Below are 71879 nucleotides of genomic sequence, written 5' to 3'. Positions count from 1 at the left end.
CCGATGCGGAGCTCGATCCCAGGACCCCGGGATCATGACCCCAGCCAAAGGCAGATGCTTAACCGACTGAGCCACCCAGGCACCCCTACATCAAATTTTAAAATTAAAGTAGGTAGTAAACACCAAAATATTTAAACATTTTCGTATGTTTTAAAAATATTTTCCCAAAAAAATATATATTTTCCTTCTAAAATATTTAAAATGGTGGGGCGCCTGGGTGGCTCAGTCACTTAAGCGTCTGCCTTCAGCTCAGGTCATGATCCCGGGGTCCTGGGATCGAGCCCCGCATCGGGCTCTCTGCTTGGTGGGGAGTCTGCTTCTCCCTCTCCCTCTGCCTCTCCCCTCCGCTTGTGCTCTGTGTCACTCTCAAATGAATAAATAAAATATTTTAAAAATAAATAAAATAAAATAAAATATTTAAAATGTTGAGGTGCCTGGGTGGCTCAGTTGGCTAAGCATTCAACTTATTTCGGCTCAGGTCGTGATCTCAGGGTTGTGGGACTGAGCCCCACATTGGGCTCCACTCAACAAGGAGTCTGCTTGATTCTTTCTCCCTCCCCCTCTGTACCTCCCCACCTCTCTAAAATAAATAAACAAATCTTTAAAATATTTAAAATGTTGTGTTAAAATTAAATGACAGTGGGGCACCTGGGTGGCTCAGTCGTTAAGCGTCTGCCTTCGGCTCAGGTCATGATCCCAGGGTCCTGGGATCGAGCCCCGCATCGGGCTCCCTGCTCCGCGGGAAGCTTGCTTCTCCCTCTCCCACTCCCCCTGCTTGTGTTCCCTCTCTCGCTGTGTCTCTCCCTGTCAAATAAATAAATAAAATCTTAAAAAAAAAAAAAAAATTAAATGACAGTGGTTGCCAAGGGCTGGAGGAGGGAGGAATGAGTAGTCACTGGTTAATGGGTACAGACTTTCAGTTTTGCAAGATGAAGAGTCGAGGAGAGCAATGGTGGTAATGGCTGCACAACAATATAAATGTACTGGGGGCCCCTGGGTGGCTCAGTCGGTTAAGCATCTGCTTTCAGCTCAGGTCATGATCCCAGGGTCCTGGGATCGAGCCCCGCATTAGGCTCCTTGCTCAGTAGGGAGTCTGCTTCTCCCTCTCCCTCTGTGTGCTCTCTCTCTCTCTCTCTCTCTCTAATAAATAAATAAATCTTAAAAATATATATATATAGGGCGCCTGGGTGGCTCAGTCGTTAAGCGTCTGCCTTCGGCTCAGGTCATGATCCCGGGGTCCTGGGATCGAGCCCCGCATCGGGCTCCCTGCTCAGCGGGAAGCCTGCTTCTCCCTCTCCCACTCCCCCTGCTTGTGTTCCCTCTCTCGCTGTGTCTCTCTCTGTCAAATAAATAAATAAAATCTTTAAAAATATATATATATATAAATATACTTAATACCACTGAATGATACACTTAAAAATGGTTAAGATGATAAATTTTGTTATATGTATTTTACCACAATAAAAACATTTTTAATTAAATGGCAAATATAATCAACATATATCAAATTTTTATCTAAGTTCTTTAAGTAAGGATGACATACTAAATTTAAGTTCTTGAAAATTTAATTTTTTTTTTAAAGATTTTATTTATTTATTTGACAGAGAGAGAGGGAGAACAGGAACACAAGCAGGGGGAGTGGGAGAGGGAGAAGCAGGCTTCCCGCTGAGCAGGGAGCCAGATGCGGGGCTCGATCCCAGGACCCTAGGATCATGACCTGAGCCGAAGGCAGACGTTTAACGACTGAGCCACCCAGGCGCCCTGAAAATTTAATTCTTAAGAAATATTTTGTAATGGTAAAACAATAAAAACTGGTATCATATTGTACACATTAGGTCCAAACCTGCATATATAACAAATTAAGAGTGATACAGGGGCACCTGGGTGGCTCAGTCAGTTAAGCTTCAACTCAGGTCATGATCTCAGGGTCCTGGGATAGAGCCCCACATCAGGCTCCCTGCTCGGCGGGGAGCCTGCTTCTTCCTCTCCCTCTCTCTCTGTGCTCTCTCTCTCAAATACATAAATAATATCTTTTAAAAAGAGACTAATACAAATTGTTTTTTATATTGTTAGCTGTTTTAATATTGTTTATATGTTTTTAAATATGGTTCAATATTGCTGATGTTCCTCAGCTGCCATGCTGTGAAAATGACTTTCATTCATGAGAACCTCCAGAATGATGAATTGTTCTGAGAGGAAAGAGCTGATGAGCTTGATGATACTGCCTCTTCTCAAGCACTTCAGTCCCTCAAACCCTCCTCCTCACACTCCAAAACCCTGTCCACCTTTGGCGTCTGCAGCACAACTTACAGATCTCCACAGTATGTGGCCATGGTCACATTTTGTTTGAAGGACATAGGTCTACACCTGTAGAGAAGTGTTTCCCGGGGCTTAGACACTGTCAGTAACAAGAGTGGACATTCAAGATCTTGTGCTGGAATGTCCACAATAGCCAAACTGTGGAAAGAGCCAAGATGTCCATCAACAGATGAATGGATAAAGAAGATGTGGTATATATATACAATGGAATATTATGCAGCCATCAAAAGGAATGAGATCTTGCCATTTGCAACGACATGGATGGAACTGGAGGGTATTATGTTGAGCGAAATAAGTCAAACAGAGAAAGACACGTATCATATGATCTCACTGATATGAGGAATTCTTAATCGCAGGAAACAAACTGAGGGTTGCTGGATTGGGGGTGGGGTGGGAGGGATGGGGTGACTGGGTGATAGACACTGGGGAGGGCATGTGCTCTGGTAAGCGCTGTGAATTGTGCAAGACTGTTGAATCTCAGATCTGTACCTCTGAAACAAATAATGCAATATATGTTAAGAAAAAAAAAAAGAAGAAGAAGATGGCAGGAGGGGAAGAATGAAGGGGGGGAAATCGGAGAGGTAGACGAACCATGAGAGACGATGGACTCTGAAAAACAAACTGACGGTTCTAGAGGGGAGGGGGGTGGGAGGATGGGTTAGCCTGGTGGTGGGTATTGAGGAGGGCACGTTCTGCATGGAGCACTGGGTGTTATGCACAAACAATGAATCATGGAACACTTCATCTAAAACTAATGATGTAATGTATGGGGATTAACATAAGAATAATAAAAAAAAAAAAGATCTTGCACTGGGCAGTGCCAATGCCGACTAGCTGATTCTAAGCCAAGAGGTGCCCCTGTGTTTGTTAATAAATGTGTTTTTGTGACCTGTGGGGCTCACTGAAATGCAGGATCTGGGGCAGAGGTCCCTCTTGCCCAAGAGAACCTGATCATATGAAAACAAATTCAAGAAGCAAGGAATCATCCAGAACTTTGGCAAGCGTTGGACAAGTTTTCCTTCAGTTTGACAAACATGAGGCAATGACAGTGCTAAACAGCTAAAGTTAAATGTCAACCAGGAAACAGCCAGTGCTGGATGGGCCACACCCCAACCAAAGCCTCAGGTAAGTAGCAAGTCCCACTCACTGAGGACTTCCCTGTTTCCTTTGAACCACCAGGTAGAGACAGGGGGCTGCTCTATCTATGGTCCCTAACCCCAGCCTGACTAGGGGGTGCATTTTCCACCCTCCTACAGAAGTGACCTTCTCTCTTCAATTTGGGGCCAATTTATAAAATACTCAAATTTTTTTATTTTTTTAAAAGATTTTATTTATTTATCTGACAGAGAGAGAGACAGCGAGACAGGGAACACAAGCAGGGGGAGTGGGAGAGGGAGAAGCAGGCTCCCCGCTGAGCAGGGAGCCTGACACGGGGCTCGATCTCAGGACCCTAGGTTCATGACTTCCGCCAAAGGCAGACGCCTAACAACTGAGCCACCCAGGCGCCCCCTAAAATATTCAAATTTTAAATGCTGAGACCAGGGGCCTACAGCTGGCCAGGAAGGGGTGTGGGGCCTAGACTGAACTTTGTTCTTCGGGCTAGCTAAGTGATCTCCACCCTGCCTTCCCTTTTCAGCCGCAGCAAGTTCCCGCCTTCCTCAGGGTGTGCCTCATCCTTTACCCCCTTTACCCGCCCCTGCCCCCATGCTGAGGGGGATTAAAGAACACTCTCTGCAATTTCTTTGAGCAAGAAGCTGAAATCAGGGCGCCTGGGTGGCTCAGTTGGTTAAGCGACTGCCTTCGGCTCAGGTCATGATCCTGGAGTCCCTGGATCGAGTCCCGTATCGGGCTCCCTGCTTGGTAGGGAGTCTGCTTCGCCCTCTGACCCTATCCCCTCTCATGTGCTCTCTCTCTCTCTCAAATAAATAAATAAAATCTTTAAAAAAAAAAAAAAAAGAAGCTGAAATCATTAATCAGGACAAAATCTGCGCAGGACTTCTCACCCCGGAAGGTGACTGCCAGTCTTCTACCCTGTGATTCCATGAAAGAGGCTGATTCCAATTATTATGCATTCTCATTGAGGCTTCTTAAATGTATTTTTAAAGCCTATTTATTTATTTATTTAGTAATCTCTACACTCAATGTGGGGCTCAAACTTACAACCTCAAGATCAAGAGTTGTATGCTCTTCGGACTGACCCAGCCAGGCACCCCTTAAATATATTTATAAACATAAGGGATTCATATGTTACAAAAACCCATCTAAAAATACTCTATTTCAGGGATGCCTGGGTGGCTCAGTTGGTTAAGTGTCTACCTCTGGCTCAGGTCATGATCCCAGGGTCCCGGGATCGAGTCCCGCATCGGGCTCCCTGCTCAATGGGGAGTCTGCTTCTCCCTCTCCCTCTACTGCTCCCACTGCTTATGCTCTCACTCTCTCTGACAAATAAATATATAAAATCTTTAAAAATAAATAAATAAATAAAAATACTGTGTTTCCATGGTTCAATATTTGCAAATCCATCGATGTGATACATCACATCAGGGACGCCTGGCTGGTTCAGTGGGAGGAGCGTGCGACTCTTGATCTCAGGGTTGCATTCAAGCCCCATGTTGGCTATAGAGATTACTTAAAATAACATCTTTTTTTCAAAAAGATGTTATTTACTTATTTTTAGAGAGAAGAGCAAGAGCGGGGAAGGGAAGGGGAGAGAGAGAGAATCTCAAGCAGACTCCCTGCTGAGCATGGAGCCTGATGCAGGGCTCAATCTCACAACCCTGAGATCATGCCCTGACCCAAAATCAAGAGTCAGATGCTCAACCGACTGAGCCACCAGGCACCCCTACTTGAAAATCTTAAGAAAAAATGTGATACATCATATCCATAAAGAAAGAATAAGAACCATATGATCATTTCAATAGATGCAGAAAAAGCATTTGGCAAAGTGTAACATGCATTCATGATAAAAACTCTCAACAAAGTATGTTTAGAAAGAACATACCTCGACATGATAAAGGCCATGTATGCAAAACCCACAGCTAACATCATACCCAACACGGGGCTTGAAGTCACAACACAAAATAAACTCAAAATGGATTAAAGACATAAATCTTTATGTCTGAAATCATAAAATCTTCAAAGAAAACGCAGCAGTAATCTCTTTGACATTAGCCATAGAATCATTTTTCTAGGTATGTCTCCTTTGGCAAGGGAAACAAAAACAAAATTAAACTATTAGGACTACATACAAATAAAACGCTTTCACACAGTGAAGGAAACCATCCACAAACAAAAAGGCAACCCACTAAATGGGGGACAACATTGGCAAATCACATATCCAATAAGGGGTTAATATCCAAAATATATAAAGAACTTATACAACTCAACACCAAAAAAACCAAATAATCCAATTTTAAAATGGGCAGAGGACATGAACAGACACTTCTCCAAAGAAGGCATACAGATGGCCAATGGACACATGGAAAGATGCTCAACATCACTCATCATCAGGGAAACACAAATCAAAACCACACTGAGATATCACCTCACACCTGTCAGAATGGCTACGACAAGACAAGAAACAACAGGTGTTGGCAAGGATATGGAGAAAAAGGAATCCTTGTGCACTATTGGTGGGAATGCAAGCTAGTACAACCACTATGAAAAACAGTATGGTGTTTTCTCAAAAAAAAATAAAACAGGGGCGCCTGGGTGGCTCAGTCATTGAGCATCTGCCTTCAGCTCAGGTCATGATCCCAGAGTCCTGGGATTGAGCCCCGCATCGGGCTCTCTGCTCAGCAGGAAGCCTGCTTCTCCATCTCCCACCCCCCCTGCTTGCGTTCCCTCTCAAATAAATAAATAAAATAAAATAAAATAAATAAAATTTAAAAATAAAATAAATAAAAATCGAATTACCATATGATCCAGTAATTCCACTAGTGGGTATTTACCCAGAGAAAACAAAAACACTAATTCGAAAGGATATATGCACTCCTATGTTTATTGCAGTATTATTTACAATAGCTACGATATAAAAGCAACCCTAGTGTCCATCAATAGATGAATGGATAAGGAAGATGTGGTATACATATGTCCAATGGAATATTACTCAGCCACAAAAAAAGAATGAAATCTTGTCATTTGCAACAACATGGATGGATCTAGAGGGTATAATGCTAAGTGAAATAAGTCAGAGGGGGTGCCTGGGTGGCTCAGTTGGTTAATCAACTGCCTTCGGCTCAGGTCATGACCCCAGGGTCCTGGGATCGAGCCCTGCATGAGGCTCCCTGCTTGGCAGGGACCTACTTCTCCCTCTCCCTCTGCCGCTCCCACTGCTTGTGCTCTCCTGCTCTCTCATTCTGTCCAATAAATAAATAAATAAATAAATAACTCTTTAAAAAATAAATAAGTCAGTCAGAGAAAGACAAATACCATATGATTCCATTCATATGTGGAATTTAAGAAACAAAACAACTGAACAAAGAAAAAGAAGAGACAAACCAAAAAACAGACTCTTAGCTACAGAGAACAAACTGATGGTTACCAGAGGGGAGGTGGGTGGGGGAATGGGTAAAATAAGTGAAGGGGATTATGAGTACACTTACCGTGGGGCACCGAGGTGGCTCAGTCAGTTAAGCATCCAACTCTTGATATCAGCTCAGGTCTTCATCTCATGGTCATGAGTTGAAGCCCCACACTGGGTTCCACACTGGGCATGGAGCCTATTTAAAATTTAAAAATTTTTTTTTAATTTTTAAAAAAGAGTACACTTATCATGAACACTGAGTAATGTACAGAATTGTTGAATCACTATATTGTACACCTGAAAGCAATATAACACTGTATGTTAATTATACTGGAATTTTTTTTTAAAGATTTTATTTTTACACAATCTCTACACCCAACATGGGGTTTGAACCCACAACCCTGAGATCAAAAGTCTCACGCTCCCGATTGAGCCAGCCAGGCACCTCAATACTGGAATTTTTTAAAACAATAAATAAATAGGGCGCCTGGGTGGCTCAGTTGGTTAAGCGACTGCCTTTGGCTCAGGTCATGATCCCGGAGTCCCGGGATCAAGTCCCGCATCGGGTTCCCTGCTCGGCAGGGAGTCTGCTTCTCCCTCTGACCCTCCCCTCTCTCATGTGCTCTCTCTCTCTCTCAAATAAATAAATAAAATCTTTAAAAAAAAAAACAATAAATAAATAAATGTATTATATTTCATTGGAATAATTACTAATTATCCATTTAAAATAGGGTTTGCAGCATAAACTTGTATACAGAATACTGACATCATTTCATAGGTGGGGAGACTTTGGTGTAGGACAAAATAAACTAATCCCGAAATCAATTCCGTTAAGTGTACCTCCTGTTCCTGCCTCTCCTCATTCCCAACCCTCACCCATTTCACTTCGTCCATCCTACAGTTCATTGTGGCTTTTTTTTTTCATGAGGAACTTTGTATGTTTTGTTTCACAGAACGAAAGATTTGCTGTTGTGTCCTCAGCTCCCAGAATGGTGCCTTGATCAATAGCCACTGTATGAATGAATCGAACATCTTAATATTTATTTGGGTTTATCCAAGTCGGACTCCTGATCAAGAAGACTTATACCCTGCTCAACACCAGAAGTTTATCTTTTCTTTCCTTGTAATTCTTTTCAGGTTATAAAAGTAACTTGGAAATTTTGAAAATTTAGAAACGCAGACAATTTCCAGGGCCGACTGGGTGGCTCAGTCGGTTAAGCAGCTGACTCTTGATTTCGGCTCAGGTTGTGATCTCAGGGTCATGAGATCAAGCCCCAGACATAGGGCTCTATGCTCAGAGTGGAGTCTGCTTGCCCCTCTCCCTCTACCTGCCGCCCCCTGGCTCGCGTATGTGCACTCTCTCTCTAAAATAAATAAATAAAACTCTTAAAAAAAAAAAAAGAAATATAGAGAATTTGGAAACAACAGAAAGTATGAGAGAAGAATTCCTGACATCTTACTACTCTAGTAAGTAGACTTACAGACTACTAGATAGACTACACAAACAGTCAAAGGTTTTTACAACTGCAATTAATCAAGTCGTCCGTGTCCATGATGGAAATATTAGAAACTAGCAAAAAGAAAAAAGGGAAGAAACAGTGGCATTCTCAAAGCAGAATGGCTCAGGACTTGAGCTTTAAAGACAGAAGCCTGCAATTAGCAAGGGCTGCTGGAAGGTTACTCTGAGCTGCCTGACAGCTTGAAGTTCAAGAGCTACAAGGTCTGGCCCAGCCCCCAGATTTGCAAGCTCAAGGGCAAGAGGACAGATGCAGGCCCCCTTATCACATGTCTACTTAAAACATATACATCAGAATTTGAAGTCAAAGTGATTTAAATCATGCTGAAATTTTAATAATTTGAATTTTTATTTTTTAATTTTAATAGTTTATCATTTTTTTTAGTAATCTCTACACCCAATGTGGGACTCGAATGCACAACCCCTAGATCAAGAGTCGCATGCTCTTCCTACTGAGCCAGCCAGGCGCCCCACTAATTTGAAACTTTCTTTTTTTTTTTAAAGATTTTATTTATTTGAGAGAGAGAGAGTGAGAGAGAACATGAGAGGGGAGAGGGTCAGAGGGAGAAGCAGACTCCCCACTGAGCAGGGAGCCCGATGTGGGACTATGATCCTGGGACTCCAGGATCATGACCTGAGCTGAAGGCAGTCACTTAACGAACTGAGCCACCCAGGTGCCCTTAACTTTCATTAACGGATGCCTGGGTGGCTCAGTCCGTTAAGTGTCTGCCTTCGGCTCATGTCATGATCCCAGGGTCCTGTGATCGAGTCCCACATCAGGCTCCCTGCTCAGCAGGGAGTCTGCTTTTCCCTCTCCCCCTGCCGCTCCCCCTACTTTGTGCTCTCTCTCTCTGACAAATAAATTAAAAAATAAAATATGAAACTTTAATTAAATCTTGTTAAATGTTTTTATAAATATATAACTTTTTGCATTATTAGTGTCCAATGTCCATCTAAGCTCCACTGTAGAGAACTAATACCATGCTTCCTGTATGTCAAAAGTTTTTGGGGCACCTGGGTGGCACAGTCAGGTAAGCATCCGACTCATGGTTTCAGCTCAAGTCATGATCTCAGGGTTGGGGGATCGAACCCCGAGTCAGGCTCTGTGCTCGGCCAGGAGTCTGACTGAAGATTCTGTCCTCCCTCCATCCCTCCCCCTACTCTCTCTCTAATAAATAAATTTTTTTTTAAAAAGAATGTATCTGGGCACCTGGGTGGCTCAGTCAGTTAAGCATCTGCCTCCGGGTCCTGGGATCGAGCCCCACATCTGGCTCCCTGCTCAGTGGAGAGTCTGCTTCTCCCTCTCCCTCTGACCCTCCTTCCTGCTTGTGGTCTCTCTCTTTCTGTCTCAAATAAATAAATAAAATCTTTAAAAATAAAAAACAAAAAATAAAATAAAAAAGAGTGTATGTTTATAGATATGCGGATGTATAGACTTAAGAGTAATATTAATTTTTTAATGTTTCATGGTTTTCCTTAGCCACCACGCAGTACCTCTGGAACCACCATTTGGAACACAGAGAGAAACAAGAATAGGGACCCACAGCATCAGTGGGACATGATACTTGGTTACCTGTGAATCTCTTGCATTCATGCTATCTGGAAGGGTTTGATGCATTAATTTGTCTTTTCTTTCTCCTAAGCCTCTACTGCTCAAATTCCCTCCTTACTCCAAAGCAGTGGCCATCTCCAAGATCCAAGGAGGCACAACCCACAAACTTTCATGGCATCCATAAATAGTCGCCTTTTGTTTTGAGAACACAGCGCAAGCGCGGTGCAGAAGTATTTCCCTGGGGCCTCAACAGTATCAGTCATGCAAGTAGCTGTTCCCAGAAGGGCACGGTTCAGGGTTTAGGACTAGGCCAGCACTGACCACTGCATCCCAAGGCGGAAGTGCCCATGCAATCTCTACCATGTGCTTTCTGTGTGTTCTTATGGCAATGTGGCACCTTCCAAAGCATGGAGCCCAGGCCAGGGCCCTCTGGCCCAGGTCCAAGGGCAATATTGGATTAGGAGCTCCCTTTGCTGCCTGGAGCAGCCCAGCCCACGTTGTGGGCCCATCCAGGACAATGCAGTAAAAGAATGTGGCCAAGAATGCTTCTGGCCAATCCCATGCTTCACCGGACATGCACACTTTGGAGCAATTGGCCAGAGGCATTACCACGGGCAGAGGTGGCCTGACCTGCTGCAATGCTGGTCTGCGGGAAAACAAGCTCCATCCCAGGCAGGCTCTACAGCATCTTTCGTGGAGAGCCCTGGCTGCTTCCCTAACCTCACTGAAGCCAGGAAACACTGACCATGTGCAAGATCCTCTGGCCCTGGGATGGGGTGGAGGGCACTGGGAAGCAGTTCCATGAGGGAAGCTGGCTTGATGGGAACCCAAGGGACCAGGCTGAGGAAGCAGGTGCCCCCACAGCCATGCAGAGCTAAATAGGCACCAGCCTCATTCACAAGATTTCTGGGAAAAGACCATAGATGAGCAGGTGAGGTGGTCAATGTCTGCCATCCCTCCTTTTCACAGCCAAAATGTCCTCAGATGGAGGGCAGAGGAAAACGGCGAACAGAGCCACAAGTATACATGGGCAAAGTTCAGACTACAGGAAACCCTCCAGGACAAAATGCCTCAGGGCCTTCAACAGCTAGATTATAAGGAAAAGAAAGAAATGGAAGGGGTGGGGGGGATAGGTTAAAAGTGACTTAGAAGACATTTGAATAAAAGTTTTTAAAAGGCAAGCTAAAAAAAATTTTTTTTAAGGCAAGCTAAACTATAGTATGTAGGAATGTACAGCTGGATGATAAAACTATTGCTTTTTGTGATTAGCAGAGAAGTCAGGATCACGGTTACATGGTGGGGAGGGGGGTGGTATGGTTCGGATGGGAAACATGAAGAGGTTTCTAGGGCGTCTGGCAAAGCTTCATTTCTTGACCTGGTTGGTGGTGACAAGGATGTTTGGCTTAAAATAAGTCATTGAGTCATACATTTGTTTTGTTATGTCTGTGTTTTATTTTATAGTAAAAAGCGTTTTGCTTTTTTTTTTTTAAAGATTTTTTTTTTTTTTTTATTCATGAGAGACAGAGCGAGAGAGAAAGGCAGAGAGAGAAGCAGGCTCCCAAGGAGCAGGGAGCCCGATGCAGGACTCGATTCCAGGACCCTGAGATCATGACCTGAGCCGAAGGCAGACGCTTAACCATCTGAGCCACCCAGGCGCCCCAAGGGTTTTGCTTTTTAAAAAAATCTCCCCTTGAGGGGCACCTGGGTGGCTCAGTCGGTTAAGCATCCAACTCTTGATTTCGGCTCAGGTCATGATCTCAGGGTCGTGAGATTGAGCCCCATGTTGGGCTCCGCGCTGAGCGTGGAACCTGCTTGAGATTCTCTCTCTCCCTCTGCCCCTTTCCCCCTACTCACACACTCTCTCTTTCTTTAAATAAATAAATAAAAGTTATTTTAAAAATAAATAAATAAATAATCTCCCCTTGAATATTAGTTTGCTATATAATCCATGAGGACTTTGTTTTGGTGTTCTTAGGACCCAGAAACCCTCAGTATAGTTTTAAAATTTCCATTTCTCTGGTATCTGTTGTGGCCACACCATTCCTGCAGATGTTTTCCAGATGTCGATCATATGTTCTGGCTATTTTGAGTGAGCCCTGATTTTAAATAGTCTATCTGCTTGTCATTACAAATCATCATTTCCCCTGAAATTCTAGGATCCTGATGAATTATATGTAAATGAATGAAATCATTAAGCATTTTTTGAGACAGCAGGGTTGGGAAAAAAAAAAAAAACCAGCACCTCACAATTATTCACAAAGTTGAGCTCACAGCGGCCCACAGTCAGCTGAAGGAAGACTGTGTGTGCAGTGCATTCTGGTCAGAATGCCTGACTGAGGACAAGGAGCCAGACAGAACAAGAGAATAGTGGCAAATATTTCTAGACTCTTCCCTGAGCAATGCCCACCTCCTTGAGGTACAGTGGTTGATATCCAAGGGACCAAAGATGGTACATAGATTTCTACTGAAGTAAGAGGAGCTGGAGCGTAGGCCTGGTTCAACAACCATGGGGGCCAAGGGTGGGAAAGTAAGGTCAGTGGGCAAGTCTCCAGGCTAGAAGTAGAGACAGAAACAGGGGCAAGGCCAGGGGGCAGGAGATAAACAGGACAGGAGCGGGACTGTGTGTGGAAGTGGTGGCTTTCTTGGCTGGCCATCCTCTTACGGGAGATGGTAAGATGACCTGATTTACGGGCAGCCCCCACCCTTCTGCCCTCTCCCAACTAGGCAGCTGGGCAGGGCAAGGCAGAACCAAGGCTGCTCCAAATTCATCTGAGGTGCTTCTGGTCTACCTCCTCTCCCCACAGGACATATTAACTAGAGCTGGCCAGGGTCTCTGCCACAACCTAATACCTCCTCTCCTGTGTCCTCCAGTTCCCCAACTCTAGTGGCTGGGCTGTTGTCGTGGGAGGTATGGAAATCCCCAGAACCCATGAACACATGACCTTACACAGCAAAAGGAACTTTGCAGATGTGATCAAGTTAAGGCTCCACTGAAGGCCATGAAGATGGAGGGAGGGGCCATAAGCCAAAGAATGCGGGTAGCCTGTAGCTGGAAAAAGCAAGGAAATGCATTCTCCCATCTAGTCTCCTGAAGGAACACAGCCGACACCTCGATGTCTAGACTTTAATTTTCCAAACTATAAGATGATAAATGGGTGTTGTTCTAAGTCACTGAGTTTGTGGAAATGTGTTAGAGCAGCGATAGGAAACTAACACAGGAAGGAATGGGCCAGGCTCTCAATGAGCCAGCCAAGGCAGAAAGTGGTAGAAGATGCTGTTGGGTGCTTGGACAGGGTCACCAACAGTGGAATTCCACGGGGCTGAGAAAACCTGTCAGCTTGCATGGGACGAGAACGTGCACTTCAATTTTTCAACAGGGGTAGCTGAAGCCGCGGGGGAGGAAGGACAGTCTCAGGCTGTTTTCTCTGATTGTCTCTCTTGGAGCCAATGTCTGTCAGCCCATGCCATATATGCCTCTTTCCCACAGTATAGAGTATCCCACTAAATTTGACAGGGGCTCTGTCCTACTGGGGCAAGGGGAAGTCTTGCTAGATATGAACAGGCAGCTAACATTATGGTGAGGCTCAGAGGCAATAGGGATGAACACTCTAATGACCAAGGGATGGAATGTTCTGGGTAGAGAGAGGCATATTTACAGGTTACCTGTTTACCTGGATGGTGAGTTAGCATGGGGCCACGTGAGTCATTCAGTCTGTCTGTGGGGGATGAATTGGAAAGCTGGGTGACTGTGGCCCAGGGACAGAAACTCTGGAAGCTTCAGTTCCCTCATCTGTGAAATGGGCTGAACACAGTACCTACCTCATAGGGTTATAACTAGGCTTAAGGCGATAATCTGTGTGAAACACTTAGTGCAGTGCCTGGCGCACAGAAAGTATTCAGAGAAAGCCACAGTTATGTAAAAACTGCAGCCCAGATTGGAAATCAGATAGAGGGAGGCCTGTGAAGGTGGAAAGGCTCTTTGATAAACAGGGCAAATGGAGGTCTGTTGAGTGCAGGTACTGAGGTGTGTCTAAGCAAGCTGTGACAACTGGAATGGGGTGGGTCCATCAGGAAGCCCAGCAGGTGGCTCCCCATGGATGCTCAGTAGTCAGGAGTGGATGTCCAAGACTGTTCTCAGCCAGGGCACATGCGTGTAGGGGGGGTGATGGTGCACACCCCCAAGGGCAGGCCTTGGGACCCAACAAGCCACTGCATCCTTGTTCCTATAACACAGGGCATGTCTCTGCCCTGGTGAAAAGTGGTCAGGCAGTCCAGCACTAGGGGGGTCCGATCCTGGGGCCAAGCCAGAGCAGACACCTAGAGGACACAGGTAGAGCAGAGAGAGCTGGGAACAAAGCCAAGCTCAGTGAGCCCCATGAGCACCAGGCCTGAGGTGGCCAAGACCATTTGAGGAGACCGAAGGGTAAAAGCAGGACTGGACCCGAGAGAGAAAACCCAGCACCAGAAGCTGGAATGCAGAGAGACAAAGGCCAGTGCAAGGCTGGGAAGGGTTGAACAACTCACCAACCAGAGGCCTGGGCACCCATGGAATGTTCCACGGTTTTCCATGCTGGGGTGTGCCTGAATCAGATGGGCTAACTTTGTCAACAGTTCCAGGCTCTTTGAAGAGTGTGAGGGAACATTTAAATGCAATTTTTAATCTTGGTGTCAAAATGAGTGCACAAGACATGAGAAGAACATGTAATTTTACAAAGTTGATCTCATATCATGTGTACTCAGTAGAAAAGTGGCATAAATGTTCTTTACAGTGGGAAATCGGACTTTATGGACACCACCAAAGAATCATCAGTTCCCCACCCGTTCTACGGCTTCTATTATGTTTATCAAGAACATTTTCATAAAATGTTTCTGGTAAAATGCAAGAGTCCTTTTATAGTGAGAAAAAACAGTCCTCTTTGAAATGGATCACCCCCCCTTCCCTAACACGGCCATGATTGCAGATCGTAGTACACAGAAATTTTCACAAAGTTACAGCCTACATTTTTCATCAGCACCAACAAAAAGTAGAACAAGTGGAAAAGGTTTGTTCCACAGCCTCATAAGAATGAACCAATGGCACCAGGTGAAGCTTTATCTCATAGATTTATAGAAATTCCAACAAAAAAGTTGTCCCTACTATTACTAAAATATCTCATGAAAACACTACAGTTAACGTGAAAGCTCTTGAACTTTACATTCTACCATGGGAGTTGACTGATTAAGTAAATGTTTTCATTGCTATGAGCCATAAAAAACATGGTACCACGACTACTGGCATGTTTACTCAAAATACAAATACTGACTTTGAAGAAGCAAAACTTACAAAGTTGTAGCAGAGTTTAGAAGAGAGAAAAACTTTGGAAATTTTGTAGCTTCTGCAGGAGATGATTGCTAATGATAGTATAGGCAAACCTTGAGAGCATCTACTGATTATTCTAATTTCTTTTTTTTACTTTTTTTTTTTAAGTAATCTCTACACCAATGTGGGGAACTCAGGACCCCAAGATCAAGAGTTGTATGCTCTCCCAACTGAGCCAACCAGGCACCTTGATTATACTTCTTTCAATAGGGAGGAAGGGAGAGTCCTGAATGGGTTTTGCTTTTTAAAAAAATCTCCCCTTGAGGGGCACCTGGGTGGCTCAGTCGGTTAAGCATCCAACTCTTGATTTCGGCTCAGGTCATGATCTCAGGGTCGTGAGATTGAGCCCCAAGTCGGGCTCCACGCTGCGCGTGGAACCTGCTTGAGATTCTCTCTCTCCCTCTGGCCCTTTCCCCCTACTCACACACTCTCTCTTTCTTTAAATAAATAAAAGTTATTTTAAAAATAAATAAATAAAAAATCTCCCCTTGAATATTAGTTTGCTATATAATCCATGAGGACTTTGTTTTGGTGGGAATGGGATAATCTGAAAAAAGCATGGAATCTTTGAAAAATCCCTTCCTCTTCTATATCATAGTGTGGCCTCATCCTTCTACTATCTCTCAATGAAAACAGTAGTCAAAAGGAACTTTATCTCCAAATCAGGAATGACTGAATGTACCTAAAGGTGCTCATCATGAGAAAATAAGAATATTGATCCTTCCATGTCTAAGGAAGTAAGATTTTTTTTTTTTTGACTATCCAGTTTGAGGAATCTGAAGAGTAACTGACAACTGAAACTATAAAGCCTCTCTTAAGAATTCAAATGAATTACTCAGAGACAGGCCAAAAAATGTTTCAAATTTTAAAGAAGAATAAATAATTGTTGAGCAAGCTGAGTTCTTCAAACAAGTACATGTAGACCCAAATGAAAATTGCAGGAGACCATTGCCAATGGCAGTTTAAGGAACTACCCAGCACTCAGTGTTCCCAACCTGTATGATCTTATTGTAAAGTCCATAAAGCCAAAAACTAAGTTTTTCTTGTTTAAGAAAAATACTCAATACCTGGAATAGTGTCTAGAATGTGGTAGAGCCTCAATAAATATTCATACATTTTTAAAATAGGTGAATAAAAAATCAAGGCAATTATAAACTCCAGGGAAAAATGAAGGTGTGGCAGACATTATTTGCTGCCTCCCCAGCAGCCTTCCCTCCTTCTTCTTTGCTAATGGAACTCTGATTTCAATTAAGTATATGTCAGTTTCATCTACTTCAAGAGTGTTGGGACTCCTGTCTTCCCCAGAGAGAGAATCCTGATTAGCCCAATCATGGTAATTTATTCCCTTTGATGGTGACTGGTTTACTAATGAACAGGTGACACAATACTGGTCAATGAAACCTGAGAAGTCTCCTGTGACGTTCCTAAGAGACTTCTCACTCTTAAGAAAAGGATAGGAATGGATACAAAATTAATATACAGAAATCTATTGCATTTCTATATACTAATAATGAAGTAGCAGAAAGATAAATAAAGAAAACAATCCCATTCACAATTGCACCAAAAAAACCCAAATACATGGGGTGCCTGGGTGGCTCAGTTCTTTGGCTGCCTTCAACTGGGGTCATGGTCCTGGAGTCCCGGGATGGAGCCCTGCATCAGGCTCCCTGCTCAGCGGGGAGTCTGCTTCTCTCTCTGCCCCTCCCCACCCGTCGTGCTCTCTCTCAGATAAATAAATAAAATCTTTTAAATAAATAAATAAATACATAAATACATAAAATATCTGGGAATAAACTTAATCAAGGAGGTGAAAGACCTGTACTCTAAAGACTATAAAACACTGATGAAAGAAATTGAAGAGAACAGGGGCACCTGGGTGGCTCAGTTGTTAAGCATCTGCCTTCAGCTCAGGTCATGATCTCAGGGTCCTGGGATCAAGCCCCACATAGGGCTCCTTGCTCAGCGGGAAGTCTGCTTCTCCCTCTCCCACTCCCCCTGCTTGTGTTCCTGCTCTCACTATGTCTCTCTCTGTCATATAAATAAATAAAATCTTTAAAAAAAAAAAAAAAAGAAAGAAAGAAATTGAAGAGAACATAAACAAATGGAAAGATATCCCACGCTCATGGATTGGGAGAACCAATGTTGTTAAAATGTCCATACCACCCAAAGCAATCTACAGATTTAATGCAATCCCTACCAAAATACCAATATGTTTTTCACAGAACTAGAACAAATCATCCTAAAATTTGTATGGAACCACAAAAGACCCCAAAAGGTCAAAGCAATCTTGAAAAAGAACAAAGCTAGAGGTATCACAATCCCAGGTTTCAAGATATACTACAAAGCTGTAGTGATCAAAACACAATAGGGGCAGTAGGGGCGCCTGGGTGGCTCAGTCAGTTAAGCATCCGACTTTTGGTTTTGGCTTGGGTCATGATCTCAGGGTTGTAAGATTGAGCCCTGCATTGGGTTCCATGCTCAGTAGGGAGTCTGCTTGAGATTCTCTCTCTTGCTCCCTCTGCCCCTCTCCCATTCATGCTCCCCCCGCAAATAAATAAATACTAAAAAAAAAAAAAGGGCACCTGGGTGGCTCAGTCATTAGGCGTCTGCCTTCAGCTCAGGTCATGATCCCAGGGTCCTGGGATCGAGTCCTGCATCGGGCTTCCTGTTCAGCGGGAAGCCTGCTTCTCCCTCTCCCACTCCCCCTGCTTGTGTTCCCTCTCTCGCTGTCTGTCAAATAAAGTCTTTAAAAAAAAATAAAAAATGTCTTAAAATAAGCTTTAAAAAAAAAACAAACCACAGTATGGTACTGGCACAAAAATGGACACATAGATCAATGAAACAGAATAGAGCACAGAAATAAACCCATGACTATATGGTCAATTAATCTATGACAAAACAGGCAAGAATACACAATGGGAAAAAGACAGTCTCTTTAACAAAATGGTGTTAGAAAAACTGGACAGCTACACGCAAAAGAATGAAACTGGACCACTTTCTTACACCATACACAAAATAAACTCAAAATGGATTAAAGACCTAAATGTGAGACCTGAAATCATAAAATTCTTTTTTTTAAGATTTTATTTATTTATTTGTCAGAGAGAGAGAGAGCACAAGCAGGGGGAGCAGCAGGCAGAGGGAGAAGCAGGCTCCCTGCTCAGCAGGGAGCCCGATGCAGGGCTCAACCCCAGGACCCTGGGATCATGACCTAAGCCAAAGGCAGATGATTAACTGACTGAGCCACCCAGGCGTCCCGAAATCATAAAATTCTTAGAAGAAAACATAGCAGTAATCTCTTTGATATTAGCCATAGAATCATTTTTCTAGATATGTCTCCTTTGGCAAAGGAAACAAAAGTAAAATTAGACTATTAGGACTACATACAAATAAAAAGCTTTCACACAGTGAAGGAAACCATCCACAAAACAAAAAGACAACTCACTAAATGGGAGAAGATATTTGGAAATGACATATCCGATAAGGGGTTAATATCCAAAATATATAAAGAACTTATACAACTCAACACCAGAAAAACAAATAATCCAATTTTAAAATGGGCAGAGGACATGAACAGACATTTTTCCAAAGAAGGCATACAGATGGCCAACTGACACATGAAAAGATGCTAAACATCACTCATCATCAGGAAAATGCAAACCAAAACCACAGTAAGATGTCACCTCACACCTGTCAGAATCTAGTATCAAAAAGACAAAAAAACAACAGGTGTTGGTGGGGATATGGAGAAAAAGGAACCCTTGTGCACTGTTGGTGGGAATGCAAACTGGTGAGGCCATTGTGGAAAACGGTATGGAGTTTCCTCAAAAAATTAAAAACAGAATTACCATACAATCCAGTAATTCCACTACTGGGTATTTATCCAAAGAATACAAAACACTAATTTGAAAAGATATATGCACCCCTATGTTTATTGCAGCATTCTTTACAATAGCCAGGATAAAAAAGCAACCCAAATGTTCATCAATAGATAAATAGATAAGGAAGATGTGCTATATAAATACACAATAGAATATGACTCATCCATAAAAAGAATAAAATCTTGGGGCGCCTGGGTGGCTCAGTCAGTTGAGTGTCTGCCTTCAGCTCAGGTCATGATCCCGGGGTCCTGGGATCGAGCCCCGCATCGGGCTCCCTGCTGAGCGGGAAGTCTGCTTCTCCCTCTGCCTCTCCCCCACCTCAGCTTGTGCACTCTCTCTCTCTCTCTCAAATAAACAAAAAATAAAATCTTAAAAAAAAAAAGAAGAAAATCTTATCATTTGCAACAACATCCAGAAGGCGTAATGCTAAGTGAGATAAGTCAGTCAGAGAAAGACAAATACCATATGATTTCACTCATATGTGGAATTTAAGAAACAAAACATATGAACAAAGAAAAAAAAGAGATAAACAAAAAAACAGACTCTTAAATATGGAGAACAAACTGATGGTTGCCAAAGCAGAGGTGGGTGGGAGGATGGATGAAACAGGTGAAGGGGATGAAGAGTACACTTACCACGATGAGCGCTGAGTAATGTATAGAATTGTTGAATCAGTATACTGCACACCTGAAACGAATATAACACTGTATTTTAAAAATACTGGAATAAAAAAGAGAGAGGAAGACAGGACATTCTCTTTTTCCTTCTTTTTAATCATTTTATTTATTTTTTAAGTAATCTCTCTACCCAACATGGTGCTCGAACTTACAACCCCAAGATCAAGAGCCGCATACTCTACCAACTGAGCCAAACAGGTGCCCCCCCCAATGTTCTCTCTTTAATCCAGTTGATGCTCTGTGATCCTTGATGCTGCAGCCCTCTTGTGACCATGAAGAGACAAGCCAAAGGACTAAAGCCAACAATTAAGGATAACACAGCAGAAAGGTGGGAAGGGCTTGGATCTTGGCTGGTATCATGGAGTCAGTGAATTAACCAACCTGGAATTCCCTAGCTCTGCACTTCTTAAATGAGATGACTAACCCCAATATTGTTTAAGCGATTTTAAATTGAGTCTTCTGTCAGTTGCAGACAAAACACCCTCATGGGCACATGCTGTTGGCTGGCTACCCATTCCCAACCTTCTTTTCCATTAGAGAGGGTGAAAATGCCAGATACTTACTTTCCCAGCTTCCCTTACAGCTGGTAGCTCATGTGACCTAGTTCTGGCCCATGAGACATAAAGGGAAGTTCACCTCAAACTACCACCCCGCCCCCACCACCACCCCAGTCAAAATTAAAAAAGAGGCACAGGAGGAGAATTTTTGTTTTCTTCCTGAATGATGTAGTATGAACATGTGATTCTTTGAGCCCCATGTCAACCATCTTGTTACTGTTCGGAGCAAAACTGAATATGAAAACCAGGACACAGATTGGCACAGTGGAAGCAGGGAAGGAACTGGGTTCTGATGACATTGCAAAGCCTCTGAACCAACCCTTGGCCCGCCTACTGCATGCTCATTAAGAAAGCAGGGAAGAGGGGCACCTGGTTGGCTCATTCAGTAGAGCATGCAACTCTTGATCTTGAGAAGGTGAGTTCAAGCCCTGTGTTGGGCGTGGAGAAGAAAGAAAAGAGAAGGGAAGAGAAGAGAAGAAAGAGCCTTATGGTTTAAGCCACTGTTGATAAGATGGATCTTCTGTTGCTTATGGCTTCCTTACTGATATACTCACATTTATAAAACTGCTGCTTAAGAAAGGAATTGTGGGGGCGCCTGGGTAGCTCAGTCGGTAAGCGTCAGCCTTCAGCTCAGGTCATGATCCCAGGGTCCTGGGATCGAGCCCCATGTCAGGCTCCCTGCTCAGTGGAGAGCATGCTTCTCCCTCTCCCTCTGCCTGCCTCTCTCCCTACTTGTGCTCTCTCTCTCTCTCTGTCAAATAAATAAATAAAATCTTTAAAAAAAAAAAGAAAAAGAAAAAGAAAGGAATTGTGGCTGTGGAGCATGATCTACCTCAGCAGTAAGCATTTGTGCCGTCAGAATAATAATATAAATGCAAATTTATATTTTGCATATAAATTGCAAAATAGCCCTGCTGGGGGAGGAAAAGAAGGGGAAAATGGGACGAGGGTAAGAGAAAAGTCCCTGTCTCCATCACCATGACAGGAAGTCACAAATGATATCTAAACTTAAAAAATTAAACAGAGTGGTTTAAGTGTATATTAATTAGGGGCGCCTGGCTGGATCGGTCAGTAGAACATGAGACTCTTGATCTAGGGATTTTAAGTTCAAGCCTCACGTTGGGTGTAGAGATTACTTAAAAAAATAAAATCTTTTTTAAAAACTGTATTAATTAGAAATATGGAGAAATAAATGAGAAAGAGAAAGGGCTGAAAATATCTCCTCTGAAAGAGAAGTGAAGGAGGTAGGGAAGGCCGAGGCAGGGTGATTGCCCTGATTCATCATGAAACTCTCAGTTCCACTTAACTCTTTGAAAAAATGAACACATTCGGGTGGCACATGGGTGGCTCAGTCAGTTAAGCATCTGCCTTCGGCTCAGGTCATGATCCCAGGAGTCCTGGGATCGAGCCCCACGTCAGGATCCATGCTCAGCAGGGAGCCTGCTTCTCCCTCTCCCTTGCCCCTCTCCCCGTTTATTCTCTCTCTCAAATAAATAAATAAAATCTTAAAAAAAAAAAAAAAGGAAAGAAAGAAAAAATGAATACATTCGGGCACCTGGGTGGCTCAGTCGGTTAAGCATCTGACTCTTGATCTCAACTCAGGTCTTGATCTCAGAGTCATGAGTTCAAGCCCCACGTTGGGCTCCACACTGGGCATGGAGCCTACTTTAAAAAAAAAAAGAAAGGGCGCCTGGGTGGCTCAGTTGGTTAAGCGACTGCCTTCGGCTCAGGTCATGATCCTGGAGTCCCGGGATCGAGTCCCACATCGGGCTCCCTGCTCATCAGGGGGTCTGCTTCTCCCTCTGCCCTCTTCCCTCTCGTGCTCTCTGTCTCTCATTCTCTCTCTCTCAAATAAATAAATAAAATCTTAAAAAAAAAAAAAGAAAGAAAGAAAATGAACACATTATTTGATAAAATCTTAATTTCAAATCAAATCAAATTAAAAAAATATTATGGATTTGGAGACAAATTTCACTAATTAAGCCATGCCAAAGAGAAACAAACTAACAGAAAAAAATGATCACATGACAGATTACTCACTAACATGCTCTAATATCATTTACTAATTATAAAAATGGGGGCACCAGGCTGGCTCGGTCAGAACAGCATGCAACTCTTGACCTCACGGTTGTAAGTCCGAACCCCATGTTGGGCATAGAGATTACTTAAAAAAAATAAACTTAAAAAAAAATTATAAAAATGGATTGAAGTTACAAAGACAGGGCTATTTGAGGTGTATGGTGACATATATTTATAATGAACATAGGAAATGTGGAGAGGAAACTTGAAATTTTTAACTTCCAGTTCAAGGCATCAATTTATCAGTTTCTAGATACTCGTTTTATGCATACCACATGTTCAGTCTTATACTTGAATCTCCTTGGATTCCTGCAGTAAAGAAGCTCAACATCCCAGCTGGGAAGCCAAGATTAACCAACAAACATAAAACATAGAATGGCACAAGAAAAGAGTCTAGAGGAGTTGAGGAGCGTGCCTTAGTATGGCATTAGTAATGTGGGTTTGAATTCTGGGTCGTGAAGGCTGAAGTAGGAGGGTGGGGTTCCAGGTAAAATAAATAGGACAAACAAAGTCATTAAGGTAGGAGGGAATGGGTGAAAAAAAAAAGGTAGGAAATATCCTCAACATATAAAGAGCTCTTCTAATAAAAAAAAGGGACACGTGGATGGCTCAGTCAGTTAAGCATCTGCCTTCAGCTCAGGTCACAATCCCAGGATCCTGGGATCAAGTCCCACATTGGGCTCCTTGCTCATCGGGGAATCTGCTTCTCCCTCTACCTGCCACTCTCCCTGCTTGTGCTCTCTCTCTGACAAATGAATAAATAAAATCTTTTTTAAAAAAAGAGGGGCGCCTGGGTGGCTCAATTGTTAAGCGTCTGCCTTCGGCTCAGGTCATGATCCTGGGGTCCTGGGACCGAGCCCCACATCAGGCTCCCTGCTCGGTGGGAAGCCTGCTCCTCCCTCTCCCTCTGCCGCTCCCCCCTGCTTGTGTTCCCTCTCTTGCTGTCTCTCTGTCAAATAAATAAATAAAATCTTAAAAAAAAAAAGGGAAAAGAAAAAGACCAAGAACCCAGTAGAAAAAGGGGCAAAGAATATAAGCAGATTGCATTCATCCAAAAAAAAATGGAAATGGATCTTAAATATATGAAATATTTGTGGGGCACTGGGGTGGCTCAGTCAAACATCAAATCTTGATTTCAGCCCAGGTCATGATCTCAGGGTCATGAGATCAAGCCCTCCCCTCCCCCATCAGGTTCCATGCTGAGCTTGGAGCCTGCTTAAGATTCTCTCTCCAGTATTCCTGGGTGGCTCAGCCAGTTAAGCATCTGCCTTCGGCTCAGGTCATGATCCCAGGGTCCTAGGATCGAGTCCTGCATCAGGCTATTTGCTCGGCAGGGAGCCTGCTTCTCCCTCTGCCTGCCATTCCCCCTGCTTGTGCTTGCTCTCTCTCTCTCTGAAAAATAAATAAAATCTTTAAAAAAAAAAAACAAAAGATTCTCTCCCTCCTTCTTCCTCTTCCTTTGCCCTTCCCCCCCAACTTCCACGTGTTCGTGCATGCGCACGCACTCTCTAAAAAAAAGAAAATACTCACAAGCATAGTAAGAGAAATATCCAATAAATTCCATTCTCATCACTCACATTGGCGAAGATCAAAAAGTTTCATTACACTATGTGTGGCAGGCAGAATTCTAAGATGATCCCCCAAATTCCCACCCCTTGGTGTACACACAACTTCTCCCCTTTCAGTCCTACAACCATAAGGAACTGAAATTCACCAAAACCAAGCTTCCCTAGAGTCTCCAGACAAGAACTCAGTCGGGCCACCACCTCGATTTTAACCTTGTAATACCCTCAGCAGACAACCCAGTCATGCTGTGCCAGACTTTTGACCTACAGAACTGTGAGCTAATAAATGGGTGTTGTTTTAAGCCACTGAGTTTGAGGTAATTTGTTATGCAGCCATAGAAAACTAATACGCTGTGTTTAAAAGGGTGTGGAGAAACGGCTGTATGCATTTATTGCTGGTTGGCATGTAAATATGCATGCCCTCCATAGAGGGCAAATTGGCAATATCTATGAAAATTAAAGTTGCTCATCCCTTTGACTCAGCAAGTCCTCCTTTAAGAAGTCATCCTACAGATACACTCATACTTGTGCAAGATGATCTGTAAACAAAGATATCCATTGCAGCCTTCTCTGTAGAACAGCAAACGGCTGTCTGCAACCTACATATCTATCAATAGTAGGCTAGCCAAATACAGGGCGGTATGGCTCCCCAAATGAGGCCCCTCCAGTTACCCTGATATTGAAAGACCTCCAGGAATGATTTTCAGGTAAAAATGTAAGGTTTAGATGGTGTAGAGAATGCTACTATTTATACGCAGCCAAAAAAAGAAAAATATAACCATATATAACCATATATCAACATATACGTTGATAAATGCATAGGGTATTTCTATAAGGTACACAAGAAACTGGTCACAGGGCTTACCTTTGGGGAGGTGATCCATTGACTAGAGGACAGAAGGACGACTGTGTCCATGTTACCTTGTTCTGTCTTTCCAGAACAAATAACGTGTATTACCAGTTCAGAAAAATAAACACAAACAAAAGAACAAGATTAGCTCTGCCTTTGTGGGTACTTGAAGAGAATAAAACCACACTGCTTTAAAGGCACGAAGGAAAAGGAAAGAAGGGAGGGAGAAAACTAGAATGGGCCAAGGCGAGACAGTGCTGCTCGCCCTCTGTTCAACTGATTTTATCTCCGTGGTTTCAACGCTACGGTTCAGGCCAAGGTCCACTTGCAAGTGAGCACAGAGACGTGCTCCGTGAGAAAGACGGCCCGCCATTTCCTTGTGTTGACTGGGCACCATCTGGCTCCCAGCAGGTGCCCCATAAATACTGCGGGATTAAGCGAGCGCCTGACTGCTGCTTTATCTGTGTTCTTTCCTTCGAAAGTTAGGGTGCAAATGTGGTTTTGTTCCTATGTTCGTCGAAGATTTCTCTTTCTTTTAATTAAAGATTTTATTTTTAAGTCATCTTTACACTCACCGCGGGGCTCCAGCTCACCACGCCGAGATCAAGAGCCGCATGCTCTGTGGACTGAGGCCAGCCTGGAGTGCCCCCTCGAAGGCTTCTAAACTTTTGCTAAAACGGCTGCTTTTCAACATTTAGATGTTGTCTTTTTTTTTCTCCAGGGGGCGCTAGCGGGGTTAGAAGGCCGGGTACAGGGTTTGCTCACGGTGAACCCGTGAAGCGATTTTGAATTGGGGATAGGATTGGAGGGAAAACGGCAAGCGGCGGCGTTGAGGCTGCGGAAAGGCAGGAAGCCCACCCCGAGCCCGCCTGCGCGGGAGATCCGGCCCCGCCCACCCTGGCAACTCGCACTTGCGCCCCCTGCAGGCTGGAGGTTCTACTTGCAACTCCCCATGGTCCTCACACCCACAACCCTTTCCACCTGCTGGCCCCTCCACCTGGAGCCCAAGCCCTTCTCTGTCTTCTTCGCCTGATCATCTCGGGCTTCTCATCTGACTCGGTTCAAGGCTTTTTGTCCGTTGAAACTTGTAAGGTTTCTGGTTTGGGGGCCCCTTCTCTGGGCTCCCATAGCTCCCCCAATTCACATCCCTTTTGTCTTAGGTTGCCCTCCCCCCAAAAGCAAACCGAGAGGATTTGGAGGCAAGTAGCTTATTTGAGAGGTGACCCCAGGAATCACAAGTGATTTCCTTCCTTTAAAGAATTGTAGTTTTAGGGGCGCCGGGGTGACTCAGTAGGTTAAGCATCCGACTCTTGATTTTGATTCAGGTGATCTCAGAGTCTTGAGATCAAGCCCTGACTCAGGGTTCATGCTCAGGGAGGAGTCTGCTTCTCTCCTCCTCCTTCTCCCTCCCCCACTGCCCCTCCCCCTCTCCCTGCTCACTCTCTCCCGTGCTCTCTCTCAAATAAATCTTTTTTTAAAAGAATTATAGTTTTACTCTTTTCAAATAGGGAAAGTGAGACATAGAGGGAAGCCAATAAAGGTTGTGTTTATGGATTGATTAGCACCCTGGGCAACTGGGGCTCAGGCCTGCTAGGGATCGTCTGAGAGGCCGGGGACACGCCTCCAAACTATCACACTGGAGGACCGGGAGGCTGGGATATTTCTCTACCAACTCCCATGCCCTTTTGCTAACCCCCACCCACAATTCCAGTTGTCCCTATAGTTTCTCAGGCTGAGAAACTGAGAGGCAGTCCTCCAGGTAGAGTGCTTACCTGCCTACCACAGCTGCAGGTGAGCTCAGGGGGCTCAGGGGAGATGGGGCAGGCCATCCAAGCACCCTGCAGCACCTAACCTAACACTTTCACACGGAATGGTAAATTGGTTTTTATCTCCACTCTCTTGGCCCCTATAGACTGGTATTTTTCATCTCTGCACCCCCAGTTTCAAGCAGTACATTGCTATACATCTCATGCTCAAAAACTGTTTATTGAATGAATGAATGAATGAATGAATACATGGATGAATGAATGAATAAATAAATGAGTGAATAAGCTTGGAGTTGATGTCAATGAGTACTGAGGGAGAAGACTGATTTTCATCATGCTAGGATCAAAGTATAGCGGCTTTGAATGCCAGAATGTTGTCTACATTAATAGTTTGAGGGAACAACTTTCACACACAAAAACTGGCAGAAAACATAGGAGGTTCAAATCATTCGAAATCTCAAAACAACTTCAGGCACCTAGGCGGCTCAGTGGATTAAGTGTCAGACTCTTGATTTCAGCTCAGGTCACGATCTCAGGGTCCTGTGATTGATCCCAAGTCAGGCTCCATGTTCCACGTGGAGTCTGCTTGTCCCTCTCCCTCTGCCCCTCCCCCTGCGTGTGCTCACTCGCCCTCTCTCTCTCTCTCTCAAATAAATAAATCTTTTTTTAAAAAATCTCAAAACAACTTGGTAAATGAGACTGTATCCATATCTACCTTGTGTCACAGGGATGAATATATCCTATGAAAAACGTTTGTCGTTTCTGTAATCTCCAGGGGCAACTGAGAGTCTCAGGAAGTGACGTCCTCATTATTCCCTCCTCAACCAGGGCCTTGAAAATCCATCCCCAACATTAAGGAGGGCATGTGATGAAATGAGCACTGAGTATTATATAAGACTGATGAATCACTGACCTCTACCTCTGAAGCCAATAATATATTATGTTAATTAATTGAATTTAAATTCTAAAAAAAATTAAAAATGTAAAAAAAAAAAAGAAATGCCTCCACTAAAAAAAAAAGAAAGAAAGAAAGAAAGAAAATCCATCCCCAAACTTCTCTCTGTGTCCAAATGGAGGGGCTATTTCTTTTTCATCTCATTTTTCAGACCAAGGGCTATAGAAAATAACAACCGGGGTGCCTGGGTGGCTCAGTCGGTTAAGCCTCCGACTCTTGATTTTGGCTCAGGTCATGATCTCAGGGTCGTGAGATCAAGCCCCTGGTGGGGCTCCCCACTCAGCATGGAGTCAACTTGAGATTCTCTCTCTCCCTCTCCTTCTGCCCCTCCCCCCTCAAATAAATAAATAAATCTTTAAAAGAAAAAAAAGAAAGTAACAACCAAATCAAAACTAAAATTACCCCAGACAGGAAGAACAAGAAACAGCAAGTCATGTGGAAATCAGGGGTTGTGTGCCCAACCACCGTCGTCCTCAGTTAATTGCCTGACACGCCCTCCTGGCCCAGTTTAGGGATCTGGACCGGGCAGGCCTGACCACGCAAGTGACCTGCCCACCCGCCTTTGGGCACTCCCACGGCCTCTGCCTCTCTGGCACTTGGAATTGGCCTCCCTGCCCAGGTTGCAACCATGGTAGTGGAAGGAAACAGTTGCTCCCTTGTCCTCTGGCCGACAGCCAGGACCCAGGCTCCCTGATGACGGGGAGTGCTCCCCGATGACGAGGAGTGCTCCCCTGGGCTACTGAAGGCCCTGACTCACCTCTCCCCCCATAATAGGTGTGGCTCCAGCAGGGACTCTACCAGTAAGGGCCTGGGTGGCCTGCCAAACGGGAACCTGCTTTCCTGTCAGCCTGAGATCCAACAGGAGTACAGTCCCGTCCGAAAAGAGCACATTCAAGGCCTAGAGAATTCAGCCTGCCCATCCTGAAATGTCAGGCAAGTAGGACGGCTCAGAGGCATACTAGGGACCCAGCTCTTACCACACGGATTAACCTAACTTGGCCGCCCCATGCAGTGGGCAGGCACCAAGCACTTCCAGAACTGAACATCTGTCACTGAAGCTGTGGCCTCCCCCAGATTCTTCAACACAACTCTTTGCCAGATTTCCTGCCACACTTCCGGTCTCTTCAGGGACGGTCTTTTGTCCTCCCCTTGGCTGGGGGTACTCACAAGCTTCTGAGCTAGTCTTCCCTAACTTAGGAGTCTCCTCACCCTGTTGTCAGTGAGCTCACCAAGCTTGGATTCAAGGATCATTTTCTTGAGAGTTCAAACTGTAGGTCACCTTGGCGCCACCCTTTCTATATTTCCCAGGGCAGAACTTTCTAGGGGCTCAATTTATGTTGACTGCTAAATTTCAACCAAAGCCTGACTCCCTCTTCTTGGCCTAAATCCAGCCTCAACAGAAATTTCTGTCCAAGCCATGCAGCACAGGAAGGAAATCCTGGATAGCTACACTCCTCCCCACTCTGTCCCTATCTATCTCATGCTGCATTGCCAAGACGTTCCCATGTGGCCCCCAGCATGTGTTTGGTGGCAGGACATGGTCTCCTCTCAGGGTCCCAAATGTGAATATGACCAAAGGCCTCCTGCTTCTGGCTTCCCGTTCAACTTCTCCAACTTTTCACCGTCTCTCTGGCCATAAGCCCAGAAAAGTAACCTTAGGACCCATTGCCACGCCTCTCCTGGCCCTGCCTCCATGTTTCTTCCCACAATTCCTGGGGACCAGATGGGACAAATGTTGGCCTTTCACTTCCTCTAGGTCATATCTTCCTACTCAAAAGCAACAGCCTGACCAATATTGATGGAAGGGGCATTGTCTCTCCATCCCAGAAGAACTATTGTGATCTGAATTCTCCAGAATCGATTTTTTTGTATCGAGGTATAATTGACATACAACATTACATTAGTTTCAAGTGTGCAACCTAACGATTTGATATTTGTATGTGTTATGAAATGATCGCCACAATAAGTCTCGTTAACATCCATCACCATACATAGTTACAAAAATTTTTTTCTTGTGGTAACTTTTAAGATCTACTCTCTTGGCAACTCTCAAATATGCAATACAGTATTATTAACTATAGTCACCATGCTGTGCATTATATCCCCATGACTTACGTATTTTATAACTGGAAGACTGTACCATTTCACCCACCCCCCACCTCTGGCAAACATCAATCTGTTCTTTGTATCTATGAGCTTGGTTTTTTGTGTGTTTTGTTTTGTTTTTCAGATTCCACATATGAGTGAGATCATATGGTATTTGTCTTTCTCTGACTTATTTCACCCCCAATCCATCCATGTGGTTGTCGCCAATGACAAGATTTAACTCTTTTTTTTTTTAAGATTTTATTTATTTATTTAATTGACAGGGAGAGAGAGAGAGAGAGAGACAGCGTGAGAGGGAACACAAGCAGGGGGAGTGGGAGAGGAAGAAGCAGGCTTCCGGCTGAGCAGGGAGCCCGATGCGGGGCTCGATCCCAGAACCCTGGGATCATGACCTGAGCTGAAGGCAGTCGCTTAACCAACTGAGCCACCCAGGTGCCCCAAGATTTCACTCTTTTTTATGGCTTAATGATATTCCCTTGTATATATGTACACCACATTTTCTTTGTCCCTTCATCCATTGATGGACACTTGGGTTGCTTCCACATGTTGACTATTATAAATAATGCTGCAATAAACATGGAGGTACATGTATCTTTTCAAATTGGTGTTTTTGTTTTCCTCAGATAAATACCCAGAAGTGGGATTGCTGGATCCTATGGCAGTTCTGCTTTTAATTTTCTGAGGACCCTCCGCACTGTTTTCCAGAGTAGCCACACCATTTACATTCCTAACAATGCACGAGGGTTCCTTTTTCTCCATATCCTCGCCAACGCTTGTTATTTCTTGTCTCTCTCTCTTTTTTTTTTTTAAAGACTTTATTTATTCATTTGACAGAGAGACCCAGCGAGAGAGGGAACACAAGCAGGGGGAGTGGGAGAGGGAGAAGCAGGCTTCCCGCGGAGCAGAGAGCCCGATGCGGGGCTCGATCCCAGGATCCTGGGACCATGACCTGAGCCGAAGGCAGACACTTAATGTCTGAGCCACCCAGGTGCCTCTATTTCTTGTCTTTTTGATAATAGTCATCCTATCAGGAGTGAGGTGATATCCCACTGTGGTTTTGATTTGCATTTCCCTGACAATTAATGACGTTGAGCACCTTCTCATGTATCTTTTGGCCATCTATATGCTTTTTTTGGAAAAATGTCTATTCAGATCCTCTGCCCATTTTTTAATTGGATTGTTTGGGGGGGTTGCTATTGAGTTGTATGAATTCTTTGTTTATTTTGGATACTAGCCCCTTATAATATATATGATTTGCAAATATTTTCCCCCATTCAGTAGGGCGCCTTTTCATTTTGTTGATGGTTTCCTTTGTTGTGCAGAAGCTTCTTAGTGCAATGTAGTCCCCCTTGTTTATTTTTACTCAGGATTAATTTTTTTTTTTAAGATTTTATTTATTTATTTATTCATGAGAGACAGAGAGAGAGAGGCAGAGGGAGAAGCAGGCCTCCCGCGGAGCAGGGAGCCCGATGCGGGACTTGATCCCAGGACCCTAGGATCATGACCTGAGCCGAAGGCAGACGCTTAACCATCTGAGCCACCCAGGCGCCCCAGGATTAATTTTTAATTCACTCAAGAAATGTGGAAAAAAACCTTTCCTGCTGCCAACCAAATGGTCCTCAGACTGCCCAAGGAGGTGGCCTATATAGAAATGCAAGAGGGAAAAGCCCACTTGAATTCTTCAAAGTGTTCCCTCTGTTTCGTCTGGATTTTCTCAATTACTCATCAGGACAACCTACGGGGTAGTTACTATGGTTATTTGAATTTTCCCATTAGAAGAGTAAAGCACAGAGAGGTCACGTGACTCGCCCCCTGTCACAAAGCCGATAGTGGGACAGCTGGGATTGAAACTAGGGAAGCAGCCTTGGTTCCTCCTTTTGTGTGAATGAGCATGTAGGCTTCTCTCTGATTCTACTCTTTCCCTCATTCTCCATCTCATGTCAATTCCCTCTTTAAACCCTGAGTTTGATCTTTCCTCTCTAACACCCTGTCAAGCCCCTGGCGCAGACCCTCATGATTTTATTTCCTGATTCCTGCCCCAGCTTTTCAACCGGCCTTTGACTGCCATTTTTACATAGATGGCAGATTATTCTTCCTATAACTCTGCTTTCTTTGTGTCCTTATAATCCTCTTTGGCTCCACGTCTCCCACCCCAGTGCTTCCTGGCTGGCATTCGAGGATCCCAGCCCACTCCTCCAAGCCTGTCTTCCCCAACATCCCCCAAGTTCACCCTCCAGGTCAGTTCAAACAGACCCCAAACCATGCCATGCTCATTCCCACCCCCCAGATCTGTGCCAGGCCCATTCTCCTGCCTGGAATGTGGCCCCTCTGTCCATGTAAATCCTGCCCATCCTCCAAGGCTCAGTCCCCCCACCCCTCCCAGGCCACCTTAACCCAAACTGTTCTCTCTCTCCTGAACTTCTTATGCACTCTCCTCTAGGATCACACGGGTTGACACTGAAATTGTCCCCTAAGAGGCTCCCATGTTTCCCCAGCTCTTTGGGGACATGTGTGATGCCATACACTTTGCAAACCACTCCCTTCCCGACATTTAGGATACTTTATAAAAAGGCAGATGCCCAGGTCCCATCTCAGACTTGCTAAACCAGAATCTCTGAAGGTGGGCCCAGGCATCTGTATTATTTTTGGTAATAGCATAACCAAGGTGTAATTTACATACCATAAAATTCACCTTTCTACACTGTACCAGTCAGTGGTTTGTAGCATATTCACGGAGTTTTGCGACCATCACCACTAGCTAATTTTATGTTTTCTCACCCCAAAAGGAAATTCCAAACCCATTAGCAGTCACTCCCCGTTCTCTCCCCCCATCCTCCTCCAGCTTCTGGCAACCACTAATTTACTTTCTGTCTCCATGGATTTGGCTGTTCTGGACGTCGCATGTACATGGAATCGTACAATACGTGGCCTCGTGTGTCTGGCTTCTTCGCTCAGCATCATGTTTTCACGGTCCATCCGTGATGTAGCAGGTGCCACTCCTTCCTTCGTTTTAACGGCTGAATCATATTTCCTTGCGCAGCTCGACCACATTCTGTTTATCCATGCATCCGCTAATGGACATTTGTGTTGTTTCCACTTCGGGGCCGTTGTGTTTAATGCCGCTGTGAACGCCTGTGTGCAAGTTCTTCTGTGAACGTGTGTTCTCACTTCTCTTGGGTAGGTACCTAGGAGTGGAATTGCTGGGTCATAAGGGTAACTCTCTGCTTAATCCTTTGAGGCTCTGCCGAACTCTTTTCTACAGCAATCCCACCAGCAATGGATGAGGGTTCCAGTTTCCCCACATCCTTGACCTATGGATCTCTCTCATGTTGCACAAGTGCGACCAAGTTTGAGCACCCTGCGCTAAGCTCTGGAAGTCCGACTTGTTTACCACTCTGAGGTGTGGGGTGGCCTGGGGTTGGATCCCCTTTCACAGAGAGCCCCAGGGTTGGGGATGGCGCGGATGGCGTGCTTACGAGTGTGAGCACTGCCAAGGAAATAATCATGGCAGCCCCAGTGCTAAAACTCAAGGGCCAAGAAACGGAGTGCTTAGAGCTATTTAGGAGGAAGTAGCTGGGGTAGAGGGAGCACAGAGACCCAGCCAGGTCCTGACTCAGCCTTTGAGTTGCTGTTTGACCGTCATTGGGTCATTCAGCCTCCCCAGGCGGTCTGTGATGTGTTGACAAAATGAGGATCGTGGCTGCTTCTCACCCCACCTCCCCAAAGGGTGCCGTGAGGTTAAATTTAGCTCATTGAAAGCATCTGGTGCAAGTTCATGGCAACTCCTATGCATTATTATGGTATTATCTCTGTCTTGTCCTCGGTGGGAACAGGAGGGCGTGGTTGATGGGACAGGCGACGCCACAGTTTCCCGGGCTGATGCAGCAGCTCTGATTCTTTCCACGCCCAACGGCCCTGGTTTAAATCCCTGCCCTCCCCTCCCCCCACAGCTCAGCTGGACTAAAACAAACAGGAAGTGTCCATTTCACCCAGACCTCACTGAAGCTTGGGCGGCATGTGACTTCTGCTGCCCGGTTCCTTTTCTTTCTAGAAGGACCTTTCAGGCTGAGGTGTGGCTACATTCATACGCACAGCAAATATGCATCTTTTTTTTTTCTGGCCTCTATAACTTCCTGTCCCGCACTGATTCTAGTACCTTCCCCCCTACACACACACTTTTACAACATCAAGAGGGCATGAGCCGAAATAAAAGTGCTAGAATTCATATCAAAGCCCCACACCCAGGATCTTGTTGCAAATCCAGATGAAGCTATTTGTGGGGGCAGAGACTGACAGTTGTTACTCAGAAGCTCAGTCCCCAGGAACAGGAAGAGGGTTGTGTTTGGGTTTGTCTTGTTTTGTTTTGTTTTGAACCAAGTGAAACCTTAGTCCCTTGAGCAACGTGAGGCTGTTTGTTTTCTTGCCTTGCCCTACCCTGGCTCCCTGTGGGGTAGGGGGGCAGTAGAGACCCAGCTTTTCTTTGCCCCTGGGCAGAGGTGGGGGTCTGTTTGCTTTCTGCCGCGCAAAGAACAGCAAATCCCCGCAATGGGTCTACGTGGAAAGAGTCACTGAGGATAAGCAGCTGTTCCCATCTGACGGTCCTCACATGACAGCCACGGCAAGCCGGCCTTCTCCTGCTTCCTGGAATTGTGTTCCTAGGCAGGGGCCTGAGCAGATGGTGTAAGTTCATCTGTGGCTTTGGAATGCTAAGGCCCGTGTGTGTGTGCGTGTGTGTGTGTTTTAATAGAAAAATAGAAAAGAGACAAAATTTTGTCAAGCCTTTGTATGTTTCTCACATCACCATGCCATCCAGATCTCTGAGAAATAAAGAAACCCATTGGAACCTTTCATCCTCTCCTTCCCAGAAGTAGGATGAGTCACCCAGCTCCTCAGCCTCCCACCCACAGAAGCAGGTGAGAATGTGGCTGGAGGGGGCTCTGCCCTGAGGGAAAACCAGGCAGGCCTCTGCCCCATGCTTGCTCTGTAGTTGTCTGTTTTCAGACAACGGAGTTCCAGCCCCTGGAGCGGGTGGGGGAGCTCCGTTCCTGACTGGAAGAGTCAAGAGTATTCTCGAAAGAGGACTGAGAAACTTCCCAGAACTCTGAGGAACCGTGAGCATGGTTATCCTTGCCCCGGTGGAGCCTACTGGATTACCCTTGAAGAACAGAGGTCACGCACGTGTCTGGGCTCTGTCCCCAGGGCCGTGACCTGGGGATAGAGCCTGTTTGAGGGAGGACTTTGAACTGGAGGGAGAAATCCCCAGGAAAGGTCATGGGGCACCTTCTCTTTGCTCTAGCGTGCTTATGGCCAGCCCTCAAACCTCACCCAGCCCCAGGCGGGGATCTAGGGACGGTGAGAATTGGACTCCAAGAGCATCCACGCTGGCCTTCCAGAAGCTTCGGCTTGAGCCCCATTTCAGGCCCCGCTCCTTTGAAGCACAAATGGATTAGAGGTACCTTTTCCTCACTAGGCACCCTGCCCACCCAGTTTGACGAGTTGGGGGCCACTCCCTCCCCAGGGGCAGCTTCTAGCCTGGCTCCAGCGTCCCTGCACCTGGCACCAACAATCCCCAGACTCCAGGGCATTGTCCAGAATGTTGATGGTTGGGAGATGACTCTGGAAAATAACCGGAGCTAAAGAATAACTGCCTGGTGCCTCCCACTTGGCCACCCCAACTCCCCTGCCCGGCTGTGTGGAAAGGGGGACGGAGCTTCGTTTTCCAGGAAGTCAGCTCATGGGCTAATGACGCAAGCTCAAGACAGGGAGTGCTGAGAAGGCTGCCGAGAGTTCTCTAAGTCATCCCTCTGCACTGTCCTGACCCCGGGGAGGCAGTGCCCGGCACCAGGTGTCCGTCTCTGAGGCTGTTTCTCGGTGGTGATGGGGACAAATAACAGCTCTGCTGTCCTGAGATGGTCATGAAGATAAAAGGAGATAATGTGAGGGAGCCTCAGGAGTGCCGGAATGTTCTGCAGCTTGATCTAGGTGTGGGTTACCCAGGTGTATACATGGGGCAAAATTCATTGAGCTGGTCACTTAAGATTTATGCATTTGGCTGTATCTAAATAATAGATCAATAAAGTACTGTGGGCATGAAAAAGAGCAAAGAATGAGGTAACAGATGGGCATGGGCACTTCATACCCTGTAAACCATTTGTCAGCATGGATTTAAAAACTTTTAGTGACAGGGCACCTGGCCAGCTCCATCTGTGGAGCGCGCGACTCTTCATCTTGGGGTCGTGAGTTCGAGCCCCACATTTGGCATAAAAATTACTTAATAAAAAATAAATATTAAATCACCTTTAGAACATAAAAAATAAAATAAAATTTTAAAAATAAATAAAAATAAAAACTTTTAGTGGAGCATAACCACCCTCCTGATTTCTAATATCACGGATTCATTTTGCCTGTTTTTGAACTTCCTATAAATGGAATCGGACAGTGCGGAGGCATGTTTGTTTGCCTTTTTCGGTCAACATTATGAGATTCACCTGCGTTGTCTCAAGAGCTCGTTCATTCTCGTTGCTGTATGGTATTCCACTGTCTGAAGACACCATTTATTTCTCTGTTCCGTGTCAGTGACAAGCATTGGGGCAGTTTCCGGTTTAGGGTTACTAAAAGGAATGCTGCCATGAACATTTTTGTCCTGGGGTAAATGTATATTTGCATTTCTATTGGGGATCTACCCAGGAGTGGGAGTGCTGGGTCAGGGAATGCATCTGTTCACTTTGGGTAGATGCATACAAAGCTCTAAAGGAGCTCATACATCTTCCCCCCTCCCCAAGACCCCTGAATCTGGAGCCGTTACCATGGCTCAGAACCCTTGACCCTCCAGCAGCTCTGAGGCCAAGGGTGACGAACCCTACCCCTAGAACTGGGGCGGTGGGGGCAGTTGTCACCTCAAGGGAAGTTCCCAGTCAGCAGGGGCCGCCACTACAAAATACCACAGACTGTGGCTTCTACAACAGAAATACCCTCACAGTTCTGGAGGCTGGAAATTGGAGATCAGGGTGCCAGCACCGTCAGGCTGTGGTGAGAGCCCTCTTCCCGGCTCGCAGCCTTCTCACCATGTCCTCACGTGATGGAGAGAGAGGGAGCTCTCTGGTGTCTCTTCTTCCTTTTTTTTTTAAAGATTTTATTTATTTATTTGCAAGAGAGAGAATGAGAGACAGAGAGCATGAGAGGGAGGAGGGTCAGAGGGAGAAGCAGACTCCCCGCTGAGCAGGGAGCCCGATGCGGGATTCGATCCCGGGACTCCAGGATCATGACCTGAGCCGAAGGCAGTCGCCTAACCAACTGAGCCACCCAGGCGCCCCTGGTGTCTCTTCTTCTTCTTCTTCTTTTTTTTTTAACTATAGGGCATAGTTTTGTTTTTATTTTGTATTTATGTTTTTTTAAGATTTTATTTATTTATTTAGAGAGAGAGTGGGAGCAGGGGGAGGGGCAGAGGAAGAGAGAGAATCTCAAGCAGACTCTGTACTGAGCACGGGCGCCCGATGCGGGGCTCGATCTCATGATCCTGAGATCAAGACCTAGCTGAAATCAAGAGCATCAAATAAAAAATTTATCTTTTTTAAGTAAACTTCTACGCCTGGGTGGCTCAGTTGGTGAAGCGGCTGCCTTTGGCTCAGGTCGTGATCTCAGGGCTCTGGGATGGAGCTCCACATCGGGCTGTCTGCTCAGTGGCAAGTCTGCTTCTCCCTCTCCCTCTGCCCTCGTCCTGCTCCTTCTCTCTCTGTCCCTCACTCTCTCTCTCAAATAAATTTTTAAAAATCTTAAAAAAAAAAAAAAAAGTAAGCTTCTATGCCCAATGTGGGGCTTGAACTCACAACCCTGAGATCAAGAGTTGCATGGTCTACCGACTGAGCCACCCAGGCGCACCTCTGGTGTCTCTTCTTATAGGAATATTAATCCCATCATGAGGGCCCCACTCTCATGACCTCATTGAAACCTAATTACATTTCAAAGACCCCATCTCCATATACCATCACACTGGGGGGGTTAGGGCTTCAACATAGGAATTGGGGGAGGGCACAGTTTAGTCCTCAGCAAGGAGGAAGAAGACTCTGTCCGTTCTGTGCTGGGTTGGAGTCCTGGAGGAGACAGATGGGATGCTTCAGGGACAGACCTCCTAAGCCTGGCCTGGATAGGGCAAGGGACAGTGGGGAGTTTTCCAGTGGGAGGAGGGGCTGTCTCTTCCTATTTGTATCATCTGTCTGGCTGCTTCACCACTGTGTCCCCAGGATCTGTGAGCAAAGGGTCTGGCACACACCGTGTGCCCCAGAAATACTGTTCTGAAACTCTATTTTTCTGGGAATTCTCAAGCATACAGAACTATAGAGAGACCAGTGTACTAAGCCCCTATATTCTCATTGCTCAGTTTCAACAATTATCGACATTTTGCCTATCTAATTTCACTTACCACTTGTCACAGTTGGTATTCCAAGGAGAGGGGACAGCATATAAAAGGCACAGAGGTGTGAAGACTGCATGGTGTGCTCAGCCCCTGAAGGGCTGGAGGGTGGCCAAATTCAGGAATAGACAGTCCCTGTGACTATTCCAGCTCTCTGGCCCACATCGCCCTGATCTCATCTCTTCTCACAATACATATTGAGCACTTCCTGTGGGTGGGCCATCCCTGAGCAGAAGTAACAAGGTGAATGAGATGCAGCCCCTCTTCTCATGGGGCTGACTCTTTAGGAGAGAAACCCACAAGGGAACAAGCAATACGGCATAACAGTGCTCTGGCAGGAGGCTGGGGGCACCTAGCCAGACGTGGGGTCGGGAAAGGATTCTTGGAGGAAATGTTAACTTGTGAAGGTTATGCTCCATTTGCCCCCAAATCCATTCTTTGTTTTTTTGTTTTGTTTTGTTTTTTTAAGATCTTATTTACTTATTTGAGATAGAGAGAGAGAGTACAAGCCGGCGAGAGAGGCAGAGGGAGAGGGAGAAGCAGGCTCCCCGCTGAGCAGGGATCCCAGGACCCTGAGATCATGACCTGAGCCGAAGGCAGACGCTTAACCGAATGAGCCACCCAGGCGCCCCGGGACAGCTCTTTCTTACAGAAGAATTCCAATTAATAAATGTAGAAGGAATGAGAGAAATATAAACAACACAATAGTAACTGTCACAGGCAAGATGTACTGATGGATGCTAAAATCAGTGGGCAAAAGATTGAAGAAAAACAGGATAGACGCATAGTCTCAAGGTGTCTTCTCTAAGATATTTATTAATAACAACAGGGAGGCAGGGTCGGGAGTGGGGGTGGCTGGCCCAGTCGGAGGAGCGAGCAACTCTTGATCTCGCAGTTGTTGAGTTCGAGCCCTACGTTGGGTGTAGAAATTACTCAACAATAAAATCTTTAAAAAAAATAACAATGGCAGGGTGCCTGTGTGGCTCACCCGGCTAAGCGTCTGCCTTCGGCTCAGGTCATGATCTCAGGGTCCTGGGATCGAGCCCCGCGTCGGGCTCCAGCCCCGCGTCGGGCTCCAGCCCCGCGTCGGGCTCCAGCCCCGCGTCGGGCTCCAGCCCCGCGTCGGGCTCCAGCCCCGCGTCGGGCTCCAGCCCCGCGTCGGGCTCCAGCCCCGCGTCGGGCTCCAGCCCCGCGTCGGGCTCCAGCCCCGCGTCGGGCTCCCTGCTCATTGGGGAGTCTGCTTCTCCCTCTCCCTCTGCCTTCTCCCCCATTGCTCATGCTCGGTCTCTCTCTCTCAAATAAATAAATAAAATCTTTTAAAAAAATAACAATGGGAGCACAGTAATTTTACAGTGGAGAAACACAGCAGAAACCATCTTAACCAATGATCAGTGGTAACATTGCCAGGAATAAGACACACTGGCATCCATAACCCCGTGATGAGATGAGAGGGGCACGACATCATTTCCATGGTATTCTTGCCCCAAATGCATAACCTCAATCTAATCAGGAGAAAACATCAGATAAACCCAAATCAAGGGACACCCCACAAGGTACATGACCGGGACATTTCACGAATGTGGAATAAAGACAAGAATGAAGAAGTGTCAGAGATGGGATGCCTGGATGGCTCAGTCGGTGAAGCATCTGCCTTCAGCTCAGGTCATGATCCTGGGGTCCTGGGATCGAGTCCCCGCATTGGGCCCCCTGCTCAGCAGGGAGCCTGCTTCTCCCTCTGCCTCTGCTGCTCCCCCTGCTTGTGCTCTCTTTCTCTGAAAAATAAATAAAATCTTAAAAATAAAAAAGAAGAGGTGTCAGAGACTGGAAGACACCAGGAGACATTAATAGCCACATGCAATGTGGAATCGCAGGTTGGATCCTGAAACAGATCAAGAACATTTGTGAAAACACTGGTGACATTGGGATTAGGTCCATAGTTTGGCGAATAGTGACATAACTAAATGCGATGTGGGATCTCTGGGGATTGAGCTGGAACCCATATGCTTAGCAAAGGTGCCCCCAGAGATTCTAATGTTGCATTAAAAACACTTGCATTGCAGTGTTGATAATAGTTGAAGCTACTTGTGGCTCCATGGGGATTCATCATACCACTCCTTCTCTACTTTTGTTTTTTTGAAAATTCTAGAACCCCAAAGCTCGCTCTGCAATTGTTCTCAAGAGCAAAATACTAGAAAATGGCCTAAATGTCCAGCAATGAGAGAATGGATCCAGTACATTGTGCTATTCATGAAATGGAATATTACAGAGCAAAGAAAGCTCAAAACCAAGCAAAACCAATATTTAAGGGGCACCTGGGTGGCTCAGTCAGTTAAGCATCTGCCTTTGGCTCGGGTCATGAACCCCAGGGTCCTGGGATCGAACCCGCATCGGGCTCCCTGCTCGGCGGGAAACCTGCTTCTCCCTCTCCCTCTGCCTGCCACTCCCCCTGCTTGTGCTCTCTCTCTCTCTGTCAGATAAATAAAATTAAAAAAAAAAAAGTCATAAATGAGCCCATCCTCTGATCCCTAACCCAATCCTGGGCATCCACCCTCAGGGAATATTTTTTTAAAGATATACCCACCATCCAACTTCGACAACTGTCAACTGATTGGACAATCTCATTTCGTCTGTACCCTGACCCACTTCTGCCCCTCGATGATTTGGAAGCAGATGCCAGACAATTCCTCAGCGTCAGGTGCTCACAAGAACTCAGCTCACCAAGAAAACTGAAAATCAAGAGCGGTGGTAGTTACTGGTAAATCACTGGTTCTCGATGTTTCTGTGTGGTGGGCTCACCTCCATCATAGTGACGCTATGACAACGCAGTGTCCCCACAGCCCAGTGCTCTCCATTTTCCTGAGTGTGTATGTGTGTGTGTGTGTTCTCCTTTTTAACAGTAAAAATAAAATATACAGGGTGGCTCAGTCGTTGGACATCTGCCTTCGGCTCAGGTCGTGATCCCAGGGTCCTGGGATCGAGCCCCGCATCGGGCTCCCTGCTCGGTGGGAAGTCTGCTTCTCCCTCTCCCTCTCCCACTCCCCCTGCTTGTGTTCCCTCTCTCTCTGTGTCTCTGTCAAATAAATAAATAAAATCTTTTTTAAAAATTAAAATAAAATAAAATATACAGTTAGGAGTTGTAAAACAAGAAATTTCGTATTTGCCAAGCAGTCATGCAGATAATATCTCATATGATGGAAAATATATGTAAAAATATTTATGTATCATGACAGATTGGAACTGCCCTTTCCCACTAGCTTTGTGGGTTCGTTTGCTTCCCAATATTTTATTTAGAAAAAAATTCAACCTGCCAAAGATTATAAGAATAAACAGCCCAAAGGAAAGAAAGTGAGAGGCACAGGGGTTTATTTTTCTTATGGTAGGAGAGGCGCAGGGGAAGACAGCTCAGGCTGGGGTACTGGTTTCACTGGGCCATCCATGATGTAGGTTTGCTCATCTTTCTACTCCACTATGGTCAGCATATGGTTTTAGTCTTTCTGGTCACAGAGAAGTTCCTGCCCCGCTGGGTGCGAGGCTCCAAGTTCTAGGAGAGAAAAAATAGCAGATCCAAAAGTTTTCTTACAAGGTTTTGCTTGGGAAGGGACACCTGTCCATCCCAGGGGTTTTGCTTGGGAAGGGACACCCACCCATCCCACGGACTTCTACCTACATATTGACCAGAATTGGAAGACAAGACTACCCTAGAGGAAGGGGGTGCTGAGAAGCCTAGAACTCTTAGAGAGGCATGTCCATCCTGAACCAAATTGGAGTTCTGTTCGGAAGGGAGACCAGAAAGGAGTTATCTGTCACAGACAGGGAGAGAATAAAGACAGAGAGGGAGCTATGTCCAGGGCCCAGGCTGAAGGCAGCAGGAAGGGAAGGAACAGCAGACAAGAGCCATGTTCAGAAACAACGAGCCAACCTTAGGTGACAGTACGAGAGATGTTACAATGAAACACAGAGACACAGCAAGAGAGGGAACACAAGCAGGGAGAATGGGAGAGGGAGAAGCAGGCTTCCCGCTGAGCAGGGAGCCCAATGCAGGGCCCGATCCCAGGACGCCGGGATCATGACCTGAGCCGAAGGCAGATGCCCAACAACTGAGCCACCCAGGTGCCCCACAATGGCCCTTTAAATACATCCTCCCTCAATGGTCACCAAAAGTGTATAAGGCGGATACTGTCATCGAAAACCATGACTCAGAGGTTAAGTCACTTGCTGAAGGTCACCGTCAGTAAGGTGGCATTCTCTTGCTCATGAATAGACAGCATCTTACTTTTAGGGAGTAAATGTGGTTTGGCGCTATAGATCCTTTCACGGCAGGAAGACAGTAGGGGAGGATGGCCCTTGGTATAGGAGCATCAAGGGAAGCACATCTAGTGGCCGGGAGAGAGTGGAAACCCAGCCCTCTGTAAGCTGGCCCTCATAAGCTGGAAAGGAGGTGGACAAGGAAGAGTCATCAGCCTCAGCAGCTCTTGCTCCACCTTTTTTAGGCAAGAGACTGGCTCAGGGCCCTGTCAGAAGCTGCACATCTTTCCTTAAGGGCTTCCTTGGTACTTCATAATTAGAGCAGTTAGCTAAGAATGTCGGGAAGGGCCTCTCTGAAGAGATGACATTTGGGTCGAGACCTGAATGAGCAGGAGACCGCCGTGAGAAGAAAGGAAGTTCTAGCAGAAAGGAGGAACTTGGCACAGTTAAGGGAGGGAAAGGAGGCTGGTATGAGAAGGACACAGTGGATGCGGGGAGGAATCAAGTCAGGTAGTCTTATAAGGCATAATGGAGGCAGGGAGGCCAGTTGAGGAGACTGTTAAAGTAGTTCAAGAAAGAAAGGAAGTTAACTTGGACTTAAGCAGCGGGGATGGTGAAGTGACCAGGTTTGGAAGTAGAACGTCTGAGATTTGTTGATGAAGGGTATGAGAGAAAGAGAAAAAAAGGAATGACCTCTAAGCCTTTGACCTGAGTGAGTAGGTGAATGATCTAGCCATTTAATGAAATGGGGAAAGGACCCAGGAGAGGTCAGGGAAAGGGAAGGAGAAGATACAAGTAGCTACTGTTTTCCATCACCTGTTCTTTAGTTCAGATGGTGGAGAGTACCCCATTATTTGAATATTATAAAGTCTATTAAATTTTATGTATATTTATATTAATTTGTATTTTAATATAAATTTAAGTATATTGATATTAATACATTGCTATATTATTAATTCTATTAATATAATAAAATATATTAATATTAATAAATCTATGGGGATTAATTAATCTAAGGAGTATATTTAAGTATATTTATATATTAAGTATATTAATAAATCTGGGGAGAAAAATACATATAATCATTTCTGCAGAGGCTGAAAAGGCATGTGACAAGCTCGACACCCATTCTTGATAAAAATTCAAAATATGAACAGACTGATACCCTTAGGTAATAATATTCTAGCATCATGCTTAATGGCAAACACCGGAAGAATTCACAATTCTCATTTTAACTGAGGCAACTGGACAAGAAAAATGGATTAGAGGTCTAACAGTGTAGATTTAAGGAACAGATAAAATTACTTTATGTATTATTTGAGTGATTTCAGTATATCTTTATATCTTTAATATAGTTCATCTTTTATACCTTTAACATAGTATATCTTTTATATAGTATATAATATAGTTTATCTTTCATCAATAGTACCATTTCTGCAATGGAAAAAAAGAAAAGAAAGAAACATAACCTGGCTGGTGCTGCCCTCCCCCAATTCGAGGTCTAATAATTGGAAAGGAGGAAGTAAAACTATTATTATTTGTACATGTATACCTGGAAAAACCAGGAGACTCAACTGAGAAATTACTATAAACAATGTAAGAATTCAGTAAGGTAGCAGAAAATAAGATATGCAGAAATCAACAGCTTTCCTATATATAATTACCAGCTAGAAAATATAATGGAAGAAGATTGCTCATTTATAATAGCAACAGATAACATAAAATACATAGGAATAAACTTCACATGAAATGTGCAAAAATTATACAGAGAAAACTTTAAAAACATTACTGAAGTTACAAAAAGACAACCTGAACAGAGCCATCATAAATGTCAATTATCCCTGTTACTTTGTAAATCAACACCATTCCAAAACGACCTGACAAATTTTTAAAGCTAGACAAACGGACTGTAAATGTTGTTTTTAAGAAATAAGCAAGGGGCGCCTGGCTGACTCCGTCAGTGGAGCATGCGACTCTTGATCTTGGGATTTTGAGTTCGACCCCCACATTGGGCATAGAGATTAGTTAATAAAAAACAATTTTTAGGGCGCCTGGGTGGCTCAGTTGGTTAAGCGACTGCCTTCAGCTCAGGTCATGATCCCAGAGTCCTGGGATCGAGTCCCGCGTCGGGCTCCCTGCTCAACAGGGAGTCTGCTTCTCCCTCTCCCACTCCCCCCGCTTGTGTTCCCTCTCTCGCTGTGTCTCTCTCTGTCAAATAAATAAATAAAATCTTTAAAAAACAAAACAAAACAATTTTTAAAAACCCTCTGTATTGTCAAAAACCAAAACACCATAAGCAATATGAAAACACGAATGGCCAAATGTAAAAAAAAAACCAAAAACCCCAAAACAAAAACAAAAACAATTTGGCTACAACTATAACAAAGATCTAATCTTCCTAATATAGAGGAGCACCTACAAATCAAACACAAGAAATAGATCAATAACACAAAAGAAAAATCGGCCAAAGATCACTGGGATAGATAACAGAAAAAGAAATACAAATAGCCTCTTAAATAATGGGAAGGTGTTTGAGCTCACTCAGAAGAGAACTATAAATTAAAACTATCCAGGTTAAAAAAAACAAAACAAAACAGGATCAATTACATTAGCCAAAACACAAGTTTGCCAACACACTCATAGACAAAACTATGGAAAAAGAAGCACTTTTTTTTTTTTAAAGATTTATTTATTTATTTATTTATTTAACAGAGAGAGAGAGAGAGAGAGAGAGCATAAGTAGGCAGAGCGGCAGACAGAGGGAGAGGGAGAAGCAGGCTTCCCGCTGAGCAGGGAGCCCGATGCGGGACTCGATCCCAGGACCCTGGGATCATGACCTGAGCTGAAGGCAGCTGCTTAACCAACTGAGCCACCCAGGCGCCCCAAGAAGCACTCTTGTACCTTGCTGGTGGCAGTGCAAATTGATACAACGCCTGTGGGGAACTTGACCATATGTACCCAAATTTCAATGAATATACTTATGTGTACGAAGTTAATCATTCATTGCAGTATTACTAGAAATAGGAAATGATAGAAAACAACCCATCAATAGGATAGTTGCTTAATTATGGTATAGCCACACAATAAGCATATTTTGAGTACACAATTGTAAAAAAGAATGGACTCTCTGTATTGACATGCAAAATTTTCCATTATAAATTGTTTAGAAAAAAGGTATGGAACAATATAGTGTGCTTTTTTTTCTAAGCAAACTCTGTGCCCAACGTGGGGCTTGAACTCACGACCCTGAGATCAAGAGTCACACGCACTACCGACTGAGCCAGCCAGGCGCCCTGTAGTATGCTAGTGTTCATGTAAAACGAGGAGAAAATATATTCATAGATGCTTCCCTTTGCATAAAGACACTCTAGAAGTATAGACAAGTAAGTAATATGTGGTTACTGGTTGGGATGGGGGCAAGGTGGGAATAAGACTTCACTGTATAACTTCACATATAGTGTGATTCTGCAAATAAGTCAATGTGTTCTTTAGGTAAAATATTAAAAGACATGGTATTGAAAGCAATGGACATGGGTGGAAGTGCAAGCTGGAGAGAGAGACATGAGATCAAGCCGGGGCTTTGAGATGGGTGACGTTAAGGGAATGATCCAGAAGAGAGGGAAATACAGATGATCCATTACATTCATAGGTGAGACGCCACCACAGCGCTAAGTGGTTGAGAAAGGCACAGCCGGACGGTCAGGCCTTAAACAAGAGCACGCCATACTCCCTCCACGAGGACGTAATGGAAAGCATCTAAGAGAACACCAAGTATGAATCTGGCCAGGGGTGATGCCGGTTCCTCTCTTTACTTAGGGTTTTCCACAGAGCTGTTAGCAAATACGTCCTGATCTTCTGGTACTAAATGCCTCTAAGAAACACCTTTGCTTTGGCTACTTGATCACGAAAACATGCAAACCTATAGCTGTGTCCACCTATTGACTCTACCAGTCACAACAAATCTAATCATTAGTTGTTGGCTCTCTCCCAGCAGGGAACACAATCATAGGGGCCATCCAGTGTGGTTAAGCTAGTTTTTGGAAAGCCACAGACAGGAATATAAACCCTACTGCCCTACAGAATTAGATAAAACCTCTGGAGTTGTATCCCACCCAACTCCAAAGCAGGAAATAAATAGGATTACCCAGGTTGCTGCGCTGTCAAAATTGAATTGCACACCGTCTTTTTTTTTTTTATTATCATTGTTAAAGCTGAATTCCCATCTCCAGATATTCCTTCCTGGAATGAAAGCATTAAGTTTCACTTTGTATATTTATACAATGAAAGAAGTCAGAAGAGAGAAATGAGTAGGCTGAGATTCAACCGGGGGTATGGTTAATAAATGCCCCAGACCTCATTCCTAGGAGTGGGTCCAAGTGAAAATATGTCCTTAGAAACAAAGCCTATCTGTGACACTGACACCCAAAATAAATCATCCCACAGGTCCTATTACAAGGAATACTGTTAACATTGTAGATCTCATAGAAATCCACGGAATAAACAGACTCGCAAACTGCACACGGAAGCTTCCGTGCCCCTTGTGGAAAAGGCGGCTTTGCCTAAGTGTATGCCAATTAAAGAACCTTCTACAGGAAGTCACCACAGTACAAACCAAGGACACAGTTCCCTGATGAAAACAGACATTAAAACTTTGTTATTAAAATTCTGGGACATTATGGTCATTAAGTTCAGTGCGTGCTGAGAATTAATATTCAAGTAAGACTCCCAAGTACTCTCCCAATGATGAGTTTTAAGAAGATGAAACCGAAAAGGTCTAACTTACAAGTTTGAGATGAACTGAATATTGCATTTTCTGCACAGGCAGTTACTGACTTGATTTTCAGGAAGCCTCTGTCTCTTCCTAACAAGAACCCTTCCGGAAGGTGCTTACTGGATCAGAAGAGGAATGCCTGCATTAAATTTACGTGTGTTTTTATGGTTGCCTTCAGCAGGAGCGTTGCTCTGAAATATCTAGGCTGCCATGAGACCCAGCTGGACTCCTTCATATATATATTCCTACGTGAACTTCCTTCACAAAATGTGGCATTTCATGGAGACACCTGCTCCATGGACATGCTCCAAACAAGGAGCATGATCCTAGGATGAATAAATAGGAGTGCTCCAGATAGGAAGTAGCAGATGATTTTTCCTGTTGACTGGATATTCTGAGTTCACAACTTAAAAATATATTTTAGACTCAACATAATAAAGATGTCAATTCTCCTCCAAATTGATCTATAGCTTCAGCACAATTACTATCAAAATCCCAGCAAGATTTTTTTGTAAGGAAAAGCTTATTCTAGGGGCGCCTGGCTGGCTCAATCAGTAGAGCATGAGACTCTTGATCTCGGGGTCATGAGTTCAAGCCCCACGCTGGGCATAGAGATTACTTAAAAAAAAAAAAACTTATTCTAAAATTTATGTGAAAAGACAAAGGAACTAGAATAACTAAAACAAATTTGAAAAAGAATGAAGTGGGAAGAATCACTCTACCCAGTTTTCATTCTTACTATATAGCTAGAAGTAATGGAAACAGTGTGGTGTCGGTGGAGGGACAGACACATAGATCAATGAAACAGAAGAGAACCCAATATAGACCCACACAAGGATGGTCAACTGAGTCTTGACAAAGTTGCAAAGGCATTTCAACAGAGGAAGGAGAGTCTTTTCAACAAATAGTGCTACAGCAATTGAACATCCATAGATTAAAAGGTCAACCTTGGGGCGCCTGGGTGGCTCAGATGGTTAAGCATCTGCCTTCGGCTCAGGTCATGATCCCAGGGTCCTGGGATCAGGCCCCACGTCTGGCTCCTGGCTCGGCGGGGAGCCTCCTTCTCCCTCGCCCTCTGCCTCTCCCCTGCTCATGCTCTCGCTCTCTCTCTGTATCTCTCTGTCTCAAATGAATAAATAAAATCTTTAAAAAATAAAAGAATAAACAAAAGGTCAACCTTAACCTAAACCTCACACCTTAAAAATGGACTCAAAATGGATCATAGATTTAAATGTAAAATTATAAATTAGAAAAAATAGAAAATCTTTAGGACCTAGGGCTAGGTGAAGTGTTCTTAGACATGACACCAAAAGCACCATCCACAAAAGGAAATATTGATAATTGGACTGCATCAAAATTGAAAATGTTTTTAAAAAACTAAAAATGATTGCAAAAGACCCTGTTAAGAAGAAAAATTAGCAGCCTACGTGTCCACTGATGGATGAGTGGATAAAGAGGATGTGGTATGTATATATATATATATACAATGGGATATTATTCAATCATAAAAAAGAATGAAATCTTGCCATTTGCAACAATGTGGATGATCTAGAGAGTATAACGCTAACTGAAATAAGCCAGAGAAAGACAAATACCATATCATTTCACTCATATGTGAAATTTAAAAAAGCAAAACAAACAAAGGGAAAAAAGGAGAGAGACAAACCAAATAACAGACTTTTTTTTTTTTAAGTAGGCTCCACACCTAGCATGGAGCCCACCATGGGCCTGAGATCAAGACCCTGAGATCAAGATCTGAGCTGAGATCAAGAGTCAGATGCCCAACTGGCTAAGCCACCCAGGCACCCCTCAAATAACAGACTCTTAACTATGGAGAACAGAGGATTGCCAGAGAGGAGGTGGGTAGGGGGATGGGTGAAATAGGTGATAGGGATTATGAGTAACTTACCTTTTTTTTATTTAAGTAATCTCTACATCCAACATGAAGCTCAAACTCACAACCCTGAGATTAAGAGTCACATGCTCTTCTTACTGAGCCAGCCAGGCGCCCTAGGAACACACTTATCTTGTTGAACACTGGAATTGTTGAATCACTGTATTGTACACCTGAAACTAATAGAACACTGTATGTTAACTACACTGGAATTAAAATAATAATAAAAAGATAGACAAGCTATAGACTGGGAAAAGATATTTGTTAAGTCATACATCTGACAAAGGACTGGTACCTAGAATATATAGAGAACTCTCAAAACTCAACAGTACAAAATAAATGAACAAACAGAAACAGACTTATACATACGGAGAACAAACTGGTGGTTTCCAGAGGGGAGGGAGTTGGGGGGATGGAGGCAATAGGTGATGGGGATTAAGAGGTGCAAACTTAGAGCTATGAAATAAATCATGGGGATGAAAAGTACAGCATAGGGAATATAGTCAATAATGTTGCAATAACTTTGGTGACAATGGTAGCTACACTTACTGTGGTGAGCACCATGTCACGTACAGAATTGTCAAATCTCTGAAACTAATGTAACATCATATGTCAACTATACTTCAATAATTTTTTAAAAACCTCAGCAGTGAAAAACAATTATTTTAAAATGGGCAAAAGACACATATATTTTACCAAAGAGAATATAAAGATGGCAAACAAGCACATGAAAAGATGCTCAACATCACTAGCCATTAGGGAAATGCAAATTAAGACCACAAGGAGACACCACCTCACACCAATTAGAACAGCCAAAGTAAAATATGCCAATACCAAATGCTGGTGAGGATGCAGAGAAACTGGATCTCTTGTGCATTGCTGGTGGGAATGCAAAATGGTACAGCCATCCTGGAAAATGGTTTGGCAGGTTCTTAAACTAAACAATACACTCACCATATGATCCACCAATTGCATTTCTGCCAGAAAAACAAAAATTCATGTCCACACAAAAATCTGTACAAGAATGTTCAATGTTCATAGCAACCTTGATTAGTAATAGTCAAAAACTGGCAACAAGCCAAATATCCTTCACCAGCTGAATAAACAAACTATGGAACATCCATACCAGTCAGCAATAAAGAAACCAACTATTTGCAACAACTTGAATGGCTCTCAAGGACATTATGCTGAGTGACAAAAAGCCAATCTCAAAAGGTCACATACGGCACAATTCCATTTATGTTAACAATTCTGAAATGACATTTTAGAGATGGAAAACCGATAAGCGGTTGCCAGGGGTGACAGGGTGGGGAAGCAAGAAGGGAGGCAGGTGTGACTATAAAGAGGTAGCACTAGGGAGACCTTGGCAGTGGAACAGTTCTGTGGAGGTGGTTATATGAATCAACATGTGATAAAACTGCATAGAACTACACACACACACACACAGGTACACATAAAAACTGGTGAAATCTGAAGGAAGTCTGTGGATTGTACCAATGTCAATTTCCTGGTTTTGATGTATTAGTTATGCCAGACTTTACCAAGAGGGGAAACCGTGTGAAAGGTACACATGATCTCTTTGTACTACACTTCACAACTTCCTGTGAATTTATCATTTCAGACTAAAAAAACAAGTTTTATTGAAGATATAATTGTATAAAACTCGTTCAGTACAGGAAAAGTATGAAGCAGCAGAAAATCTTTCTGCTTCAATCAGAAGCAAGAATTGTCACTATTTTTGCAGATTTCCTTCTAGTTTTCTACACATTCTCCAAAGAGTTGAGCTCATTCTGCACACTCCAAGTTTAAACCTACTACTTCCTCAACCCATTAGAGCAATTATTTTCTCTACATCGCTAATTGTAAATGGCGGCTTAATATTCTGAGTACAATATATAAAATTAAATATTAATTCAGCTCCAGTTCTAGTCAGAAGGAACAGGGTGAACAAAAACTCTGGCAGAGTGGAGGATATGTCTTCACAATAGCATCATATTCAGCTACAGTATAAGGTATAGGGAAGAAGTTAAAAGCTGCCAAGGTAGACTGGTGTGCCACACCGTTGGACCAACTTAATGGAGCGCCATTAATTTGGTTGCAGTATCTACTGTAATTTGGAATATAGAGATGATTCTGCCATGAAGTACCTGAAACATGATCATGGTAATTGGAAGTTTTGGAACAGATGATAAAGGGTAGAGAACAGCAGATTCCATACCTAAGTTTGCTGCATCAGAATTGCCTGGGGAAATTACATACAAAAGCAAAAAGCAAGAGATTCCTGAGTGAACTCCAGGGATGGATTCTATTAGGAGTTGCCATAGAATCATTTCCCAGATTCTCCGGTTGCAACATCAAGTTGGGGAATCACAAAAGAAAAACTAGGTTCCAAGAGGACAAGGACTACATTTGAAGTCATCACTACATTCCCCAACACTCAGCAGACCCCAAATCAGTTTTTGAATGATCCCTAAATCAACCTTGGCCATCCAAATGTCTACTAGATAACCCACTAGGATCCTATCAGGTGACTGGGTCAGAAGTGGAGGTTCAGAGACCATTCTGCAACCAACTAACCAACTGATGTCAGGTAAATGAGATGGGCTGTTGAAAATCTAGGTGAGTGTGGTGTAGAATTAAGAGTGGAAAAGGAAGAATGAGGATTTCCTCTTTCTTCCAAAGATGGGAGAGGCATTTTTACTCCACTGAGCTCTTAAAAAAGTAAAATGTCAGGGCGCCACACTTGATCTCAGTGTCGTTGAGTTCAAGCCCCACTCTGGGCGTGGAACCTACTTTAAAAAAAAGTAAAATGTCCTCTTCAGTGTAACAAGGAAAACAGGAACCCTCAAATTATAAACCATGACTAGATCTGCTAACACAATAAAATCAGGACTGAAACCGTACAGACATCCACAGAAAACCTTAAGTCAGAATACAGACATGTGTCACAGTACTAACAGGCCCTCCTAATGATCCTTTGAAGAGTGGAAAGGAAATTAGAGATGTGGTCATGTCCCTAGAGGATAGAGATAGCATCAGTACTTCCTCCTTTCTAAGGCCAAACAGCATTCCATTCCACGTATACACATTTTGTTTGTCCATCCGCCAGCTGATTGGCATTTGGGTGGTTTCCACTTTTTGGTATTGTGAATGCTATGAACATTTGCATGCAAACCTAATTGTAAGCTTGTTTTCATTTCTCCTGGATAGAATTCTCCTAGGAGTAAAATTGCAGTCATATGATAATTCTACATTTAACACCTGTTTTGAGACTTCTGCTTCTCTTACAGTAGATGTGTTCATCTGTTTTATGGTGTTTTCTCCCATAATAAACATGTTTGCAGGTCATGAAATATTCTTCCACACTATAATTAAACATAGTGCCCTGTGTTAAAATAATCCTATTTCAGAATTACCCTGAAGACAACCCAGTCAGGTATAGGTAGGAAAAACTGATCAACAATGAAAACGAGGCAAGAAATGGAGAATAGCCATTATAGAGGAAACCACATGAGAAACAGACTGAACATGCTGAAAAGTAGATCAACTGAAATGAGGACAAGATCTGGAACAAAACAGGTTTCAACATATCGGGAATAGTGTTCAATGAGAAGAGAAAAAAACCCGATATTCCTAAAATGCAGTGAATGGAACCTCTGCATTCCAGTGGGAAAGCAGCTAAGACCAGTGTCAACACCCAGGTAGCTTAGTTACTGAGCTTCAAAGAGAACAAGCCTGTGACCATTCAACCAGGTCACTTAGGAGCATAGAGGCAAGGGAAACAGCCACCCATGATAAAAGAAACATACCATTTTAAGCAAAGACATTGAACATTTTCAAACATGGCCCCTCTAAGTCATTGTAGAAAAAAATTATCTGGTGTTGAAATTCAGCCAAGAGGTGGTTAAGAACAAACCCAGGAAACATTAACAGTGGGTGGAGCGGGGAGGAGGGGGAGGGAGAATGGCTAGTATTTTGTATTTAAACATATCATTTAAATTACAAAAGCTATACTACAAAAATTAACATAGTATGCAAGTAAACTTGTATTATCTTAACCCTGCTAGACTAGAAATAATCTCAAGAATTTAGACAGTACCCCCAGATGGCTTGTGTTCACTCTTAATTTACATAAAAAGGACCTTGAACCATTCTTAGAATCCAGTTTCACTGTCACCTTGGGCCACGTTCTTGTCAATCTAGCCATCCTAACATAACCTCTTTCCACTTTTGACTAAACTCAGGCTCCCCTTCCTCTTTCCCACCTCCCAAACCAATATGGTTTATTATGCTTCAAAATTCTGCCCTAAAAATTTAGGCATGCTGCTCTGAGATCAAAATGGTCAACTATCCAGAAACAAGTATTTTACAATGCTAAAAAAAAACAAACTGTTCTCATACTGCAGAGAACTCCAAGTGAAACAAGCTGAATTAAGTACTTTCCTTAGGTTAAATCATGATTGCCAACACTTCATGTTTGACCCCCGAAACAGAGCAGTCCTTACTTTTGTTAACTTCTTAAAGAGGTCTTAGCCTGACCGTCTGTTAATTGGTGGTAGGAGCCTGCAGCAAAGTGGAGTAATGGAGGCCAGCAAAGAAACCGAAGGGGGAGGAAGGGTGCCCATGCCGCCTCCATCACCCTGGCCCCAAATACATTTAAAAGTAGGCTCCATGCCCAACACGGGGCTTGAACTCCCGACCCTGAGACTGAACCACGTGTTCTACCGACTGAGCCAGCCAGTAGCTCCCTCCCCCAATACATTCTTGATCCTTAAGTGTTCACCATCACTTGGACTACTAGTACATTTGGTTTTTGCCTTCCCCTGTTCAAATGACCTTCAAGTGCTTCAAAAAACAGATTCCCACCCATATTAAGCTGCTCAAATACAAACCAATTTGCAATACACTGTACATCACTAAGGACCTGAATCCCATCTATTCCAACAACTTTTTTGGGCCAACTTCATCTTTTATTACAAATACTTCTATCAGAGTAATTCTGTCTCCAAGAGGCATCTCCAAATTAGCATTGGACGGCAAACCAAAAAAATTACACCTTACAATTCTTCAGGCAAGAGCACAACTTTATTTTCACCTATAATAATAAACCACAATTGACAACAACAAAGGAGACTGTGCAGTTCAACTTTTTATTTTAATAAAATCAGAATATGCACAGCACATGCAGTGCTAGCATCTAAATACATAAGCAATTACTAAAGCTACAGTGACTTGAAGTTCAATCTTTACATTCAGCAAGTTTAAATCCATTCTTACATGATTTTTGAAACCTTATTAACTGAAAATATTGCTTGCTGATAAAACTTGCTCAAACGCTACCGCTGAATGTACAAGTCACTGAATATGCCAATACAACAAAGATAACCACATGTTTGAGGATTGCAATGTGCCAGACATTCACTGAAAAAAAAAAAATACACACAACTAAACAAAACTCACGCAACAAACATCTGAGAATCTGGACACTTCTTATCAGTGTTTTTGAAGTGTGTCATTAATATCTTAAGACAAGTGTATCAAAACCTTGGCATGATTTAATTTCAAGTCGCCAATTTTGTTTTTACTAACATCAGAAAGTTATGGCTACACTGCCAATGCCGGGTCTGCTTAATTTGACTTAAGAGTTTAATATGACTTAACATTAAAAGCTCACACTACCCCGAAATATATAATTTCACGCATACGGTGACATTCAACATTCAAGTGCCAGTGTTTTTGTACTGTCTTTTGGTCAAGTTTCTTTAAACTTTCAAAGAATCACTTTTAGGCTTACAAAAATAAATATTTGTCAAAATGTTCAATAAATATTACATAAAACTAGCAGCAAAAAGTATCTAGAAATCTGTCGTGTGCAAATAGTTTTTCTTCCCAACTATTATTCCCGTGGTCCCAAATAAATTTTAGAATCTAGTCCCATCCCCTTCCTAGACAAGCTGCGTTCAACAATCTCCAAGAGACAAAATAAGATTGGAAGTTTAAGGACACGCACACAAGACATATATATAAAATTCTCTGAATGTGCAATAAAAGAAGTACTTTGTAAAAAGTTATGGGCAAAATGTACAAGGGCCTAAACCTAGACTAATTGAAATAGCACCATAACAAATGACCTCAATACTGTCAAGTGCACCTACTTAATAAAAGTTTTAGAACAAGGCACAATACACTTGAAAATCTATTGCACTTTAGGAAATTTTTGCCATCTTCCTATGCCACTGTAAAAAGATTGAGCGTTTTGATCACCGCATTCTGGCCACAAAATTAGCACAGAATTCAAAGTGGCAGAGGCATTTTAGTGGTGGACAATGCTCATCTTTGGCCAGATTTAGCATAAACAGACTATAAATACAATGGAAACCTATGCAACTAAAACTGACTAAAACTGCACTGTAGAGCAGAATCGACACCTTGTGCAGTTATGTACATATTTCCAACCTGTGTGATCTCAAAATTTCAGTTTGTTACTCTTCTGGAGCCATTTTTACAAAGTCTATAGTAAGCCAGTTTAACATCTCAACGCAGCTTGAACAGAGTAATGTGAATCGGCATTTAAAATAAAGCCTGCTGCATTAATTCTTCCTGTTCATACCCTCTTGACCAAAAAACATCAACACTAGCATGCGTTATTAGACCAAAAATCACCCAGGGCCCCGAGGAGGGCTGGTCATTGCTGTGGTCAGCCATTCTACCATTTCAATTTCATTTATGGCAGGCATTTAAAAAGTCTAAGTAGATGAATTCTCCTAAAAACCTATTTCAAGTTATCAGACCTTTAAACTTTCCCTGTAATAATATGCCCACATTTGGCTAGCTCATAGTTAATGATCTGCCTAAACATTGAAAGAGGAATTGCTGTATTTACTTGCATTAACTTTGAAAACAGTGCTTTGAATGTATGCATGTATTCATACATCACCTCATCATGACTGGAATGGCTTGTTTAAAGACTATCAGGTTCTAAATACCTATCCAGGATAGAGTGAGCAAATCAGAACTTTTAACTTAATACAGTTTGCCACATTAGAAACTAATTCCATTAATATGCTTCAAGACGTTTGTTGTTTTCCCCCAATCTGCAAGTATCAAAAAGCCCTAATGCAGGCTACCGCATAAGTTTTTTCCTTATAATATTTATGGATGAATCGATGATTCCTGTTAAGTTGTATCACACCTGTGTGCCAAGGTTTGATTTTAGCCCAAGTTCAGTAAATTTATTTTGTCAAAACAATTGATATCTTGAGCATTACTGAGCCAACAGGACATCAAAATAAAAAGTTGTCTAAAGTTAAAGGCACAGTACATTAACAAACAAATGATCCTCAGTCACAAAATTATAAATGCAGTTTGGGATGGGGGTTGGCGGGAGGGGAGTTAATCCAAACTACAGCAATGAAGTCTTCGAACCACCTTCTGAACAGGGCTGCTGATTGTTCCTTTCAATTCTTCATGTGACCTTGAGCTCCCTTAAAAAAAAAATTTCAGTGGAGAATCACAGCTGGTAATGTACTGCGAGTTCTTGAAGCTACACAAGGTATAGTCTGGCTAAGTTACATGTGGTTTCCATATTAGCTTGTTTGGCAGGGTGGCCTACTGCAAAGCAGGTTCAGTTACCCCACCAGTCAACCCCCTGGGAGTTATAATTTCCTCCATATCCATCACTGTTGTAAAAGCCTCCATAGCCACCTAATGAGAGATTTGAGAGAGAGAGAAATTAATTAAGTCATCCACCGTTAAATACAATCTTTCCCTTCTTTAAAAGTACTCTGATGTCAAATTACGAAAAGCAATCTACAGGGCTGCACTTCCCCACTGTTTTTAATTACACTTTGAAAAAGAGGACTCCAAGGAAGAAGCCCTTCCCAAAGACAGGTTAAAAAATTCACATTACCTCCACCAAATGCCCTGCTGCTGCCGTGGCCGCCTCCACCACTGCGGCTGCTGCTTGCGCGGCTGCTGCTGAAGCTGGAACTGCTGGCACCGCTGCTTTGTCGATAGTCTCGGGCGCCGAATCCTCCACTGAATCTACTACTTCAACGACAGGGTGTGTTGGGGGTTTTCATGGGACAATGAAATGCCACCAAATACCCCAATTCTTGTTAAAACTTCCCAATGGTCAATTTCTGATTTTGCAATGAAAACATTTCCCTATCCAGCCCTCTCTTCCCTAGCAGTGATCAAAGGCTGTAGACACGAGTGGAGGGCTTCAACTCGGTGTCAACCCCTTCTAACACCCCTCACCCAAAGGACCCGGGCAACCTAAGAAATACGAAGCCTGCTCAACTAAATACTGGAAAAGTGAACTGTGGATGTGGCACCCATCCTTCTCTTTATGCACCACCTGTATGCCTTACCTCTTAGATCGTCCACGACTGCTACCCTTGTAGTGGTGTTCATAAGCCATGTTTTCTAACCAAGATGGCACTTCTTGTTTTGCTTCAACAAGAAGATCCAACAAATCCTTGGTAATATTTATATTCCTCTCGTTAAAGAATGAGGTGGCAAGGCCTAAACCAGTTCCAAAAAGTACAGAAATTAAGGTCTTCCACAAAAGCAGAGTTATTCTTACTTTCCTACACAGCATATTAAGTAGAATACCAAGAAAAGAGATGACAAGTCACTTGTTTGTATTGCTAAGATAGATTTTAACTGCATTCCTTAGAAACAGAGTAGTTCTTAGATTTAAGATCCTGGGAAGTTCTTGGCTGTACGCCTCCCACTGAAAAACCACCACCAGACCATCAAGTAACCAAACACTTACCAAGGTTCCCTACACGTCCTGTACGGCCAATGCGATGTACATATTCTTCAATATCACTTGGCAAGTCAAAATTGATAACATGTTTCACATTTGAAATATCCAGTCCTCTTGCTGCTACCTGAAAAATAATTTTTGTTATATATGGCACACTTAAAGCCAAAAGTTGAACATGCTGAACATGAAAGAACAGTCTTATACATACTGCTGTAGCCACTAGAATTGGGCTTTTTCCTGAGCGGAACTGGTGAAGGGCCTCTTCTCTATCTCTCTGAGATCGGTCTCCATGAATACTGGTACAAGCATATCCTTCGTGGTACAAGAAATCTTCCAGAGAATCTGCACCCTTTTTGGTCTCCACAAACACTAAGGTCAGTGAATCCTTGCCTGATTGTGAAAAATTACCAGGTTTTTGTCACTAATAGTGACTTAGTTCTCTTTACATTTAGTAAACATGCAAAGAGAGGCAAATAATACTTTTAACGAATGTTCTGAATGGGGAGGAAAAGCAGTAAAGGGGATCCAAATGGATTCTCATTACCTAAGTCACCAGCGTGATGCTAATATTGTCATTTTACCTGTTGCATGTATTTATTACCTGTTGCATTCAGAAGGTCAAGCAAAAATGACCGTTTGTCGGACTCTTCCACCCAAACTACTTTTTGTGTAATATTCTCAGAGGTAGAGCCAACTCTTCCTACAGCTAAAAAGATATACTCATCTAAGAAATCACGAGCCAGCATCTGAAAGAATTAAAAAAAAGGAAAAAAAGTTTATTATCTACTGAAATCAACAAATTCCTAAGTGGTGAAAGCTGCAGCATCAAACAATACCTGTATTTCCTTAGGGAAAGTAGCACTAAACATCATAGTGTGGCGGACACCCTTTGGTGGCATAGTATCTTCTTCAACTATTCTACGTATCTGAGGTTCAAAACCCATATCCAACATCCGATCAGCTTCATCTAACACCAAGTATCTGCCATAAAAATAATCAGTTTAGAATTTGAGAGGACAGTTTTAGTACAGCTGTTATCAAAATTAGTATTATTTTGATAGTTAAATTCCTCATACTGCATGATTTGACACACGTACATGAGACCTAGCCCAGGATTTTTGCCATCATTCACAAGCATACAGCAAAACTAGCTCTTACTACTTTTCACTCTGTCCCAGTCTGGTTATTCTCAGCCTCTACTAAAAAAGGTCCCTGGATTTTTCAACATTAAAGTTACAATTAGCCAACTTCCTGTACAAGTACTTACACAAGCCACTTCTCAAACTTAAAAATGTCAACAGTGCTAATAACTACTGCAAAACTAATGGTCAGTAATTAAAAAATTATTACATCTCATGCACTTAAAATTAACATACTTGCAAAAGTCTAATCCAATCTTTCCTCTTTCCATCATATCCACTAGACGTCCTGGAGTAGCTACTAACAAGTGGCATCCACGCTCTAAGTCTCGAATCTGTTGACCAATATCAGCACCACCATAAACCACGCAAGGTCGAACTCTAGATCGGTATGAAAACTGTAAGCGAAGAAAGTTTATCAACTTCAAGGCCAACACTTTTACATGGTCATAAAACATTTCATTAGAATCAATGGGAAAGCCAATAATCCCTGAAATGCATACTTACTTTCCTGGCTTCCTCGTAGATCTGTACTGCCAATTCTCTAGTTGGTGCTAATACCAAGGAGATTGGGTATTGCTTGCGACGTCCGTACCTTCCATTTTCCTAAGAAATAATTTAAGTTAAACTCTTTAACATCCTTTTTTAAAGACCCACTACAACGTAATTCCCTTCTGTAATTTATTATGTGAAAACTTTTTCACTAAATAATTTGGAGTAAGTAGGAAGTTCTTTATAAAGAACTCTCATTTAGAAAGTTCTCTCAATAGCGACCTACAAAGTTCTACAATAATCTCCTACTGGTGTGCCTGGCTGGCTCAGTCGGCCCTCGGCTCAGATCATGATCCCAGGGTCCTGGGATCGAGCCCTGTGTCGGGCTCCCTGCTGGGCAATGAGCCTGCTTCTCCTTCTCCCCCGCTTGTGCTCTCTAGCTGTCTCTCAAATACTTAAAATCTTAAAAAGAAATAACAACAATGTCCTACTTCAGGGGCACCTGGCTGGCTCAGTCTGTAGAGCATGCAACTCTTGATCTTAGGGTGGTGAGTTCAAGACCTAGAGCGGGCATAGAGCTTACCTTAAAATAAAGTCCCATTTAGCAAGTATTTACCTTCATGGCCCTCAAAGCCTCGCCTGGACCATCTGAATAAATCTGACTCAAGATGGGTAAGAGAAACGCTGCAGTTTTTCCAGACCCTGTTTAAGAGAAAGCATATTCTAATTCAACCACAGAAAAACCTCATTATTTTTGAATAATACACGAAGTTTTTTAACTGCCCTATTACTGGTTAATTAGTGGTTTTACTTTATGCCCAAATAAATTTTCTAAAAATTAACACCAAAGTTAAAAATACCGGGAAGTGACTTCTGAGTCAGCAAATGAAGACCCAGCCTATTTATCTTTGTAAATAAAGCTTTATTGGAATACAGCCATGCAAAATTTCCATGAGGTCTATAGGTGCTTTCAGACCACAACAGCCAAAATGAGTAGATTGGCAACGGAGACCATGTGGCCCATAAAACAAAAAAGGTTTATTTTGTTCCCTTAAAGTATACCAAACTCTGATCAATAACAATGTAGTATTCACTTCTTTGCATTTGTGTGTGTAAAGAGAACAACCATTGTGCCTCCAAAGTGATGTCAATTTCAATTTCTAATACTTCCTTGCAGGTACTGTAGATACTAATGGTGTACAAAGGATGATATTCCCACTCTCCCATAGGGAAGAAAAAATACCAAATGATTATTATGTATTTTTAAGGGGGGGGTCCTGCCACCCTCTTTCATATTGGTCAAACTTTAGCGCTGTAGCCACGAATGGCTGGCTTCAACTTGGTGTCAACCCCTTCTAACACCCCTCACCCAAAGGACCCGGGCAACCTAAGAAATACCCCCATTCCCAAAAGATGGTAGGTGCTCCTTTCCCATGAAGGCACCGCACCTTTCCCTTGGCCACATTCCTATGGATCACAGACTATTCTAATCTTATCCCCCTTATTCCAGATATAATGTTACAGTGCTCATTTCCCACCAATGCACGGACAATAATGTATCCCTCTTGCAGCAGTACCGGGCTGAGGACTTTCTATAGGCCCCAATGAGAACACTAGAGAGAACATAAAATCCAAAGGTCCAACACAAGAAATAGCAGCCAGCTACTGCATACCTGTATCAAAGTATACCGGTGAGGCTACATCTGGGACTCAAGCTTCCCCGTGAGACTAAGATACCCCGTGTGGTTTTTTTTGGTACTAGCTTTATAAGACCAAACCCTATTACGGTATTCTTGACAATTTTTTACTTTTATCAAATAAACTTACCTGTTTGAGCACAAGCCATCAAGTCTCTTTTCTCTTTGATAATAGGAATAGCATGCTTTTGCACTGGAGTTGGGCGAGTATAACGAGTAAGCTCAATGTTTCCCATAATAATTTCTCCCATCTCAACATCACTGAACTGTCAAAGAAATTCAACGGGGTTAAATAGCTAGAAATGCTATCTGGAGCCATTTTTGCTTTACACTAATACAATAATAAGGGGGGGGAACCCCTCACAGCTGATTTGTACCATACAGCTGCTTTACGTGAAACGACAATATATTTTGAGAAAAATCAACCCCCAGGTTTAATATACACTGGAGAAGTCTGGGTTCTTCCTATATTTGACCCATTTTCTATTTCCAATTATTAGTAATGGTGACACTGAACTCAATCTTTCCCTTTCCACAAACCAATGAGGCAGGTTTTTAATGTAACTAAAGAATTATTAAAGTAGGTACAGTCTGCATTTGCTTTTAAGAAGCCCGCCTCATTTTGATGTGCTGTGAAAAAGTTTACATACACTTCCCTCTGTGTCTTAAAAAGCTCAAGCACAAATACTTACACTTTCAATGTGTGGAGGACAGTTGTTGCCTGTTGCCTCAACTGGAATGTCGTCATATTTCTCAAAGTTAATCCCAGTGTTTCCTCCAGAAAAGAGTTCCCTGAAATCAAGATTGGTACATTTACTTGTTATACTAGCTAATAAGGCTTTATCACAATTAACATACATTTCAAAAACTTACTGTTCCAAGCGTTCACTTGGTGGGAGTGGTTTTGACCAATCATCTTCATCTGATTTGTCACACCAGCGACTATTTCCACCACGTTCAAATTTGCCAAAACCACTTCTGTCACCACGGCTGCCAATGCCATCATAGTCACTCCGTCCACGATCATCAAACCTGAACAGCATAAGCAACTAATCAGAATATCATTTAACCACTATCAGATTCCTAGTACTACTCTAGAACTGTACCTGGAGAGAAGTTGAACCGTTCATTATGGCTAACTTCAAGGATGTCAATTTTCCTTACTCTTATTTGACAAATAAGGCCTTTTAATTAATCAGACTGTCATTCACATACGCTAAGTATGTATCCTTCTTGATTTCTGTATTATACAGCCTACACAGGCCTCATACATGCTGAAATTAAGAACCAAGTCTTAAATATTTGGTATCAGCACATAACTTACGCCTTTATTTAAACTTCTCATCCAAATGTATTTTAGTGGTAGGAAAAAGAAAAAAGCACACCAAACATCAATTGTCCCAGTTATAACTAGGATGTCACTTGAAAGGACAATCAATTCACCTGTGTGACAGACTTTGGATAAAAGGTAGAAAATAATCCTTACCTGAATTAAGATGTTTTTAGTTTTAGGCCTGTTTGCGAAAAATCAGGACACACAGGACTAACCACAGCTATTAGGCGCATGAGGTCAGTTCACCACTTGTGTAATCAAAAATATAAGGTGTTTAAAAATTGTCATATAGAATATCCACAAAAAATCTCAACCATATTAGGCCACTCACTAGATAAACTTACTCCTTTACATATAAATAAAACTGAAGAAATATAAAAGCAACTGATTTCACTATGCCCAGGTGCACATTCTTATTCTCATCCAATTTCTATGTAACAAGTTCAATTTAGTTAAGACCTCTTACAGCTAGGAAAATAGGATTACACAGACCTAACTAATGCTTAACATCCAAACAGGTGGTCTATTAAGGGAAAAAAACATGCTTAATGGTCAGAGGACAGGAATGAGTACTTATCAAATTAAAGACCAATTCCTAAATTGCATACGCACAAGACCAGAAGATCAATAAAAATCACTTACCTTCCCCTTGATCCACTTCCACGATCACTAAAGAAACTAGACTTCCCTCTTGAATCACTACGAGATCCAAAACTGCTGTACGCATCCTTATCCTTACTAGAACTCCACCCTGAACTGTCTTTATCGTAGAATCCTTCAATGAAAAAAAGCAAACCCATTTTATTGTATTAATTAGAAATTTACAATACCTAGGTCTCTGAATTCGAAGCCCTCTAAAACTTTATCTTATGTGTGTGAACTGGAAGGACAATGGAAATATTCCTATCACGGTACTAGAAAAGAACCAAGATTTAGAGCTGATTTACAACTGGAACACAAAATTTTTTATATTTTTAACTCTCTCCACTAGAAAATACTGTGCACTGAGCCAAGCAATTTGACAGTCTAAAAGTGTTCTAAAATGAATAAAATACCACCTCTAAAAAGCTCAATCGCTTTGCCTATAAAACAATTGTTATATGACCACAATTTCATTTCCATTCATTTTATAGGTGTGAACCCAGTTTACTAGGAAACAGCTGCCATTATTTCAATGTCTTAGAGGTGCTGTTTAAGACATTCCTAAAGGTCAGATTACTTTTTAATAAGAGTGTTTTCCAGTTTCAATAGTAAAAAGTAGAACAATGCTCTGTTCACATGAAGTGCATACTATCAGACAAGAATCAGGAATACCTAGAAAAAAGAAAAATCCTCATCCCTGCAACACTGTTAGTGTGGACAGATTCTTACGTACAACTATAAACATTCAATAACAGGGAATGAGAAAGGTATAAATTAGCCCAACAGGCAGAGGGTTTAAAAACAAGCAGTGGAGGGCTTAACAAGTTTCAGTAGCACTTTATTAAAGAGATCGTTTACAAGTTACTTTCCTTCCGCTGATGTCCCTACTATTAGCCAGCCAGGTGACTGACAGCCTTAGCTAGCAATAAAGAATTTAATTACATTTCTAAGACCTTTCAGTTCTAAAACCTCTATACTGCCTCTTCCCTTTGATCTGTCACTGGGATGAAGAGGGAAAATCACTAAGCACTAAATATACGTGGGGCCAATTTCAGCTAGAACACTCTCAAGAATGAGAGAACCCATGACGATAAAGACAAAATGTGCAGTAACTAGGAACAATGATACGATAGTTAAGAAATTATAATATGGATTTTATACCCATGTATTGCAGGGACAGTGCAGCTAACAAAGACTGCACATACATATGGAGGAACGACAGCAAACCACAGGATTCTGTGGGCTTCTCCACCCTTCCGCCTTCTTTATAATCTTCTTCTTAACCTTTAAATAGTTTTCCAAACCTTCACTTTGCCTCCAAATCTCAGATCACCTATTTTATGGAATATACAGCACCCAAACAATGGTTCCATAATGAAGTATGTACTAGTTATCTATCACTACATTACAAACACAATCAGAAAAGACCAGGTGTTGTGATACATTTTAGACGAATCCTTTCAAATGAAGCAGTTAAAAGCAAGGAGATGAAACCAGAGATCACTCCCAACTTACTGGGAGCATGCCCAATGCTACAATCGGTTTATAATCTGTTATCTATTCTGCAATAACCCATCTTTCTTTTGACAGCTCTACAAAACAGAAATAACTGGGTTATCAACCATGCAATTTGGTTTACATAGTAGGGTGCCTACTCACCTTTTTCAATTTGAAATCATGATGTGAATGATTACAAACACAAATCACAAAGTACAACACTAGTAAAATTGTACAAAGCCATGCCCTTGGCCACAGAAAATCTAACGGAGGAAATAGAATTTTGCACTGCGTGACTGTAGATGAGTTTTCCCAAAGTGAAATATATAATAATTTATAATAATTTCCTAATATTTGAACCAATTCTGACAGGCACAGGAGAGCACAATGTTTACGGACTTCCCAAAGTGCCTCATTTTTCCCTAGGCTCCGACGTCTAAACACAAAGAATTAGGTCTACTAAGTTGTTGACTTACCTTTAGTAGCTTCTCTGTTCCTTAAGTGAGGAGGAATATAGCGCCCCTCTAAAAGAAAGAATATAAAAGTAAATGCCAAAACTTCAAGTTAAAGCTTTTCACGAAAATTTGTGCAATTAAAAAATGGTCCTGGAAAAAAATTTTTTTAGTATCCAACCTTCTAGTCTCTTACTTGGAAATTGAGAAGGGGGAAAATGAATCTACTTTTACTTTAAATGGGTACTGCTTTTTAAGAACTTAAAAAAGGGAGGGGGAGGAGGAAAAGTTTGGTAAATAAAAATTTGACTCAGAACCTAATCACTGAAATCCACAAATAAATATAACTTGTCACTAGTGGTTAGTGTAACACAACTTTTTAAAGGGGGCTGCTATTATTTCAGAGAAAGGTCATAAGCAGACACAGTTAACAACCTAAGTATTACAACCTCACAGACTACTATGTAATAAATCATGAAATTAGACATTGGGAGACATTTTTGTTTCCATCCTGGTAAGTTCCAAAAAATAGATGATACACATTAAGGAAAAACTGCAAAGGCGAAAGGATTTCAAGGAACTGAGAGTTTTAACTTGGGGCTTGCTGAGTCTATAGTCCACTTGTTCTGTAGGCAGGCAAGAATATAGCCTAGACAATGGATGAGAAACAAAAGCAAATAATGTGTATCTACCAAGTAAAGGAAAATCAACCTGCTTTATTACTAATGAATCTACAACTTAACTCTCCTTTCCACTTTTGGGTTGAATTAAATATTAAATATCTCTAATTAGGATGACCAACCCTTAGGGGCGCCTGGGTGGCTCAGTCATTAAGCGTCTGCCTCCGGCTCAGGTCATGATCCCAGGGTCCTGGGATGGAGCCCCACATGGGGCTCCCTGCTCAGTGGGAAGCCTGCTTTCTCCCTCTCCCACTCCCCCTGCTTGTGTTCCCTCTCTCGCTTTGTCTCTGTCAAATAAATCAATCTTAAAAAAAAGGATGACCAACCCTTAAAAGATCTTTACCATGACAAATAAAGTAGATTATAAAAAATACGTTAACTTTGTGCCCAGCGAGGCCCTTCTTGCCTAAAAATGAGGCCACATCCTTTACTACCTAACACAGTGCTTGAAAAAAATGCTTTCACACCCTACAGCCTGTACCCATTTCCCCCCTCCTTTTCTTGGGGGGGGGGTTTAATAGGAAGAGACCTGACCTGAAGGAAACTGAAGCAAGTCTACTGCCAAATAATAAACCACCTACACCTCAATACTAATCTGTAACAAGTCTCAAAAAAGCAAAAACAAAAACTGAAAAAATAAAATGAAATATAGCTTTTATCTAATTTCTTTTGAAAAGAACAATGCAATTCAGCATTTACAATCTTAACCACCACCTCAAGATTCAGTATAGCCTTGTAAATCTCATGTTCTTCACAGGAAAGGGTTAGCTGTAGCATGTGTATGTTCCCTTTACTGAATTTAATTCTGGTAAATTCACTCGAATAGGGATAAACACATTCCCACCACCTCTAAGCTGGGCTCAAGATTCACAATGAACATAAACACTTCCAAAGATAATTTGTTTGTATCAAGTTCTTTTTAATGATTTTTACTCAAAAAAAAAAAAAAAAAAAGTCCCTTTTATTACCAAAAGGCCACAATGCTTTAGATAAATTACTGATTACACTACATAATTCTAAGAACACTGATTATATAATTCTTTCCACAGTAACAAGTGGAGGGGAATTCTTAAGCTTTAAGTAAGTCCAATGAAACATGAAGTTATTAAAACTCTAATATTCAAGAAATTCATAAAATGGTTTACTTACTGCTTGCTGTACTTCCTCCACTCTGATTATCGGAAGAGTTCAGGTCTAGGCCAGCAAACTAGGAGAAAAGAGTTAAATGGTTAGCACACTTGAGAAAACCAGTCCTGCCCTCTAGCTAGTTGCCCTGCCTGCTTCGTAGGGCTGATGTGAAACTCTTAATGAGAATAAGAACTAAGAATGCGCTCTGAAGACTGTAAAATTCTAAGCAAACCCAAAATAGCACTCACTGTTTATACTATAGAAAGCAGCACACCAGGATGCTAACGTTATCCGGTAGAAACTGGATCCAAATTTAAGCCATTCAATTAAAAATGAATTTCCCCCTGTAACATTTTCCATAGTAAAAGCCCCAAGAAAGTATTTTATTTTTTTTTAAAGATTTTATTTATTTATTTGACAGAGAGAGAGAGCACAAGTAGGCAGAGTGGCAGTCAGAGGGAGAGGGAGAAGCAGGCTCTCTGCTGAGCACGGAGCCGGACGTGGGGCTTGATCCCAGGACCCCAGGATCATGAACTGAGCCAAAGGCAGCCGCTTAACCGACTGAGCCACCCAGGCGCCCCGCCAAGAAAGTATTTTAAAATGTCAAGAGAGGCAATGGATTCATCTTTACTCCAATCATATCTGACAAATGTTTCCAATGCCACCAACTTCCTACTTGGAATTATTTTAAGCCTACAGAGCACACCTGAAAAACAGAACAAAATTTTAACTGACCATTTCTTAGTTCTTTTATCCCTAAATGCTGCACAAGTATTTTTAATTAGGGTAGCACTCTTAAGAACAACTCTCCCATTTTCAGGATCCAGATTAAGTTCAGAAGACTTTGGACATAAAATAGCACAAGTGACATTCAACACTTTCTTGTTGAACACATTTCACTACCTTTAATCTCCATTTCTACTCACCCCTTACACTGGAACTCAAAACCTCAACATTCTACAAAAAGACCTGCTATGGTTTCTCATTCTTTTATGACTAACCAGAAACTACTTGCAAGCAATACCGGGGGGAAAAAAACTACACGTGTCAAAAAAAAAAAAAAAAATTTATTTTTTTAAGAAAGCCACAAAAGACCAAATCACATAGTAGTGATGCCACCTGTTTGCAAAGATGACATAAGTCTTCTGTTGAAAGTTCAAGATTGATACTGTCAAATTGCAAGCATCATCAATGGAGTCACTGAAAACTGGAAGCAGATGCTAAATCTTAAAAGTAAGTAGGTATGGTAAGACTTTCAGGCACCTCACTTCCATAGTTTGTATTAGCAAAAACGCTACCATGCTTTCTGTTAACAGACTGATTCTTTCAAGTGCGATAGGAACAAAAACTCCTTTTGCACAAGTTTTCTTAATTTTACACTGGGCAACAGGAACGATAAAGAGCACGTTAAAGACTACTATAAAATGTTAGAATTACATTGCTTCATTCCTGCCTATAATCTTTTTAAAACGGCTCCACCTGTACAGAAAATGTTAAAACTGGGGATAGCCAGTGCTCTTGACAAGATATTCTATGTGCTTCATTCAACATATGACCTGTCAGCAATATGGAGGATGTAACTGATTCATTAATGGGGGGGATGCTCCCAAAGAAACAGATCATTAAATCTCTAAAATTATATTACACACGACTACATTAAAATCTACTATCAATTTGTGTCACTAAACTTCGTTTCAGGATTTTTCTGGCGTTCGTGGTAAGAAGTTTAAAGGATCCAAACATCCCACCTAAAAGCTTATCTGAAGCACGTTGCTTCAGTTGCAGAGGGATGCAGACTTCCTGCCACCGAAGCCCATAACCCCTCCTCCTCGCTCAGATCACACGTCCTCCTCTAATCTACCCCCAAAGCCTTAGAAGAGGGGATTCCGGTTAAGATGACAGACCCGGAGATCTGACCTATTTCACAATTCCACTGCACAGGCAGCAACAAGTCAACAACAGTGTTTATTTCCCCCAAGCTACATTCCGGGTATTTTTCCTCCGGCCGATTCCTGGATCAAACGTCACTAACACGGGAATGGTCATACAACCCGTGGTACCACCCAAAACAACGCGCGGCCCTCGCTAAATCGCCACACTCGAAACTATCTGGAGCAAGGAAAGAAAAGGGGCCACTCCAGGTCCCTAACCTCCCTGATGTCTCTCCGCCGCGTTCTAATCTCTATCTAGAACCCAGCGCCACCGCGCACGCAGAGACCATTACTCCCTCCCCTTCCCCCCACTCCTCTCCGAATCTTCTGCGTCACAAAACTTTCCACTCCGGAAACGCGGCCTCCTCGGCCGCGGCACCCACCATACGATGGCCCCTGCGGAAAACGGGCTGGAGCGAAAAAGCCTGCGGAAGAAAGCCCGGGAGGAATAAGATGTCCATTCCATGCTCCTTTCCAGGCCCTGGCCGGCCGGGGGCCCGCTCTCTCCCGCTAGTGGGCCCCAGCGCCGCCCAGCCCCACACAAAGAAGGCCGCCGCCATTACCCCGAGCGCAGGCCACCCCCCGCGCCACCCCCTCCCACATTCCAGGGCCGCGTCCCTCTGCTCACTCTCTCTCTCTCTCTCACACACACACACACACACACACACACACACACACTCACACACACAAATGCAGCTGCGCGCGCGCGCGCACACACACCAACGCCGCCGGGTCTCTGGGACAGGAATCCAGGCCGCGCGCGCAGAGTCGAAAGCCCTAGAGGCCAAAGGGGTCCCCAATCGCGCAGCGCCGCGCACAACCCCCAACACACACCACCCATGGGTCACTAAACCAGTCGAGGTTTGCGCGTGCGCGTCCCCGCGAGAGCGCGCGCACCCCCTCCCCCTCCGCTCGCCTGCGCACGCACACACAAAAGCCGCCATTGTGCTCGGCCCGGGGACAATACCGCGGGCCAAGCCGGAGCCCCGGCCCGAGCGACGGCCATAACCAGCATTCCTGCCACCTCCCCGTTCTTCCACAGCCCCGAAACACTCACACTAGCCAGCTCGAGGCACGCAGGAAATGGGAACTAAGAGTGCCAGTTAGCGCTGCGCCATAAGCTAAGTTAGGTCAGCAACCACCCCGGTAGACTCCTTGCAGCTCACCTGCTGGTCCAGCCCGAGCGCATTTTCCACCGCCACATGACTCATCCCTGAAGAGTACCGAGAACTCGGAGTCTTCCTCTGCTGAGCGACTGTGTTTGATTCACCGCGAAGGCTCTCTCACGGGAGAACTGCGGCTCTGGAACTCACGGCGCGGCTACCGATCTAATATACCCACTCGAAAGGCTGCTACGTCAGCACGTAAGACGTAGGCCCTCCCTCTCACACCCGCCCTCCTCCTGCCGCTGTGACTTCTGCCTAGCTACTGCGCGCTCGTTTAGTCCAAACCTCGCGTGATTTTCTAGTCAGTCCCGTCCCTGGCTGGTCGTCCTACCTTGGCCCACAGAGCGCCAAATCTGTCCTAGTTCGCTTGAGCTTCAGTTCCCTTGTTCTTCGCTAATACCCTAGCCTGTCTTTGAGATCTTGAGATCTCGCGATAACTCGTTGGGTCCCGTTTTCCGCCTGCGAGGAGGTCTTAAAATTTGACCTAGGCCTCTTCCCCCCTTTTCTCCCTGTGCTCTCAGTTTTTGCTGTTCTTTTCAACCGAGCACTCGTTCTAGTTTCTGTCAGTCCTCCGACTTGGGGATGTCGGTAGATTTCTTCGAAATAAGCCCTCGTTCTTTCGCGGGCAGCCTCCCCGAAAACGGAGTTAGGAAAAAAAAAGCCCGAAGCCGGGAGGACGGCGGGTCACGTGACCGCAGGTGTTGATCGCGGTGGCCATTTTGTGAAGCTGGAAACCTTGGCCTTAATTGAGTGCTCGGAAGGCGGGGCGGTGGGGGGAGAGGGAAGAGGGGTAGAGGAGGAAAGAAGGGGAAAAGGAGGAGGGGGGAAGGAGGAGGAAGGAGGGAGGAATGGTGGTGGGGAGGGGGTGGGGGTAGCGGAGGGGATCTGGGGACAAGTGCTGGTGGCCGGACCCTTAACTGCGCGGTTGCCTAGGCAGCGGGGCCGCCGCCTAAGAACGCAACAGCCCCCCCTGTTTCGCCCTGCGACGCGAGAGCGCTCCTGCGCGCGCCCCCGCCCCCCCCCGGGGTGAGGAAACAATGAGACAATCAAGCGCTGAACCTGAGCCAGTGCTTGTGTGCCCTCCCGGGACCCCGGCCCTCCGTGGGAACAACGGCTACATTAGGCCCCTAGTTTCCTCCCGCGGGGCGCTTAGCGACTCAGGGCCGGTGGCCTCCAGTGCTCTGCTGCTTCTCCCAAAGCTAGGGGACCCTGGGGTTTGCAAACGGCTCTCCTAGAGAGTCGGCAGTGTTTGTAGCTGGGCGCAGTCAGGACTTGCGGAAGTGCTACGGCGTTATCGGCTTGGGGTGGGGGTGACCCTCAGGCCACTACAGTGGATGAGGAATGGGAGGAAATGGGTTTCTGCCGTCGGAGGAACCCCGTTCTTGTGGCCCCCTCCGAAGCAGGCCACCCCTAGTTCTTGCTTAAGTGCCACAGGCCCTTATATAGAAGAAAATGTATTGACTAGTAGATCCCTGGCTTTAAGTGAGCAGCCGCGCATACGTGGTTCTTAGAAATGCTTTTCTTCCTCTCTTCTAACCTTCAGACTGACAGAATTAAATAATACACAGGGTTTTCCACCATCCCTCAAAGGGTCTTCTGCAGCCAGAATTCAAATAGCTAGTGCTCCTCGCATAAATTACCACGTAGCTTCTCTCCCTTACCGATTTTTAAAATTGAAACCAAAATTCTAAGGAGATAGGAGATAATATAACACTTGTGACCTGGCAAGTTGCTTAACTGCTTTGGGTTTCCATTTCCTCATCTATATAAGGAGTTGACTGGACTACATAACCCTGTAAAAGACTCAATTTCTTTTTATGACAACTGTTTTTTAACGCCTTTAACCATGCTGAAATAACAAATCATAATATGATCTAAATCTGACAACACAATTTCAAAAAACGTGACCCAGCTGTAGAATA

At 43.4% G+C, this 71879-nt stretch overlaps 1 protein-coding gene, 2 long non-coding RNA genes and 1 other non-coding gene across 5 annotated transcripts; 1 reads left to right on the top strand and 3 right to left on the bottom strand.

Moving 5' to 3' along the window:
* The first annotated feature begins 3181 nt into the window (after window positions 1–3181).
* Window positions 3182–8275, top strand: LOC135362016 (uncharacterized). Its single transcript, XR_010406311.1, has 2 exons — window positions 3182–3444; window positions 7798–8275. It is a non-coding gene; the product is annotated as an uncharacterized LOC135362016 (long non-coding RNA).
* On the bottom strand, window positions 7217–7287 carry TRNAK-UUU (transfer RNA lysine (anticodon UUU)). Its single transcript has one exon. It is a non-coding gene; the product is annotated as a tRNA-Lys (tRNA).
* A 32291-nt stretch (window positions 8276–40566) lies between the features above and the next one.
* Window positions 40567–49035, bottom strand: LOC123845734 (uncharacterized). Its single transcript, XR_010406088.1, has 3 exons — window positions 47146–49035; window positions 46507–46601; window positions 40567–41658 (listed from the first exon to the last, which is right to left on the bottom strand). It is a non-coding gene; the product is annotated as an uncharacterized LOC123845734 (long non-coding RNA).
* A 5068-nt stretch (window positions 49036–54103) lies between these two features.
* On the bottom strand, window positions 54104–70482 carry DDX3X (DEAD-box helicase 3 X-linked). 2 transcript variants are annotated; one of them, XM_045876459.3, is made up of 17 exons: window positions 69958–70482; window positions 66882–66939; window positions 65077–65124; window positions 63104–63236; window positions 62002–62160; window positions 61821–61920; window positions 61259–61394; window positions 60048–60133; window positions 59447–59545; window positions 59177–59337; window positions 58637–58781; window positions 58402–58546; window positions 58009–58190; window positions 57807–57924; window positions 57400–57553; window positions 56937–57076; window positions 54104–56731 (listed from the first exon to the last, which is right to left on the bottom strand). In XM_045876459.3, the coding sequence occupies exons 1-17, from the start codon at window positions 70000–70002 to the stop codon at window positions 56652–56654; spliced, it is 1989 nt and encodes a 662-aa protein (XP_045732415.1). In that variant the 5' UTR covers window positions 70003–70482; the 3' UTR covers window positions 54104–56651. The 2 variants fall into 2 exon arrangements, with proteins under 2 accessions (XP_045732415.1, XP_045732425.1); XM_045876469.3 differs by having other exon boundaries at window positions 56937–57073; window positions 69958–70117.
* Between the last annotated feature and the right edge of the window lie 1397 nt (window positions 70483–71879).

This window comes from Mirounga angustirostris, unplaced genomic scaffold (genome assembly GCF_029215605.1).
Source record: "Mirounga angustirostris isolate CCGP_5_RB_7025 unplaced genomic scaffold, mMirAng1.0.hap1 SCAF_11, whole genome shotgun sequence".
NCBI lineage: Eukaryota > Metazoa > Chordata > Mammalia > Carnivora > Phocidae > Mirounga > Mirounga angustirostris.
The sequence above is the reverse complement of the archived record's forward strand: the minus strand, read 5'-3'. Positions and strand labels throughout refer to the sequence as shown.

Coding starts and splice junctions, on each gene's coding strand:
- DDX3X (XM_045876459.3), bottom strand. CDS start 70,002: ATGAGTCATGTGGCGGTGGAAAATGCGCTCGGGCTGGACCAGCAG. Junction 65,125..66,881: donor TGGAGGAAGTACAGCAAGCA/GTAAGTAAACCA, acceptor TCTTTCTTTTAG/AGGGGCGCTATATTCCTCCT. Junction 57,077..57,399: donor AGTCGTGGACGATCTAAGAG/GTAAGGCATACA, acceptor CTGTCGTTGAAG/TAGTAGATTCAGTGGAGGAT.